This window comes from Quercus robur, chromosome 1 (assembly GCF_932294415.1).
Source record: "Quercus robur chromosome 1, dhQueRobu3.1, whole genome shotgun sequence".
Lineage (NCBI taxonomy): Eukaryota > Viridiplantae > Streptophyta > Magnoliopsida > Fagales > Fagaceae > Quercus > Quercus robur.
In genome coordinates this window covers 21,959,883-22,031,971 of record NC_065534.1, presented here as the reverse complement: position 1 = coordinate 22,031,971, position 72,089 = coordinate 21,959,883, and the positions used below count along the sequence as shown (strand labels likewise).

Here is a 72,089-nt window from a genome sequence, read left to right as displayed (position 1 = left end):
AACTGATTGTGCTATATTGTTTGAGCACATATAGATATAATCCAATTAACCATAGTATTCATAACACACATGCATAAATATTCAGAGACACAACATATAGATGCTGATAAATTGTTGACGAGCAAGTTAGAATGAAATCAAAGGAATTCATAGCAACAAATGGACTAATGGAGAGATTGTTGGAACTTGGGCTTGAACAAACTAACCTTACAAGCTTTAGTTTCATGGAATCCATAACTTCAGCCAATTAGATGTCCAACATAAAAAAAACCAAACTTGTGATTTGAACACACTTAGTACTGAGGTCCTGCAGAATTACAAGTTCAAATTTGAAATTCTCTACAACAAAAACACTAAAAGATTAAAGTGTAAGAACAATGAAGTTGCCAACAATCTTGTGACCAACATGTGTATAATTTATTGAGCGTGAACCAGTCAATCCATGAAGTCTAAAATTCAAAACTTTTAACATGTAACATGTCTTAATCACTTTCTACTACACCGAACAAATTTCTACAATCAGCGGCAGAAGTTATTAAAAAAATAAGTCGAGATTATAAAATGAACTATTAGTCTATTAAATACTAACAAGAATGAACATCGCTAAAATAAAAGAATTGATAATATAATCATACTGAACTGAGGAAATAAAAAAAGAAAGTACTGAAAAAGAAGACGGATTAAAGTTTATTTTCGGTTGGGTAGAACTACTAAGGTTTCATCAATATTCATGTCCGTTCGATTCTCAAATATATATATATATATTCATGTCCGGAAATGGAAAGTATCAAAGGACCAAAATAGAAAATCACCCAGATTTCTACTTTCTGTTTGTTTGCTGAGAAAAGTATAAGGAAATATAAACAAAATAAAGTTCTACTGTTTTGTTCTTATGTTGCCTTAATATCCAGAAAATAAAAGAACGCAAAACAAAACAAAAAACTCACTTCTATATATATAAGTCCAAATTGCTGAACAAAACTCGGTGAAAGTTAAGGGTGTTGTGTTGTCCTCTGAGACTAGTTTTCTTTTTCTTTTGCAAACGTTTCTCTCAAAAACCAAAAGAGGAACTTGAGCAGAGAAAAAGAATTAATGTTTGGCGTTCACTGAACTTGTGTTGGTTTGGTGGGAAGATGAGGAAGAAAATGAACACCATAAAAAAAGGATATGAAAGGGAAGTTCCGTGAAAGAAAATGGTAGAGCCCTCAGAAGAAAGTTCGCGGAGAGACTCTACAATGGCAGTTACTGTCTGAAGAGAAGGTAAAATGAGAGGGAAACACACAAACACACACATAAACAAAGACAGAGTCCGCGGAAGAAAAAGAGAAATAGTCAAGTCAGCAGCCACTAATGACTCAATTGACCCTCCAAGATACATGTTTTACTTATTTTTTTATGGGACCCAGATACATTAATGTTGGATTTAAGAATGTTGAAAGTAGTTTTCACTGTCTTCTAAAAATCAGCGTTCAATCAATCAATTAAAAAAAAAAAAAAAATCAGTGTTCAAAAATCAAAAAGTTATTACACACTGCCTTCTACAATCGTATTTTTTTATATTATAAAATTGTAAAAGGTTCACTATTTTGACTAAAATCTTATTTAAAAATCGTAACTTAAGTAGGGTATGTATAATAAGTGTGTGTTTGGGTTAAACTTAAAAATTAAAATTATTTTACTATTTATTTTATTTTGTTATTATTTATGGGTCTATTGTATTTTTTGACATTATTCATGAGACTGTTATACTATTGCAACTAATTTTTATATTTATTTATAGTACTTTCAGCAATAATTTTTCAGTTTTAGTAATATAAGCGGTGTCTAAACACACACTAAGTGTGCAATAAATAGTATAATTATTATTACTTTCTCTATTAAAATAAAAAAAATTTACATTCTATTTCATGTTGGTGTAAAACTGCTTACGCTCTCTCATAAGAAAATGTCACCTCATCATTTTAGTAAAAATTGTATACACATTATTACACACGCAATAATAGCCCTCTTAAATCCTAAATCTCCTTCTCAAAAAAAAAAAAAAAAAATCCTAAATCCATAAACAGGACGGGCATTATACCTAATAAAAAAAATCCCATCTTCCTCCTCTTGACGCCTAACCTCCACCTTGCCACACATGTCATTGGAGTAGTTGCTACTTGCTAGAGCTTGGAAAATATGCCAAAGCTCTCGGAGTTAGTTTGTTCTTTCATAATTTGCTCTTATGAAGTTGTAAAGAATTGCATCCAAGACCAAAAGGCAAGCATCAAATAAATTCATCAATTAGGTTACATTTTCATAATCATAGTTCTTCGTCCGCCCTTTCTTTTTCCTTGATTCTATTTATTAATTAGTCATAGCTAGCTAAGCTTTTTCTTTTGGTAGGTTACTAGGTCAGGGTTTTGAAATTTAAATGTAGTATTTGATTAGTGAAAGTGAAGAAAGATATTTGGAAATGAGGTTGTAGATATCAATAGCTTGGAGAGAGGTTTGTTGTTGTCGAATAGTACTACTAGTTTTCAAATTCAGGAGGTAGTAGAAACCGAAGCCGAAGAGAAAACAATATTGTATACGGTTGAGGAGATGGAAGAGAATTTCGTGAAGTATCAAACGACATGTGTGGCAAGGTGGAGGTCCGATGCTAAGAGGAGGAGGGTGAGATTTCTGATTAGGTTTGATAAATATGCATCATGTTTGTGGCTTTAGGATTTAAGAGAGTTATATTATGTGTGGTAAGATGTATTAAATTTTTACTAAAATAATGATGCGGCGTTTCATTATTAAAGGGTGTAAACCCTTGGTTTTACACCAGGACCAGATAGAATTTAGTCTCATTCAAAAAAGATAATTTTGATCTCAATATTAAATGTTATAATTATAAATTTGACAATATGTGCTAGTGTTATATAATGAAAAAAATTTTAGTATACTATCCACCAAATAAAATATTAGCCATGAAATAGATTTTAAAAGTATCTTATTTTAAATACCATTGCAAAGAAATCAAATTTAAGTATCAAATGAATTTGAAGAAAAAAAAAAGGTATAAAATAAAGTATCTTTATTTAACTTGAAATAGAGAGGATTATTATCCGGTCACGATATAGTTAAGGTTAATTTTTAATGACGAGGTTGTATATGGTAAATCTTGACTGTAAAATAAAAGAAAGACAAATGGATTGAATGGTTTTACTTATGGATAATATTTTATTTTATAGTGATGGTTCCGTTCTATTTATGAGTACCTATTTAAATCCCATTTATTAAATACAGTGTTAGAATTAGGAATTTTTGTTGGGGGAGGGCGTGGGGTTAAGTTAAACCATCCTATTGATTCAAAATATATGTATGTATGTCTTCATATATTAGTTTAATCAATGTAATTCTTATTAGCACTCAAAATACTAGCAAAACTAAACTACCAATTGAGTATCATAAGGTTATTGTCCCTCCTAACTTTCTCTTATACTTTTGAACAATTATAAGTCCCTACCATTCAAGAAATTAAATAAATAAATAAAACACTAGACTACATCTACAAAAAGACATAATAATAATATTAATAGAAATTAAATATAATAAAATCAATAAGCCAATATGAAATTTTAGATAAAATAGTGAATAAGGCCTATCAATTGGTTTAATAATTTAAAGGAAAAAAGAAAATCATAGACCACGAGACAAATAAATAGAAATGCAAAAAAAGAAAAAGAAAAAAAAGAATCTAGTATTGCTCAAGAATTTAAAGCCATTTTCTCTAATGTTGGGTAAAAATAGATTGATCCCGATTAATTAATTCAATTACCCAAGTTGATTAATTAGGTCAAATTACATGTAAATTGTGGAGACACCAACAAATCACCAAATAATTAATATGCAGCGGAAAAGAAATAACATGGTGATTTGTTGACAAATAAGGAAAACCTCTCCCAAGGCAAAAACCTCCACCAGGTGAATTTAAGGTTGTTGGGGGAAAAAGCTGATGTTCTCAAGTAAATTGTAGGGAAGCCAAGCTGAAACTCAACGATGGGCTCTTGAGATGGTACCCAAAGGCTTTCGGTGTAGTGATAAGTCTATCCAACCAAGAAATAAAGGTTGTACCTTAACAAAACAACAACAAAGCCCAATAAAACACTTCACAATAGTTAATTAGTAGATTAGTGGTCTTGTTACGACAATACAAGAAAAATAGATTCTCCAGCAGTAGGGTGAAATTAAACTTAAAGTCCAGTAGTCAATTATTAAACAAATTTAAGAAAGTGTTCACTTCTGGAAGGCCTTGTGTGTCTGGGTCAGGGGGGTCCATTGTACTTCTAGCCATCATTACATCAATATGAGGGAAGAATTCCATTGTTACAAATACATTATATCCTTCAATAGTAAAACAAAAAGTAAAAACTAATGGTTCTATGGTGAAAAGGAAAGCGTTATTTGGCATGGTATGAAGGGAGAGAGAGATTCTAGCTTAGAGCAGCATATATTGAACTAAGATTCTTGGGGAATATATATGTAGGGCATGAATGGGGTAGTAAGGGCTGCTTTGAGTGAGTGAGTGTGTAGGCTTATAATGGAAATGCTAAAACTAAGTCTTTAATGGGAAAGAAGGTTGTTTATGGCTGATTAGGAAGCATTTGTGAACTTAAAATATGCAAAAAAAAGGGAAGGGAATGTCTGAAGCTAAGTGGGTATGGACAGAAGTGGCTTATTTGTGGGTTAGTGGGGCTAACTACAAGCTGAAATTTGACAGAATAACAAGAACAACAGAGGTTTTTAACGGGGTTAGTATGTGTTTTGTGGGCTGACGTGATTATCCTTTTATAGTTGAGTTTAGGGAGGTATTAATTAGCAAAAGTCCAAAAATGTCGGACTGATCGGGTGGCAGAATAGCAGACTTGATTATCGTAGGATTTGGCTATAAATGGTGGATTCTCTTTTGGGCTTTCTTGCCTCTTTGGGCAATGTCACACATGGGTAAAATCAGCATAATTTTGCATTAAATGTTTGGATCTCTAAGGTTATATTCAGCCAATGAGGTTAAGACAGACATTAAGGAAGGATGCTAACTGAGATTTGGACCCTAGGAAGTAGGATTCAACACCCCAAGCTAGGTGTCAAAGTTTAAGCCCACCTTAGAGGGTTTTGCTGGAGATCCCTCTTTGCCCTCCAAACCACATGTTCCCAAATGTTCCCTTTTAGGATTCATGCGCTTGGCACATGAACCAATTCTTGAACGTTTTTGGCATTTATAGGCTTGATTTGTTGAAATGTAAGTGACTTGGTTATGACACCCTTACACTAGAGATGGAGCCTTGAGGAAGATGATGAAATCCCATTACCCATTAGATTTTAGCTACTAATACAACCTTTGAACATCGTGCACGTGATGGGGGTAGTGGCAGAAAGCTGATGGAACACCCTTTAGTTCATTCTTTGGGATTTGGTTGTCTCCAGCGGAACCTTGGTCAAAGATAAACAAGAAAGGAGCTGGATGGCTGGTTTAGCTCTTTGCCCTCTTTGGTCTGGCTTATTCACACATGTTGGGCCCTTTGGCTGGGCTGTAGTCATGTCCCTTTTTACTTGGGCTTGTTCTTCCTTTGTCACATATTTGGGCCTACAAAATAGACATCAATGACACATATTGCCATGAGTTTTCATTCCTCATGGATTCTCATTGTTAGTTGATATTCAACATAGTTTGGGTTTTGATAAATATTTATAATGAGTTTTTGAGCAATGATTTTGTATCATTCAAAATAATAGCATGAGCCTTAATTATTTCAAAATACTTTGTTATTTGATATTTTGAAATGATGGATTCCATAGCATAAGTAATGTCTATGGTTAATAATCACTTTATAATTTAAATGATGAACTTGAATAAATACTGCGAGTTTCAAAAATAAGTATTATGAATGTTGTGATATAAGATAGATAGATAGAGAACATGTGTTCTTATATAAATTCCATGAGCTTATAATATGGTATGAAATAAGTAGATGCCATGGTTCTAAGATAAATAATCATAACTTCCCATCGACTTTTATTAGATGATTGCCATGGGTTTTGAAAATAGATAATTGCCATAAATTTCATGGGCTTGTAACATTATAGTAATAGGTTTAAGGACTGTTGAGGGTCATTTGTGAAAGCCCAAGCAGACAGAAAGAAAGCCCAAATAATATGGGCAACAAGGAATTGACAAAATAAATAGCAAAAAACCATTAGGCCCAAGCGGCAGGAATAATGGATTACACGCTTAACAAATAAACAAATGGGTCTTGAAGAGGCAAGTGGGCTCAAAGAAGCTCGGAAAGAAAGAAATGGCATCTCATGGGCAGTGTATGAGGTAGAAAAGTGAGAAAGGGCCGCCGCAGGCCCAAGGCAATGTAAACTAAGAGAGTAAGGGGTTTATGGCAGGCCCATGAACCCCAAGGATAAGAATAAGGTTATTGGGGCAGGGAAGCCCAATGAAGTTAGTAAAAAGCCCATGGGAGTGTGGAATTAGCAAATGAGCCGAGAAAGCCCAAAGAAAGCAAACGGGCCATGGATGCCCAAAGGGACATAGGAGCCCATAAGTAAAAGCAAAACAGTGGCTATGACAAGCCACTGAGAGAAGGAATAAACGGCTAGCCCAAAAGAGGCCCAGCAGGATTAAGTTATTACGGCAGGAATAACTGTATAACGTTGCAAGAAATAAAGAAAATCGAGAGTGGGCCAAAGAAATGTGAGGCCCATCATCAGACAAAGTCCAGCTCTTGAATGGAGCGGGAAACCAAAGAAAAGCTCACATAACAGGTCAGAAAACACGGACGGAGAGTCTCCAGACCACGACAAACGCATGAGCAGCAGGCAGACTTTTGGACATATTTGAAAGGAAAGCACGCGCAAAGCCCAGGCACCACCAGCCTGTACCTAGCCAATATGGGACGTGGTGGGGCCATGTGCCAGAGGTAAGAGGTAAAGGAGGTATGGTTTAGTGGTGGGGAGAGGGGAAAAAATCTATTTTGCGGCTCCTGCCCAACCCCTTTTGAGAGGTACGTCCTGCTGTGATGACAGACCACCCAAAAGAGGCAAGGTTGAGGGGGGAACCGTTAGGTGCATGCCTTGAGGGAAAGAGAGAGAAAGCATTTATGTCGTGGCAGGTAAGAGTGCTACGGTAGACTGAGGAATGAAACAAACCTGCCTTTGTCTGGCAAGGGTGAATGTCGCACAGACTTAGTGGTTGGCAAGTACGCCCAGACCAGACAAAGGCGGTTAAGGGGCAAAGTGGTAAAACATTGGTCACAGCAAGCACTATAAAAGGGCCCTTGTCGTGCCCTGAAAAAAGGATCGAAAAATAGAGCATTCACGAAGTAAAAAGAAAACAGAGTAAAAGAAAAGAAAAAAGATAAGAAAGAAAACAGAGAAGAAAAGAGAGGAAATTAAGGAAAAAAGAGAGATAGTACAATGAACATGCACCAGTAGATCGGTTTCCCTCTCCCCCTTCAAATCCTGCTCTCTTCCAAAACGTAACAAGGATTCCTTTTGGGTAATAACCATTCAGGTCCGACTCCCTCAAAACCATTAATCCCCACGGCAGGATCTTTTCGTGGGAGATTATTTGCATTGAGAGGAGGTGTTCTCCTCTCTTTGGCTTTGCTTCGGTGGACCAAACTTAAAACTTGATTTATGCCCATTCTTGATTAGTTCGTATTGTTTTCTTTCTCCTTTACTTTCTCTATAAATGATATTATCACGACTATAATCATGTTTTATAAGTAGGGATTACTTGGCCATTTTATTTAAATAGTCAGAATACTCTGTTTTGGTTATTATTATTATATCTGCCTGCCGTGACTCATCTGAAACAGTTTTGCTTGCCGTAAGCCTACTCCTGGCAGATAAGGCATAAGTTTGTGCACAAACCGGCCCAAGTTGAGTTACAATTGGACCGGCCCCAACTCTCTTACTCAGAAACATTCGGGCCCATTACCGTAGGAGGCAGCCCAGCCCAACGCACAATATGCAAAAAAGGCCCCTACAAGGACTTAAAACAATATTGCTTATCATTGGACTTTAAATGAAATACTCATGGTATAATATTTTTCCAAGTATTAATAAACTTGGGCTTTTAAAATAGTGCCAATGTAAATTGAGTTTTTTATATTGTCAATGAGAATTGAGTTTTAAATATCGCCAGCGAGAATTGAGCTTTTGATGTCGCCAATGAAAATTGGACTTTTTGATATTGTCAATGAAAACTGGGTTTTTGATGTTACCAATAAAAATTGGGTTTTTTAATATTGCCAGTGAGAACTAGACTTAAAATATTGCCAATGAGAATTGGGTTTTTTGATAAATAAATTGTCATGGGTTTAAATCATGGCCTTTGGTCATGGATTTGAATTGCATTGATAAAATTGCCATGGGTTTAAACTACGGACTTTGGTCATGGATTTGAATTCCATTGATAAAATTGTTTTGCCATGTATTTTAATCATGGGCTTTTCAAATACTAGTATGAACATTCTTGGGCTTTTAAAAAAGAATGAGATTTTAACTTGCCCAATAAACTAAATAATTTGAGGGTGAGTCTAAATTATTGGCTTTGCAAAAAGTATTGGGTCTTATAACGTTTTATATTTGTTGCCCAATTTTGTGGTGGAAAGAATAATACTTGTGGGCTAGTATGATAATAGGAAAAAAATATTTAGAGAAGCCCAATAATTTGTTAGTGATGTTCGAAAATAAATAGGTGTTATTTAAATAATATTATGTGTAAAAAAATGTACCCTAACAAAAGTCAATACTCTCAATAATCCATTAATCAATAATCAAACGGTTACAAGTATAAGAAATCTTACCATTATCTTGGACTATCCCAAAATACCAACTTACAGTTGAACCTTTGTTCCAATACTCAATTGGACTTGATCTTTGTAGTAGACTTCTTTGCTTTGCATAAATCTCCAATCTGTGTCTAACTCATTTGCATGGATCCTAGTACGTGACTAACTCCAACAACTTGATTGATTGTTGTTAGTTACAAAATTCTTCACTTCATAAATGATGAAGATTATGAAGTACTTAATTACAAAACCCTAAGGCGTAAAAACGCAGTAACTTCACATAGAGTATATGGGTTATAGGTCTCTGTTTTCCATATTTGATGACTTTTAAAATAAGCGTTATATATGACTAGAATTGTAGAGAGAGAAACCCTAATCATTCAAGTCATCATGGGCCGAAATTCAAATCTGAGAATTCTGAATTCGTAGTTCTTGACAGATCGAACTTGTGTTGAGCTTTTCCATTAATCCTCAATAGCAGCTAGTGCCAAGCTTATGTTGAGCTTTAATGAAATAGTTTTTCTTAACTTGTTTCTTAGATCAAATTTCATGTCTTTAATGATACCATTTGATATATTTGAACAATATACTTTTTAATACATTAAACCCAATTTAGATCTATCCTATTACAAGTAAAATACATTTTGTCAAAGTATTAGTAAATTACATAGAAAATATAACCCTAACATCAAAGATTCAAATAAGCTTAGGGTCCGTTTGGATGGAGGAGTGGAAAAGTGGGAGGATGGAAAATTGTGGGAGGATAGAAAAGTGGGAGGATGGAAAATATTAAGTTTTCCCTCTTGTATGTTTGGTTGGAAGGGTGGAAAAGTGGGAGGGTGGAAAACTCTTTTGTTTGGTTGGAGAGAAAAAGGGAAGGATGAAAAATGTAATTTATATAAATTGATTATTATACCCTTGTTGTATAATATGTAAGAAATAAATTTATTTATACTTATTACATAATATTAAATTTATCACATCACATATATAAATTTATATTATTATTTTTCTTATTATAATGTAAAAATTAGATTAGGTCATATTTGAAAAAAAAAAAAAACGTTCTGGTCACATTGAAAAAAAAAATGTTCAGGTCACATGAAAAAAAGAAAAAAGAAAAAAAAAAAAAAGGAGAACGTTTCAGGTCACAAAAAAAAAAAAAAAGGAAGAACGTTTCAGGTCAAAAAAAAAAAAAAAAAAAAAAAAGGAAGAAGAAGAACGTTTCCAGGTCACGTGAAAAGAAAAAAAAAAAAAGGAAGAAGGGAAGGGAGGGCATTACCGTAAAACTGCCTTAGCGCAGTTGTCCCCCCCTTGCTTTTCCTCCCAATTTGGGAGGAAAAAATTTGTGGGCCCAGGGAGAAAATTTTCTCCCTAGTTTTCCACTCCCTCTATTTTCTTCCCATTCCCAAACAGTGGAAAACTGAGTTTTCCACCCTATTTTCCCTCTTATATTTTCCATTCTCCCTATATTCCACCCATCCAAACACAGCCTAAGAGTCTTTGTTAAGAAAGATGGAAGAGCTTAATGCTAAGTGAGAACGTGAGCATAGAGCACTGGATGAAAGCTTAAAAAAATGGGAGTGGGGGCCATGGCTTCAATTGTTCCTTACTTTTGAACAAATTATAAAAATATTTGGGGGCCATGGCTCAAGTAACAAAAGTACTTCCGTACCCAGTTTTTAAATAATATTTCACGCATTTTAACGTATTTTTTCATCCACACGTATTTCTACAAATGTTTTCAAATAATAATTTTCAGTTTTTAAACACATGTACCAAACGGGCCCTATAACTTTGTTACCTTTTTATTATTTTTCTCTAAGCATATCACATTTGCAGCTCTTTAATTTAACTGATCTAGAACTCTGAATTTAACCAAAAAATAAAAAAGGATCTAGAACTCTGAATAGTCTATGCTTCGTACAGAGTTTAGTTATTTATATAATTTGATTGACTATGACCGTTCATACTAAGAATTTGACCCAATATGGTTGATAACTTATTTGGGGTATAACTTTTGATTTGAATTTGGAGACCCATTTGAGTAGAATGGTCAATTCCAATTAATAAAAATTGCACCTGTAGGCTGAATATAAAAAACGTCGGCATATCGTGTTTGGTGGGAGTCTGGTGATTTTTCTTCTCAAAAAAGTATTTTTTTTTTCTTAATAATAAAAAAGGATCTTCCCGTCAATTAATTGTGAATTCATTTACCTTATATTCTGCGATAACAATTGATAATACCATTCGTATCACTTGAATAACAATAAGATATATTACTATTTAGGGCCCGTTTGGTTATATAGTTCAAAAATTATTGTTTAAAAATATGTGAAAATTGTAGTTTAAAAAGTGTTATTGAAATATATGTTTTTAGTGTTTATAAAACAAAAAAATGTGTTTGGTATCATGGTTTAAATAACATGTTTCAGTGTTCAAAAACATAAAATATGTGTTTGGTATGTGTGTGTTAGATGGTAAAAAAAAGCTGAATAAAGTACAAAATAAATATTTTTTAAATCAGCAAAGTACAAAAAAAATATAAAATATTGTTTAAATGCTGCCGGTACTGTTCAGTGTGGGTGAAAAAGCTGACTGATACTGTTCAACTTAATTACAAAAATGCCACTCAGCAATGTTTTTTGTTGTTCAAAATCTGGGACAAGCTGATTTCAAAAACTATTGTTTGAAACATATGTTTTGAGCAATATTTTTTAAACAATACTTTTTGAAATCAATGACCAAACATATTTTTTTTTGTTTTTGAACAATATTGTTTAGTGTTTAAACACTAAACAAAATGTTTTGAAATCAATGACCAAACACCCTCTTAAACTCCACAACTCATGCAAGTACATGTAACAGAGTAATGAGTGCTTATTACAATTGAAACAGTATTAGTTTTAGAGGTGCCGTACATAAGTTCCACAAATATTCGATTTGTCATGCCGTCTCTTCTCAATTGGATTGGGCCTACCACAATTCTAATTTGGATTGAAGTTCAAAATTGGTTTTTGCTATGCTCCACACAAGGTTGCCGTCAAAAGGCCACATACAACTCGAAAAATATTAGCCACATATGGAGTCTTACATGAATATTGGAGTCATCATAAATTTATTTTAAGTAATAATTATTGCACACTCTAAACACACTTTCATAAATTTATTTTAAGTAATAATTATTGGATACTTTAAACACACTTTTTTTAAAATCATGTTCTGAAAGCACAATTTCACTTAATTTTAGGGTGTGTTTGAATTTTGCTTAATTTTGTTAGCTTATTTACATAATGTTTATTCAAAGATATAGTTTTTATTTATTTTTTATTTATAATTTTTAGGGTAAATGCGTAACAAAAAGCTAAAAACTAGATTATTTAAAAAAAAAAAAAAAACTCCAAAAAACAAAAGCAAAAAACTTTTAAGCAAAACCCAATCGCATATTTACTATTCATTTTGAGAGCGACTGTTAACTATACATTGACCACTTAATATTGAGGACGATCGAGGTCAACTTAGTTCTAGGCAAATCCAGTAATGAGTTGGTAACAAGAAAATATCCCTCCCATGAAAAAAAAAAAAAAAAAAAAATCTCCCATGACATTTATAAAATAAAGTCGAAAAAATCAACGTGACCAAGTTAATTTCCTAATATATATATTGTTATTTGTTATGGAGAATGGACCAACACTAGAGATGAAAATTATGGAGTCTATATAGCCAGCAGATACTGGAATTCAAAGTCGTATGGTATCTTCTCAACAATGCTAGATATCTTGCCACTGTTTTGTCCCCTGAAGCAATCCACCAATGATTTTCTTAATGACCCAGATGTTGGTAACTGGTGGCAAATCCACTCCACCAATGTGTCTATGTCTACAGCAAAATCAAGCATGTTTCGAAGCAGGAGCTCTGGGAATGCAATTCTTTTTGTGCTAGTCACTACTATTGAAGCTTGCAAATAATCTAGCTTTGATTTTTCCAACTCAGAAACAACACCATCGGCTGTATACATTCTTACCTGCACATATGATGCTTTTTTCTGATTTTGAGCATGTAAATAATTTGGGAAAAAATGTGTTGAGAAATACCAAAATTCATCATTGGAGTAGTCAAAGGTTTGATTGTTCAACTTACGGCAGGAGATGAAAGAGTTCCACAACACAGAGCAAATGTGACATTTGGTTCCATTGATTCAAGTCCATAAAGTTCGCGAACAATGGCTTCCTTATCATCCTTGTCACCCTGAAGATAAACCTACTAGAAATCACCTCTAAGGAGATTGTACCAGTAATACATTTATTACTTCTACATAAAGTAAAGGTTCAATTATATTTACCTCTTTCACACCAGAAGAAGCCGGCTTTCTCAATATAAAATGCTCTATTGCTTGAGCATTTATAATATTACCTCCTATGTTAAGGGTTGCCTGAATTCACAAAATACAAAATCTTAAGTAAGATTACTAGGGTTGATTATTAACTTGACGATCTGCTTGTTTTCATACTTGGCAAAGCAAGGGAAGTATTGCCAGTATCCATTCAATGTTAACATGAAAAGAGCTCTGAGATGTACCTTGTTCATCAATGCAAGCAATTTTTCTGGAGTAGAAGGCACACCATATTGAAGAAATCCCTGAAACAGATATCTAAATGAGTACATCAGTATGATTTTGAAAACGATAGTTCTATAAGTTTTATAAGGGCATCCTGGTGTGCGCGTAAGCTTATTTATGCATCAGAGCAGCAACTCTGGCGTAAGATTACACATACATCAGGCTAGATCACCCCAATTCAATAAGATATACAAGAGAAGGAAGAATGGTATTGAACATTTTATATACATGCATGATACAAGCATTGTACATGTTGATCCAAAATGCTAATTTCTGTTGGTTAGTCAAGAATCTCAAGTCCACCGTCTGGAGAGAGTTCAACAAAACCCTGTAATCCACAAAGACAAAAGGGAAAATCAAAATAAAATCTAATCACATGGCTGCATTTATGTCGACAACTTTTCATCAAAAAAAGAAAAATGTCGACAATTGGGACTATTGCACCATTTAATTATGTACTATAGTAACTCTAGCTGTACTCATCTATTTGTAGAGTTCAGCAGACCTACCTCAACTTTCTTAGCAAAGGAATAGAACTGGGGCTTGATATGAACTTGTGGTCCAGAGAGCTTGACGTGAATACAACCAAGTTCTTGTAAGGACCAATGTCCCTAGGAATAGACTCGTCCATGTTGAAGATACCATATGGGTCTTGTTGCCTTGATTCCTTTTGTATAAGGCTTGACTTTAAGCCTGTCTCGGCCCTGAAGCTTCTTGAGCTAAAAGAAGCGTTCATGGACCTTGAAACGGGGCCTAACTTCTCCAACTCCATTGCTCTTGATGTTCTAAGCAGTCTCGTATATATGACATTTAAACACTTCAAGATGCTCTCAGATAGCTTGTTGGGTTGCCATTGCTGGTTTTCTTCTTCTGATTGGTTTGCATTAGGTAGAGATTTTGGAGGGAGGTCTAAAAGAATTGGTGGATTACGTTCTTTTAGCTGAAACAATGTCATTGGGAACTTAGAATTAGCATTCATTATATCTACTTCAAAAAATATATTGCTGTATCTCTTCATGATTTCACAAAGAGGGAAAAGCTTTTATGCTATCATGAATTACCAAGCTGAAAATAAAGTGGGTTTCGTTCACTTCATTCAAACCAAAAACATATGGGCTAAAATTCAATTTAAACCCTCAACTTTTATTTCAATTGTCAAATTAGTCCTTTAGGTTTAATTTTTATTAATTTAGTCTCCCACTTTGTTAAAATGAGTCAATCTAATCCTTCTATCTAAATTTCTCAGTAAACGAAACTGTCCTCTTTTTCTTTTCTTTTTTTTTTTTTTTTTTTTTTTAATTTTTAATAATACTTATCAAAAAATAATAATATCTATTAAATGACACATCTCATGAATGTTATCGGTTAAATTTTAATTAAACAAAATAAGTTAAACGATATTTTTTTACTAATAGATTTGACTGGAATGACCAAATTAACTCACTTTGACAAAGCGAAATACTAAATTAACAAAAACTAAACCTTAGAGATTAATTGAGAATCGGAATTAAAGTTATGGGCTAAATTGAATTTTAACAAAATACTTGCACTTTTTTTCAAAGCAAATTGAAACAAGAGAAAAGCCCACAATCACTATTCTTATCTAAAAATCACAACAATAATAATAACATAACAGGGCACAAATGAACTAAGACCTACCTTGGGTGATGGATGTCGTGGTTCACGCAAGGGTGAGGATGGCTTCAGCATCCCACTTTTTCTTGGAATCTTGTCCTGAAATTTAACAGCCTCATGAAGAAGATTTTCCTTTTGATCAGCAAATCCTCTTGAATTTCCCAATTTCTCAGCTATAGTGAAATCATTGAGATTATAATCGCCTTTTATAGCTTTACTTATGAAATGCAATGCTTTGGTCTCATAGGCCATCGTTTCATTACCAACTTTGTTAATGGGGTTTGTGTTTGTTGTTGGTGATGAATGAACCACACGGTTGCTTAGAGTTCCATGTTTCCGTTGTTTGGACTTTGATTCTTCGGCGGCATCCTTCTCAAGTTTCAAACTCTTTTGAAGTTCGCTTATTTGGCCTTCAAGTCTAAGTATCTCACCCTCAACCATGGCTAACTCTGCCAACAGCTGCTTTATCTGGATAATTTACGTGACAGATAAATACGTTATCACTATGCTGTTTTTGTACCTTAAACAAGATTAAGTGAATCAACCTAGTCCAAAGTATTTTAGGCCATCATTTCCTTACCAACTCTATCATTTCATCAGGAGTCATATATTACTGCTACAAGTAGTTTCTAATATGTGTTCCTAATGCGATGTTGCATGTTGTTCCATGTCACAAATGAGAAGAGGTTTACCTTAGGAGGAAGGAAGTTCGGGATGCTGACAGCAGAACCATTATGTTGATTAAGGATATGCTCCAAAACCTCATGCATATTTTCTTCTTGATTCAACATTTTTTGAAGCATAGAGACCTACAATACGGGAAATCGTTAACATAGCTAGCTATTTCCAATAATATGTATGGATTCATATGTCTAGATGGAACTCATAAACATATAGATTATATCTTTTGTCCTTTTTATTACTCTCTCACCCTGTTTTTTATGGAAGAAACATATACAGCTAATGTATTATCACAATTGTTAAATGATTAAATTTATCAAAATAGTAATTTAAAAAAAAAGGAACAAAATGGTAATTATTGGAACAAGTATTGTTTTATAGAGAACGAGATGATAATATCTAAATACCTAGATCAAATAGGTAGATAATAAAGGACTATCTCAAAAAAAAAAAGAAAAGAAATATATATATATATATATATATATAGGAATTGAATTGAATTTAATAGTATAACATTCATCTCTTTCTTTCTTTCCTTTAAAATATATATATATATATATATATATATATATAAATAAAGAGATGAAATATTTGATCCCCCCCTAGCCCCATTTTTGGAGGAAATGAAATAGACAGGACATTAGCTCAATCTCTTAAATCTCTTGTACTAATTAAACATCTAAATAAGAAAATAGACTAAACATCCTTTTATAGAGATTCTTTTTATTCTATTCATTTCCCTCCCAAATGGAATGTGAATTTTCTTTCTTTTTTCTGATAGCCCAGGATCAATTATTGTTTTATAGAGATAGAGACAATGCTTTGAGTATTTGAGTAAAAAAGATAAGAACTTCTGACCAAGATACTAAAAGTTATAATATATTGAACTTATAAATTAATGTGTCACTAATCACAATTCACAAAGAAATAATTCAAAAATTCATTTATGAGGTGATTAAAGATCAACAATCATATTCATTATCACATTAGTTTGTAAGATTTGTATAGTAAAACTTGTAATACTATTAACATTGTTTCATTTTTTTTTTTTGGGGAGAAAAAGAAATTTCTAAGTGCGAAAAGGTTTACTTGAAAAAGAGCTTTTCCATTTCCTTGGCATTGCAATCTTCCTGAAATGACTTGTATCCCATGTAATTAATTGATTATGATTCCATAAAAAAAATTATTATTGTTTTTACAAAGAGAAAAATAAAGGGGAACAATATGAGAATTGATTATTATATATATATGATTTAAGAACAATAGAGCGTGAGTTATTATAATCAAGATAAGTGCTCAGTGTAGGACGATGTCTTAAAGAATGGAATAAGCTTTTTCTGGGTCTACACTACTGGGATCAGCTCTACTACTATATTACGATTCTCAAATAAAAAACAACCAAAAAAAAAACTCTATTACTATTTACATTAATGAAGAAATAAATGCTTTACTTTTTAACAACAATTATTGAATTTTACCCAACCCATTATGGACTGTCTAGTTGAAACCACAAGGAACATGAACCAGACAAGGGTCCCATCACTTATGGTCTTGTTTGTTGTGTGGTTGTGAAACTTATTAAATCCTCAAAAATGCTTGGTTTCCTCAGAGTCTCAGACCTAAAGTTACAAAATCAAGACAAATGGTTTACACATACCTCTCTTTCAAGATGCTCCCTCTTTTGCTGCTCACTAAACTTCTTCCTTCTCTGTAATATTGCAAGAGCAATATATATATATATATATATATATATATATATATATATATATATTTATAAGAATATAATAAGCAAAATGAAGAAAATATGAACATAAAGAGATAAGAGTAGCAACGAGAAAGCATTAACATTGCTTGAAGTATATGCTTGAATTATTTTAGTTAGAAGCTTAACGAACAACCTTCTTGAAATAACTTACAAATGATATGTATAAAATTCATCATTTTTAAAACGTAAAGCACTGCAAACCTTTTGTAATCATGGCAAAGAAAGCAAGAAAGGAGGGGATGTTCGTGCTTGAATCGTTCATGGCAAGTAAGAAATGCATCAAAAATACGTTACAATATTACTAGCAATTGATCTTTTTCTCAAGTGTAGTAGATGCACTAAGAAACCTCCTTGGCAAACAAAGCATAAAATGATAGACAAAACTTACAATCTCCAAGGGCGTGTGAAATGAGTCCCTTTGGGTCGCCATTGGAGAAACTTCACCACAGCCTAGCATTAGTCTTAGTCTGCCCCAAAATTTGGAAGAAATAAAACAGCATGGAATGGTCCTCAGGTTTTGATCCTCCTGGTGTTGGTGGGAGCTTAAAGATTGCTTGGACACAAAGGAAGAGTGGCTACTACTACAGGTAGTTGTTGGTGTTGACGTTTGAATTGAAGGGCAAAAGAATTTTTGCGTTGCTTGAGAAGAAGTTGATGAGAGAGAGCTTTCATGGTGGTGAGGTTGGTTCATGAACTGGGTTAATGTTAACCGTCTCATTTGTGGGTGGGACATCATGCAGAGAAAAGAATGGTATTGTGGTTGTGGGGGCTTTACTTGGCGTAGCTTGCACTTGTAGTCTCAGAGTTATAATAGCGGTTATACCTTCTGCTGAGGAGTCTTAAGTCTTCTAATGTTTCTAATGTTTACATCATTTATGGTAAAATAAACACGTAACAACTAACTTATAATAATGTATCAATGACCAATGATTCTAATTCATGAGGTTTTGTACTTCCACCCATTAATCAAAATCTTTGCTCTATCTGACAATTTAATCAAAACAACATAATTAAATTTAAAAGTGAAAAAGGACATGTTATTAATTCTTGCTTGGTTTATCTTTATATATTAATCTTTATCTTTTTTTTTTAATCTTAAGAAAATTCAGAAAATTAGTTATTACTTTCTTTTTTTTTTTACTTAAAAAAATACCTTTAATTCAATTAACTTATTTTTATTCCTTAAAAAAAGAAATAACCCATAAAAAGAATAAGGTTAAAACTGTAAATTAACAAAATTAAAAATAAAATAATTACCCAACGTTTAGAAAATCAAAATGTTAGTTATTGTCTTTTTTGACTTTTAACAGTACACTTAATTTGATTAACTTATTCTTATTCTTAATAAAAAAAAGAGGTTAAAACTGTAAATCAACAAAAATTAAAAATAACATAACTACCCAGCTTTCATAAAATCAGAATGTTAGTTATTGCATTTTTAGATTCTCAAAAAAAAAAAAAAATAGTTATTGCTTTTTTGACTTCCAAAAATACCCTTAATTTAATTTATTTATTTTTATTCCAAAAAATATAAGGTTAAAATTGTAAATCAACAAAATTCAAAATAAAATAACTACCTAACGTTCAAAAAATCAAAAAGTTAGTTATTACTTTTTTGACCTTTAATGATACACTTAATTTAATTAACTTATTCTTATTCCTAAAAAAGAAGAAGTTAAAACTGTAAATCAACAAAAATTAAAAATAACATAATTGCCCAACGTTTATAAAATCAGAAAGTTAGTTATTGCATTTTTAAATTCTCAAAAAAAAAAAAAATAGTTATTGCTTTTTTGACTTCCAAAAATACCCTTAATTTAATTAATTTATTTTTATTCATTAAAAAAAAGAAATAAGGTTAAAACTTTAAATTAAAAAAAAAAAAAAAAAAAAAAAAAAAAAAAAAAAAAAACTTCTTCCCACTACCCCAAGAAATGTTAAAGAATATCCACGGTTCCTATCATAAAAAATAAAAAAACGCTTCCCACTTCCCAGCCCCACTACCCTTTGTTTCTAAAAAACAAGGAAAAAAAAAAGAGGGTACCCACACGGCCACACTATCCAAAAAAGAAACACTATCTCATTCCTACGTTTATAAAATAATTAAAAAAAAAAAAAAAACCTTCTATAAATACTTCTCCTTAAAGAGAAAGCTTTTATTTGTTCCTCTCTTTCCCCTTCTAATGTTGTGGAATGTATGAGAAGAAAAAAAAAATTCTAATAACATTAGATCTCATAGACTTCAAACTCACAATATTCCTTAAGTTTCTTCTTTATTATTTCATCATATTTTTAACTAACACTATCTTCTTCCACACTCACTATTTCATGTATTGAATTATTCTCAATGGTTAGGTGTTTTCCTGTCAAAATTGGTAAGCCTTTCAACAAAATTTATATACCATTTTTTCTATTTAATTATATTGTGTATTGTACTTTCTCAACTACATATATTGTGAATTGATAACTCTATGACCTTCTATGATATGTGAACCATATGAAAAATATTATAGAAAATTTGGTTATGCGAGTATGTTTTAGGATTTATGTAACACTCCAACCTAACTGCATAATTAATTTTATAGGTTTATATGCTTGTTATTATCTTAATTACTTTTAAGTGCATGAAACTTTGATATTGTGATATTATAAAACATATACACTCTTTTAATATTATGGAAAGAAGTTTATAAAGGTAAGGGCTTATATGTAAAGTTATATTATTGTTTGGACCTTTCTAGAAATATAAGCTTATAAGGGGGTGGAAAGTATAAATGCTAAAGGTTGAAAAAAGTGGGTTGTGATATTTTCTTTCCTTAACATTACACGTGCCCCCACCCCAAAGTCAATTTCCCTTATCTTCTTTTGCTGCACCAGAAAGTTCAGCTTCTTTTCTTCTTTCTCTATTCCTCTTTCTTTGTTCTTCTTTTTTTCTTCTTCCTTTGTTTTTACACTGCAGCACCATCTCACAACAGCCCCAATCCATTTCTTTCACCGAAAATCATAGATATCTCTCTATAAGAGGAAATCAAATTCTTACTAAAGTTTAGCTTCAGTTGTGGTAAGTATATATGTTTATTTTCTGTTATGGATATTTTAATGGTGTAATGATTTGCTTTAGTTTCAGTTCTATGTTCTCTAATTTGATTTTAGAAGCTGAACTTGTGATTCTGTTTTAGTAATTGGAAAGATTGATGATATGATGGTCTATTGGATGCTTAATAATGTATTTTAATATGTATAGTATAAGTATAAAAATACCCATATGAAATGAAGGCCAATTGCATTTAGTTGATGATTTTGTAAGAATATATGCTAAAACTATTGTTGTGACAGATTTAATGTCTACAACAAGAAAAATCTGTATTAAATCATATTTTGTAAATTAGGATGCTAGGAGTAGTTTTTAGGAATTATAAGACACACATGGTTGTTATGGAAGTGGTCTCACAGCATTTGGATGAATAGAAAAATAATGGTTTAATTTCTAATTTGCATGAATTTTTGTCAAGACAGATTTGAACATGCTGCCTTGTATGATTTTTAATAAATCATGGGTTTATGTTTTGATTCCAAAATTTTATGGTATATACTAGACATATAGGGGAGTAGTTCTGTAAAATTGTATGACATTTGGATATGTATGGACAGCCCATTTGTATTTTACAAATGGGGTATATGCTGCTGAAATGAGCAGTGAACAACATATACTACACTTGACTTTGTGGATTTAATTCTCAAGTTATGGTGAATGTTTTGAGCTATGATTTAATATGCTTATCCTTTGGTATGTTTGGATCATAGATGAATTTTTATGCCTTAGTTTCTCTATGGTTTGGTATGTAATGTGTTTGATGAATGTACCTTATTTTTGGGGAAACTTGTGTGATGGGAAGTAAGGATTTTCTTGAGTTTGAGAGTTAGGTATAAATTTATATATTAGGAAGAGTTTGTCAGTAATAAGTTTCGGTTTTTCATTTAGGTGACGAGAACAAAAACATGGACACTTGAGCTCCTTTTGTACAATCTCTCGCGTCTTTTGTTTTCAGGTAAGGGATTTGTGACACGCGTGTTTGATAAGTATAAAAATTATTTAGAATAAAACTATTATGCATTAAAACCTTTTAATTAGAGATATTACATATAAACATGATTTAAGTAAAATATATGTTCGTGAGTTGTTCAGTCTTATATATATGATAATTTTAGTATATTGATGCTATTATTTATATCACGAACATAATATTTAAGAATGAAATGGATATGCTACTGTTGTGAAACATTTATGTAAAAGCAAAGTTATCAGAAAAATATAGTTTTCAGTTATTCCATTGTTATGATCTGAACTCAGTTAGTAGGAGTTATGGTACTAGTATTTCCATGGAGATTTTGATTGGATATTAAAAGTGGAACTAGCTCTGCTTTACCCGCCTTTGTTGACAATAGCCAACTTGTGGAGGATGTCAACCTACCTCCATGGTTGAAAATATGTATTATGATATGATTCTAGAATTACCTAGTATTGTGGGGAATGTTGGATGTCTGGCACTTTGTGATGGAAGCCTTTCAAAGTTGTGACAGACTTACAATTGGATTAACTAATATATACTATAAATGAGCTATTAAGCTAGTTGGAAATTATAAGAAAAGTATGATGATAAGAAAGGTATGTTGAATGTGTTATAAGTCTGATGAGAAGTTTATGATAAAGTATTTTATAGTTTATTTAAAGATAAGGTTACTGAATTATATTTATGTTCCTTATTATGCCCTTTTATTATTATATGAAAGGAAAATGAAGTATTTTTATCTAAAAGTTCATAAGTTATTTTAAGAACAATGTGAATAGTATGAAGGCTATTTTATCAAAGTTGGCATATCTATAAAATATTTGATTTACATGCATTCTTATTAAAGGCACATGAAGCTTAAAACTTTATTGGGCTTCGTAACTCACCCTATTATATTTCAGTGCACAAGTTCTTCCTGGAAGCAGTGAGAGTATTAGAGGTGGCAAGGATTCTGTAATTCTCGTTTGTTAGAATGTAGAATTTTTTTGTTGTATAGCAGTTTAGCTCTTTTGTTGTATAGGAGGAATCAAGATGTACTTGATTCTTGAACACAAATGTAATTCAGTATTTTAGTTTGTTTTGAACCCCAGTTGTATGTCTTTGGGGTTAGGTTTATAATAAGAGTTTTGCTAAACGTTTAGCTATGTAATATTTACACGGATACCTGACGTTTCAACCAAGTGGTAATCTTTCCAAGTTCACATGAAATGAATTTTCAAGGTTTTCATCATTTTTGTATATTGTGGCTTTTATGCAAGAAATAAGCAGGAATTCTAGAAACAATTCTTGATAAGCACCTTCAGTTTAGGTTGGTTCGTGTTAGTATTGAGGTAAACTTGATATTAACATGCCGGTCATGCTCTAAATTCTGAAGTACAGGTTTGAGTCGTGACAATTTATGCATACTTTTTTTTGGGATTAATGTTTGACTAACTTTGGACCTTTGGTAACCATTTTTCCTTTTTTCTTTTTGCAACCAGCCATCGCTAACTGTTAGGGAAAAGAAAATTCTATTATTATAAACTTTTTTTTTCTTCTTATTTTAAAGTGGAGAGGAGGATTCAAATGTAAGGTAAGATCACTGAACAATAGCTTTTTGAATATAATATTAAACTTTTTTTTTTTTTGAGAAGCCACCCCAAAAAGAGGGGGAGGAATATATTAAGTAAGATCAGAAAGGTAAATGGAAACAATATCAAGGGTTAAGTCCTCCATCCAAACATGAAAATGCGAAAACTTACACGTTGATCTTGCTAAGCTATGAGCTACTCTATTTCCTTGCTTACGAGTATGACAAAAAGAAAAGTTCTGAAAGGTAGAGGTAAGTAGCTTGATGTCCCTTATGATGTGCCCAAAGCTTGAGGATTCGAAACCACCTTTGGATAAGGCTCTCATGATCGTTTCCGAGTCCCCTTCGAAAATCACATGATTTAGATTTAGTTCTTGCTCAAAGCCAATGGCACTGCGCGCCGCCAACACTTCCACCATCTCTACCGAAGTAGGTAATGGAATAATTTGTGTAAAGGTAGCCATAACAAGACCTTCGTCATTTCAAACAACACAACCCAAACCAGCTAAGTTTTCCTTTTGAAAGGTGGCTCCATCGAAATTGATTTTCATCCAATCCTTAGGTGGGGGAAGCCACCTGGAAGGAGCTGATGCCCGCGTGGCTGGGCAGGAAGATGCCAATGCCTTCTCACCAACACGAAGCTGATTTCTACGAGCCTATAGCAGAGACACGGTCATTGCAAACAGATCAAGGAGGTCACTGTGATCTTGACATAGTTGAATGACATCCAGGAACGAGTTACACTTACTCGAGAGCTTACGGAGCCAAGCAAACTTAAGCTCCCATATCGGGGCTATTGCACGGCAAGCCCAGAGAGCATGAAAAGAGGATTCACTTTCTGATTTGCACTGGGGGCAGAAATCGTTGCATACCACCTTCCGTTTCATCAGGTTTGCTTTTGAAGGAAGGGAATCTGTCCCGGCCCTCCAGATGAGTGTTTTGACTCTGTTGGGAACTTTTAAGCTCCAAATACCCTTCCATATTCTCTTAGTGGGAGACAAATCTGACACTAAAGGTGAGCCTCTCATATCTTCCTTCGAGAGGAGTCTGTAGCCAGATCTAACTAAGTAGGAGCCATCGACATTATGAGGCCAAAAAATCTTATCTTCATAGTCATTAAGGTAGAGCGGGATCGACTTGATTAAAGATGCTTTGTGGGGCAGGAAGATGTTGTTGATTGCATCATTAACCCAGCCAAGTTGGTCCTTGTCAACTAGAACAGAGACTAAGGTGTCACTGCCGAGGAAGTCCCTCGGCGACACCACTTGCTTGTTATGAGGGTTAGGGAGCCAACTGTTATGATAAATCTAGATCAAAGAACCATTTCCTACTTGCAATTGCAATCCTTTCTAATCACTGCCCTACCTTTTAGGATGCTCTTCCAGGCGAACGACCCATTTTACTCTTTAGCCTCAAAGATGGATCTCTTTGGGAAAATTTTCACTTTAAAGAATCTATGGAACAGAGAGGTCTCATTGCCCAGCAGCCGCCATACCTGTTTAGCTAACATAGTGTCATTAAAATTTTGGAGGTCTTTAAATCCCATGCCACCTAAACTTTTTGGTTGACGTAGAGAGCTCCACTTGGCCCAGTGGATCTTCCTTTAATTACCTCTTTGCCCCCCACCAGAATTTCCTAATCAAAGCCTCAATATCATTGCAAAGGGAGATCAGGAGTTTGAAGCAGCTCATTGCATAGGTAGGGATTGCCTGGACTACTGCTTTGAGGAGAATTTCCTGCCTTGCTTGAGAAAGCAGTTGCTCATTCCATCCCTGAAGCTTTGCCACAACCCTCTCTTTAATGTAGAGTAAGCTTGCTTTCTTGTTTCTACCCATTAGAGATGGAAGTCCTAGGTACTTTTCATATTGTTTGATCTCTTGCACCCCAAGTGATTATTTAATTTGATCCAGGACGACAACAGGGATGGATTTGCTAAAAAATAAATCGGTCTTGTTCTTGTTCAGCTTCTGCCCCGATGCCTTCTCATAACAATCCAACAATGCCTGAATTTTCTTACATTCATCAAGGGAAGCTCTACAAAACACCACGCTATCATCCGTAAAGAAGAGATGAGTCAATTTGGGACCCTTTTTGTAAGTAGAAACACCCTGGATCTGCCCAACTTCCGTTGCCTGCTAAAAGAGGCTGTGGAGGCCTTCTGTTCTTAGGAGGAAGAGGTAAGGTGACAATGGGTCGCCCTGGCGTAAACCTCTTGTTGGGTGGAAAACCTTCGACGGTTCCCCATTAATGAGAATGGAGTAACTTACCTTTGTAATGCACTCCAAAATCAAATTAACCCATCTCTCAACAAAACCCGTTCTTTTCATAATAGTTTCGAGATAACTCCATTCAACCCGGTCATAGGCCTTGCTCATGTCCAATTTCAAAGCCGTGAAACCCGTCTTACCATTATGATGGTGTTTTAAGTAATGGAGAGTTTCAAAGGCCATAAAGATATTGTCCATGATAACCCTTCCTGCTTGGAAGGCACTTTGATTCTTAAACACAACAGCAGGCAGAATGAGTTTAAGTCTATTTGCTAAGACTTTAGAAACAATCTTATACACGACGTTACATAGGCTGATCGGCCTAAAGTCTGTGATGCTCTTAGGGGATATGGCAATTATTCAAGCAATCAAGCATAGCAAGGCATATATCCTTGCTAGTCAGAGGCCAAAAAGAATGATAGAAAAGGAGGGGCATACCGTCAGGACCTGGGGCTGAGATGGGCTTCATCTGTTTGATGGCTTCTTCCACTTCTTCTTTGAGAAATGGTTTTAGGAGTTGGGCATTCATCTCCTCAGTGACGGTTGGTTTAACTACCTCCATGATTTCAGAGAACTCCGACGGATGGGAAGAGTTGAATAGGGATATGAAGTATTTGCATGCAATTTTTCTTATCTGGTGGTCCTCAGTACACCAAGAATTGGAGGAGTCCCTTAGCCCGGTGATTCTGTTTCGTCGGAATCTATGAGAAGCTTTACTGTGAAAGTAGATCGTATTACGATCACCACACTTAAGGAAGAGGGCTCTAGACCTTTGCTGCCACATCTGGGACTCTTTGTCGAGAAGCTCATTGATCTCAACTTTTAAACATTTAACCACCTCATAGTCTAATTTCCCTTTGGCAACCTCTATCTCGGCCTTGGAGAGCTTTTTCCCTAAAATTTCCAACTGCTTCTTGACATTACCAAAAGACTGTCGGCTCCAAACCAGTAAATTTTCACCATAAGCTTTGAACTTACCAGTTGTATGTAACATAGTGGCATTTGGAGATGGGGAACCCCAAACCTCATTTACAGTAGCACTACAGCCAGCATCACAAAACCACATCTGTTCAAATTTGAAGGGACGGTTTGGGCAAGGAATTATTCCATCCAGCTTAATAATTATAGCTTTATGATCAGAGGAGTGGGTATGAAGGTGTTGTACCTTTGTGCTCGGGTTGAGAGCGAACCAACCATTGTCTGCCACGTCCTTATCAAGTCTTTCAAGGACCAAACTAGTAGCCCGTTTACCCCTCCAAGTGAATTTATCACCTACAAAGCCAAAATCCATGAGCCCGCAATCATTGAGAACATCCCGGAAATCCCTCATTAGACATTCTTTTCTCGAACCTAGCCCAAGCTTTTCATGAGACCACAAAATTTCGTTGAAGTCCCCGGCGCACAACCAAGGAAGAGAGGATTGACGGTGAAGATCACTTAGAAGAGTCCACGAATCATGTTTTTTGGAGGGGTCGACATGCCTATACACTCCCGTGAATCTCCATTGAGCATCAGAGACATCCCCGACGACGGCATCGATGGGGTTCGGAGATGATGAAACCACTTCGACCTTTACCAATTTCTTCCAAAGTAGAACTAAACAACCAGTTTTACCAGCGCTAGGCCCAACCTAGCAATGATCAAACCTTAATTCACCACATAATTGCCTCAGCCTAGCTTCTCCTGCCCACGTCTCGGCCAAAAACAGGGTAGTGGGGTTTTGTGCCCAAGTCACCACCTCGAGCTCTCAAACTGTGCGCAGGTTCCCAAGCCCACGCACGTTCCAGCAGAGCCAACTCATCTTTCTCGACGGGGCTAAGAATCAGCCTCTGCCGTTGGTGGGCAATTTTCATCACAAACAGCGTCGACATGAACTCTACGTTTTGATGGTTTTAAAGAATCTAGCTGAGGGAGAGAGTTACGTTTACCTAAGGAGACATCTAAGTTCTGATTTTCCTTAAGATGGCCCAGCCTTTGTATACACAATCACTTACCATCCGAGTGGGCTTTGGAGTGCATAAGATTGTGGTCCATGTTGGACAAGTCGCTAAGTGGAGTAGGCTTTAGGGGCTGCATAATGTGAACTTTGTGAGAGTGCTTTTTTCGGGATACTCAGGCCCAAGGATCCCGAGCCTGAATGAAAAAAGAAAGGATTTGGTAGACTGGGCCTTGACTCACCGCAGCTAAATGGCTGTTTAAGAATCAAGTGAATGCAGAGAAATACTCCTGACAAAAAAAGATGACAAACAAGGATATCGAGGAGTGCCAGAAATTAACAACGTAAGCTCAGAAAGAAAAGAAAAGCAGGATTAGCAAGACGATAAAAAAAAAGTACTGTGGGGATCCTGGGAATTATGAAACAGTATTTCATTAAAGCATTATCTGTTTGATTACAGCAAGCTGACTAGGACGTGATACAAGGTCCAATCGAGCTCAAAAATTGCAGCCTTGAATGGCTATTTCAGCCTTCAAAACTTGCGAAGTTTGATTCTCGTTGGATCCGAGTATGTGCCATAGTTGCTTTTACAGGATATCGGGAAGCAGTATTTGTTTTTCCCTTAGTATTCTTTCTGCCTGGACTTTCTGATGATTTTTTCTAGTGAATCTCTTCTTTCTATTGTTCCTTTTTCTTTTTTTCGCTGCTTTCTTCACAACCCATCCTCTCCTTTTATAGTGGAGTTTTTCTGGGCGTCTTGGGGAACCGTTGGTTCCCCTGTTTTGGTCTTTTGCAAACAGAGTATGTTCTGTCCTCATCATCTCGGTAAGTCCCCTTTTCCGTTTTCTCTCATTCTTTCCTTCTCTTGGTTCTGATTCCTTCGAAAGCTTCTGGTTGGCCATCCTCTTTGGGATGTGCTGAGGTATGCCCTTCTTGGCATCCTCACTTCTGGCGTCTTTTACCTTTCTGTTTCTTTCCTATTTGGGCGGAATCCTGTTCTGCCCTTTTGAAATTGTTTTGTTATAATTCTTCTTCCTTGTCTTGGTTCCCCGACGCCTTTTCTGTCTGTGCCATGAAGGGTCGCTTGCGTTCTTTTGTTTTTCTTGTTTTCTTTTTCTGTCTTCTTTCTATCGATCTGTCCTGGTCTTCTTTTTCTTTGCGCTTATTGATGGTGCCTGAGGATCCTTGCGTCTTATACTTTGCTGTGATGTTCTCTCTCTTTTTTCTTTGGTTGCTTTTCCTTTTCTGGGCTTCGGGATCCTCAGGGCCTTTCGTATAATCCCTTTGGACTTGGTCTGCGTTTTCTTTTTTTTCTGGGCTTAACTCACTTTTTCTTGGGCTTAGCTTATTCTTTCTTGGGCTTATTTTTACTGTGATTTTTTAGACCTCAACAAACTTCAAAGCTCGGGCCCATTGGGCAGCCCATCTGGGGTGTGTTAGTCTTCTTTATACAATCTCCAAGCTCACTTAAACAACCATGTGAGTCCGTCACCTTGTCAAAGCAGTTTATTTTGTGGTCGATATTTTGAATTAGCTGCTCAAACTCCTCAGGCCGCACGGCTTTTGTGGTGGGATTTGTCTTGTTTCCCTCAAAGATTTCTTGAGAAGTGAGATCCATCACAATGGCGTCTTTGGTGGCCTATTTTTCCAAAGTCACATCAGTCACTTTAGCTAGAGTGGGGTTTGCGTCATGCTGGTGTTCTTTTGGCGGTCGGTTTGGGGTGGTGGTGGTGGGATGGGAGGAGCTACCCGTCTTTTTCCTTGCAAAGAAACCCGGGACCGATACTACTTTCTTTCTCCAGGCAATGAACAGAGAAGCCCTGAGCCAAGCCCCGAACTGCTGGTCCATAGGATTAAGGTTGCCTTCGCTTTCAATCTAGGCCTCGCAATCCTTGTCATCGTGCATGAGGCAACCGCACCAATAACAGAGGTTGGGGAGGCGTTCGTATTTAAAGGAGACCCAGTGAGCCTTACTATCTTCTAGAGTTATAAGCCTTCCTTTGCATAAAGGTTGAGAGATATCAATCAATGCTCTGATCCTTATGAAGCTACCTTCGTCCCACTCCTCATTTTTGTTGGGGTGTAGTATTTCACCCATTGGTTCACATATTTGCTCTGCTATCACTTTGTTTCTGAAGTGGAGTGGAATATCGAAAACTTGAACCCAAAAGGGGACCTTTGTTAGCTCATGTTCTTTGATTGAGACGTCCTTATCGTAGAAGGAGAGAACCATAATATGTTTGTCAAAGCTCCAAGGCTTCGATGAGAGGATACGGTTAATGTCTGTGTGCTTTTCAAAAGAGAAGAGGACAAGGTGGTTCCCAATGCTCTTAACCTTGAACCCTGATTTGGATCTCCAGAGTGGAGTAAAAGTATTGGCAATGGCATCTATATTTAGGGGCCGTTTAGTTAGGAACCTTGCCACCATGCCATGCTCGGTGGTGGCTTGTTCGCACTTCAAACGAAGGCCATGGCCCTCTCTCTTTGATAGAGATAAAGAGCTCCAGTTCTTAGTTAAGTCGTCCATCCTACTGAAAGGACAACCCGTATAAATTCACTTGGTGTTTCCCAAAACCCAGAAAGAAAAAACCCCTAGCCTTGCAATAACAGTGTTATCGCAAGGGACACACTCACCTTCCACGGAAGGGACTACAGTGCCATGCTCTGTTCAAAGTTTTCAGAGAGAAAACTCCTCACAGCCACGAGCAACCAGTATACAATTGATACAATTATATATGTACTGTTTGATGTGAACTACTGTACTCCCTCTAATATTAAACATTTCATTTAGAGTTCTTCATAAATGGATATGACCATAGCACATAATAAAAATGTTCCAAGTTTTCATTTTGAAACTAGTTATAGGACCTGTGTGTTGCATTCTTTTTTTTTAAATTCTTTTGTAAATTAATATTAATATTATTATTGTTTTCTTTTTTAGAGATTTTCAACTTATAACGTCTGCTCCTGATGTTAACTCTTTATCATTAGACCAAGACATCAATCAATTTTTGGTGTAGGTAGAGATTGAACTCCAGATCGCTTATTCAACCATCAGAGACTTTACCAATAGAAGTAACATGAAAAAAAATTATGGTTTTTGCTTCCAATCGTTGCATATTTATAAATAGACATTATTAGTGAAACAATGAGTAAAATTTTATAATATATTATTTTTATAACACTTGAAAGATTATTATATAAAATTTAGGACAATACTTTTGTTTTATTAATACTCTTTTAACTAAGGTATATTATCTAAAAAATACTTTGACACATAAAATTTTAGTATTATGATATGCATATCCTTCTTAATGTGAAGGAAAGAAAAGACATGGCAGTAAATTTTTATTTATTTATTAATATTGAAAAACAAATTAAGAGGAAAATAAAACTTTTTTTTTTTTTAGAGATGAGGAAAATGAAACACATATGTAATTGTCTCAAACATATAAGTACTCTCGTAATAGTAGCTGATATGCATATCGTAATACTCCATCAATTAATAAGGATATGCATATCAGTTAATAAGAATATGCATGTCTCAAACTTATTAATTAATTAATATCAATTAATAAGAATATGCATATCATAATAGTACTCCATCAATTAATAATGATATGCATATCGTAATACTCATCAATTAATAAGTACTATGGTACTTTTTCTTTTCATTTTTGTACCTTTGTTTTATTAATACTAATTGATATTTCCATTTGAATTTGGGGGATGGGCTAAAAAAAGTACAAACAAAAAATTGCCTAGCAAAAAATATCAAATTGGACCATTTTAATAATTCGCACCATAGTACTTATTAATCGGCAGATTTGTTCAAAAATATAGTTTAGACTTTGAAGTCAATGTTGTCACTTGTCAATGCATATGGGCACCTCGAATTACAAATATTAGACTTAATTATAAATTGTATTCCCTTTAACTTATTCTAAAATTTAATTTACATTATTAATTTAATTTTTGTTTAATTCAACTATTTAACTTTCAAGTTATTACTTTCTCAAAAAATAAAAAATAAAAACTGTCAAGTTATTAATTCAATTTTCCCATTAATTTCTATTAAACATATGCCATTTATTGAACCCAAAACAACATAGTTTTGTTTTAAATCACTGAAACACATTATGTTTAGAAGATAATATGGAAGCATAAACAATGATAAAATAGTTGATAAAGAAGGAAATAGCAAAATAGATGTAGTCAAAATAAATTAAAACAGGGTATGGAATATGAAACTGAAACAAATAAAATCTTACTTGAAAATACTTCTGTCTTTGATTAAAACTGAAAACTTCTGTCTTTCTTAAAAGCTTTGAAAATAAACACTGTCTGAAGAGTTACAAGATTACAAAGTAAAATCTGTAAAGGGTTACAAGATTATCTGTCTGAAGGGGTAAGGTTACAAGATTAAAAAAAGAAAGTAGAGTACAAAAGTCTTTCGGAGAGAGGGAGAGGGAAAGCTATTACAAAGTCTTTCTAAAGCTTGGACCTAAGCTGGACATTAGAATTGAACTGGAAATTTGTACCTCTGTCTTCGGAGTCTGTCCTTTTATAGATAAAGTGAACCATGGTAAGTCTTCAAAAGTAACCTGAGTTAATTAAAGTGAACTCAAGTTAATCTGTCGGTAGAATCTTGAATAGTAAAAGTCTTCAAAAGTAACCTGAGTTAAGTAAAGTGAACTCAAGTTAATCTGTCGGTAGAGTCTTGAACAGTATAGTTTATCTGGCAGTCTGTCCGGGTACACATGCTAGTGAACAGTAGTTTTTTATCTGTGAGAATCTACGTGCAAATAATATTCTATCAAAATATCTTTCTAGATCTGTCTGCATTCTGTCATTTTATCTTTTGGTCTTTTCTCTTCTTTTGTCTTATCTGTCTTCTTCTGTCACATGTCATAGGGGTCTTGGGAATCTTGAAATGCTTCTAGATGAGTTCTGTAGTTTGGAGAAGAGGATTCCATTACTGTGTCATCTTCATCATCTGATATTTGTGATGCAGCTTCAAGTAGTTGCTTTTTAAGCTGTCTTCTGTCTGAAACAGAGGCAAGCTGGTACTGAACTTGACTCTTTTTTAAAAAGAAATTAGAACTTTCTCTCTGGGAGGAAGAGGTCTTTTTCTGCAATTCTTGGCAAATATGATCAAAATTAAACTTATTCCACCATTTTAATTTAAACTTTCTGGCGAGCATAGGAAAAGGATACTGGGGATGCTTTTCTATCTTGTATTCCCATCTAATGATCCATGGGAGATCTGGAAACCTGTAAAAGAACTGTAAAAGATGTGGGAAATCTCTAAGATGCGGTAAGTTTGGTTCTTTCTTGAAAGTCTTATAAGCTTTTAAAAGATCAAGGGGGAGAATCATAGCTTCAGGACCATAAGAGTTCCACCAGTCAATGAACCATCTTGGAATCATCATGTCTTTCTTTCTATACATATCAAATCGGAAAAACCAAGTATGCCTGTTAATATTATTTTGGAATAAAATAAATCTGTCCCAAGCTTCCATATAGTCATAATAATTGTAAAACTGAGGCTCAAAGAGTACAGAAAAGTTCCTGATGATCCAGGGTTGTGCTTTCCACTGAGAAGGGGTGAGAATCTGTTTTATAACAACTTTAGAATAACCAACTCTGTTTGGTTCTTGGGAACAAGGCATATGTGTTACTAATATTGAGTCTGTATCTACTAAAATATGCTCATAAAATGTCTGGGTCTTAAAAGTTTCTGTCTTAGGATGTTCCCATCCTGGGGGTATGAGCTGTCTAACTAGGGAAAGGGTGTCTGTTATGTGCTGGTATTCTGGTTCAATCCACAAAATAAAATTCCAGGAGTCTTTTGGGAGTTCAATGCTGTGATCTTCTTTTGGGATTTGAGTTTGGGTTTCCTGAGAGGTAGAGGATCTATATTTTGGTTGGTTGGAGGGAGAGGCCAAAGGAGGAAAAGAAGATGCAACTACATTAAATGGCTTCTTTAAAGGAGGGGTTGAGGAGGTTGAGGGTAGGGCATAAGTCTGTTTAGATGTTGGATTAGGGTTTGGGGAAAGTGGTTGGAAAGGATTAGGACTACAAGTTAATGGGGTTCTTTCTTGAGATTTATTTGAAGAGAAAGTGGGTGAAGTGAAAGAGGGACAAGGGAGGAATCTGCTATGGGGAGGAGGAATCGGGGGAGCAGCATAGGACTGTCTGGTTCTGGGTTTTGGGGATTTGCTTTTATCTGCAGGGGAACTCATCTTCCCTGTATAAATTCACGGGTTAGAAAATCAGGAATCGAATTAGTTTCCCCTTTAATATATTCAATATCAAAGTCAAAAACACTTAAAATAGCCTGCCATCGAGCAAAACTCTATTTGGAAACAAGATTTTGAACATCTTTTTGTAAAACTTCTTTAGCACTTTTACAATCAACTCTGATTAAAAACTTTTGATTAAAAAGATCATTCTGGGATTTTGAAATACAGAGTATGATAGATAAAATTTCTTTCTTAATAGTGCTGTAATTTTGCTGGGTAGTTGACCAAGAGCCAGAATGAAATCTAACAATTTGTTCTTTAGCATCATTTTTTGCTACCTGTTTTAGGATTCCACCATAACCTATGTCAGAAGCATCTGTCTCAACAATTTTAAAAGTATCAGGAGAGGGAATAACAATACAAGGAAGTTGCTTAACATATTTTTTAATCTATCTAATTATCATAGTGTGTCTGTCTGTCCAAGGCGGATGATTCTTTTCTAATCTTTTAAACAAGGGTCTGCATATTTTTCTTAATCCCTGAAAATAATTTGAAACATAATTTAAACTGCCAAGAAATCTCTGTAATTGATTTTTATCTTTTATCTCGTCTGGGAATTTATCTGCAAATTGAATAGCTCTGTCAATAGGGCTTAAAGTTCCCTTATAAATAGTATGACCTAAAAATCGAATTTTATCTTGAAATAAACTTATTTTAGAGGCCGAAACAACTAAACCATTTTGTTTGATTACTCTGACAAATATATTCAAATGTTTCCAATGGTCATCTATTGTTTTAGAAAAGATTAGGACATCATCTATATAAACAATGGAAAAATCTGTGAAAGGTGTAAATATGTCATTCATTATATTTTGAAATTCACTGGGTGCATTCTTTAAACCAAAAGGTATAACATTCCATTCATAATGACCAAAAGGAACTGTAAAAGCAATTTTGTATCTATCTGTCTCATCTATCTGTATCTGCCAAAATCCACTTTTCATGTCAAATTTAGAAAATATGGTTGCTTCATGAAGTCTGTCAAGAAGATCTTTCTTATTGGGAATAGGATATCTTATCCACTGTAATGATTTATTTAAAGGTTTATAGTTTATAACTAATCTTGGAACTCCTCGCTCTAATTCTGCCTGTTTATTAACATAAAAAGCAGCACAACTCCAAGGAGACTTGCTCTTTCTGATTAATCCTTTAGTTAAAAGATCTTCTATTTCTTTCTTACAATGTTCTAATAATTCATTATTCATTTGTATTGGCCTAGCTTTAGTAGGTATCTATCTCTCATTAAAATCTTTTTCATAAGGTAACTGTACTATATGTCGATGCCTGCGCCAAAAAGCAGTAGGTAGACTGGAACAAATCTTTGTCTCAATCTGTTGTCTAAATAAATTTATTTTATTATTTAGTATGGGGTCAGTTAATTGATCAGTTATTCTTTTATATTTTATTTTTGTCTTCAAAGATTCTAAATGTCTATTCTTTCTTTATCAATTTCCTTTATTATGGTATTAAGTGAATAAATATCTCTTGGAATTGGTGGTAAAATAAATTTAAAAATTATATCTTTCCCTAGCACATTAGTTTTAATACCTTCTTCTGTCATTAAAAAGAGGTAAAGTAAAGTCATAAAGGGGTTTCCTAGAATGATTTTAGAAGAAAGGTCTTTAATTAAAACAAAAACTGTTTCAAAGCAAACTCCATCATTACATATGTGAACACTAGGTATTTTATAATTAATTATTAATTTTTCTCCATTAGCTTGAGTTAGTCTTTCAGATGATTTTTCATAATACTTTAAAGGTACTAATCCTTCTTGTATACAGTTCATGTCAGCACCTGAATCTATTAAAGCAATTTTTATCAAAGAAAACTCTTTATTAATTACTAAAGTAATTTCTGTATGCCATTTTTGGAAAATTACTCTGTCAATTAAACTTAAGAAATTCTGTCTATTGCTATCATCATCATTACCATCAAATTTTCTGTTTGTGGGGTCAGAAAATTCTTTTAAATTTATTATTTCTGCAATATTTCGCTTATTTATGTCTGTGGAATTTTCTTCTTTAATTTCCTTTTTTACCATTTTTGCTTCTGTCATTAAGTCTTGTAAAGCTACTGATTTTATCTTTTCATCATCTTGTTTTATTTTCATTTTTACCTTTTCTTTCTTGTCTTTTTCTTTCTTGGCTTTTTCTTCCTTTCTACAATCCGTAACATGGTGTCCATGTTTCCTACACCTAATACAAGCAATAGATATTTCTGTAGAATCTTTCAATTTTAATAAATATTCTTCCTTGTCTTTATGGTGATTTGGTAGATTTTCTATCAGTTTTAATATTATATCTTTTTGTTTTCTTTTCCTTTTATTAATCTTAAGTGGGTTGGTTGATTTTAACTCTTTCTTTACTTGATCTATTTCTTTTTGACTAACATTAAATATTTTCATTAATCCATTTATTATATCTTTCTCAAATTCTAATTTACTTATTTGTTTAACAATTTTATTATGTCTGTCACATTTTTTTTAGTATGCCCATATTCTTTACATTTATGACAAATAGTATTACTAACATGTCTGTCAGTTTTCTCATTATCTGATAACTCAGTAGTATTTAAAACTGTTATGTCTCTTTTTCTGTTTGTTTGTAAAGGTGTATTTAAAATTTTCATTTTTTTAATTAATTCTGTCAAATTATCATTTTGGGTATCTATTATAGATCTTTCAATTAATTTTAGTCTTTCATCAATTTTCTCTTTTAAACTATTACACTTCTTGTCTTTTTTGTTGACTATTTCCACTTCTTTTACTTTTACTACACTATCACTATTTGCTTTTTCTTTCAAATTACCATTATTATTGTTTTTCCTTCCTTTGTTGACTATTTCTCTTTCATGTCTTATCTTTTCTTCTACTTCTATCATCCTACGTAGAGATTCTTTACTACTATTTGTTTTTGGTTTTTGCATGTCCTTTATTATCACTTTCCCTACATCTTCACTATTCTGTTTTTCAAACATTTCTTTCATCTCTTTAACCATTCCTTTTTTTTTTTTTTCTTTATTATTATCTATTAACTTCTCATGTATGGATTCTTTCTTGCTTGTCTCTATTAGGCTCTTTTGTCTATCTGTGTCAAGCTTTTTACATATAATTTGTACTAAACTAGAAACTTCTTTATTGTTTTGCTTTTCCACCATTTCTTTTAGTCTATCAGTACTTCTTTCTTTTGTGAGATCTTTTATTTTATCTTCTATACGTGTTACTCTTTCCTTAATTGGGTCAGCTTCTTCGTCAACTCTTCTGTCGGTTGCTTTTAACATCTGTAAGTTCTTATCTACAATTTCTTTTAAACTATTATTTATACACCAATTATCTGTCATAGTTTTTGTAAAAGATGATCTTTGATGAGGTTCAAATTCTATTTCTTTTTTCAAAGGTGAATTTAAAGCTTTCATTCTTTCATAGAGGTCCAAAAAACTATCATTTTTCTTTTCAACTTTAGTATATATAGTGGATCTGTCAATATTTTCTAAAGATCTAATTTTCTATTAATTATGTCTAAAAAACTATTATTGTGTTTATTAGTTTGTCGATTGATTTTATCTCTTGTTAAAGTACTCCAATTATTTGTGTTATTATAGTTATAATTATCCATATCACTGTCAGAGTCAGAATCTGTTTCATATTCCATATCACTATTTTACCAATTATCATCTATATCTTTCATGCTATAACCTTCATCATAATCTATATCATCATAGTCCATGTTTCAAATTAGTGTGTGCCTAGCCTAAGTGTGAACAAGCAAATAGATGATGAGCTGATAAATGTATTTATTCTCTTTCTAAGCAATTAATAATTACTGGTGGAACTATTACTAACCATTGGTATCCTTGCTATCGGGACCACCTCCTGGGGAAACTCCATTACGGGACCACCCAAACAACGCCTGTCCATCGGCTACAACAAAGGGGCTGACCAACGCGAAACTATGGTTTGCCAACGAGTCTTTAGGCTGACCAACGCTAACAAGGAGCAAGTAGTGGCTATGTAGTAATAAAATTCCTAGTAACTTCTTAATTGCAAAGAAATAAAACTCATACACCTACCATCCATGGCTCTGATACCACTAACCACTAACTACCCAGGTTACTATCATTCACCCAAGTAAGCAATCCAAAACGCGGGACCCATGCCGGGGTATGGAAGGCTTCCCCAAGAACGCCCTATCCAGGGGTATGGAAGGTCACCCCAAGAACGCCCTTACAAAGGAACATGAGCGGTACCTATCAGAGCCACATACGTAAAGCGTACACTGTATGGCAGAGAGCCCTCCTTTATCCTCGTATGAGAGGTACGTATCTTTTCCTCAAGCTCGAACCAACTTGACTGGTTGGGAATTGAAGACCCTTTTAGCTTAAACTAATTTTACATAGTTATAACAATGTTGAAAACCATTTCAATATACATATGACTTTTGGTGTCTTTATCCTTTTATGATGCTTTTTATATTAAATTTATTTTTAAGAAACAATAATGTTTGATGCATACGACAACTACACACAAGCCTTAAAAATCTTTTTTTTTTTTTTAAAGAATACTAAGTATTTTAACACACGCACAAGGGGAGGGGAGAGAAAGTTTTAAAGAAACTAACAATGGTTTTAAAAATCGTAATTTGAAAACATGATTTTACAAATTAATAGGTATTATGTTTTGAAAATAAGATTTTAACTTATGTAGCATACACTCTATACACACGGGTGTGTAATATATTTAGAGCTTTTAAGAAAATGGTAGAATGTTTAGTTTAAGGTGAATCAGTCTTGAAAATCCTCCTCTGGATAAGTTGCATAGTTTGCTTCTAGAAAATATTGTTGAAGACTTGAAAGTGATATATGTTTGTTTTAGGAGACGACAACGTTTTGGGTTGGTGGGTACTCAGTTCTTAACTTTCAACTGCTCATAATGTATTTTTAATTACTTTTATTTCCCTTTTCTTCAAAATAATAATATAAAATGATTTTGGGTGATTTAATCAATGTAAAGAAAATCACCCACAAAAAACGAAACTACGTAATTTTGGGGTCACTGGCAGCTGGGATCACTGGCAGCTGGGAGAACCTTAAATAAGCATTTATTTATGGTATGTTTGGAAATGGCTTTTAACTTTAATACACAACTTTTTAAAACCTTATTTTTTTTCTGTATATTCTCATTTTTTTCAAAAATTTTCAAGGTACAAACTAGATAAGTTATTCACAAACAAACACTTAGTATAAACAAACTGTCAACAAAGAAAAAGATATAAAATCTTTGTTTCTTAATATATTACAATGCAATCATTAATGAAAATAGAACTAAGTATTTTTTTAAATCTTTAAAATCATTTATGGTTCAATATGTACTAATTGTCGCAACGATTTTCCTTTCAATGAATAACATTATAGCATTCATCAAAACCCTATCTTCCATTCTGTTGTGAAGATAGGATTTTGATGACATTCATAGTTGAAAATGTTGGCTTTGTAGTTGTAGTAGAATTGTAGAAACTAAAAGAGTAAGCCTAGGTATGGCCACTCTACATAGTCCAAATCTTCTGTTCCATTTTCTTTATTTCACTCTATACTCCACCAATAAACATATGCCACATGTCCACCTATTTAATTAAATTTTACTTTTCTTATTTTAATTATCTAAAATAAAATAACACCTTACACCGGCCATCACCACCCCACCATCAACCTTCGCCCACATTGACCTGTCCTCTTGTCGTCGTCCGCCTACTGCCGGCCTCCAACATCTTTAGCATCGTCGGCCACGGCCAAACCACCTATTTAATTAAATCCAACCCCATCCTCACTGTTGCTTTCAAACCCACCAATTAGAAACCCATGTTTCAAACCCAAGCCAATGTCATCAAATCCTAAAAACCAAACTCCAAAGAGAAACTAAATCATTGAATCAACCAAAGACAACAAAACAAATCAAAGAGAACTAACACAAAATGGGTTTGGTAATAGTATAAAAATGGTAGGGTGTAACATCCCAGTCAGACCCAAAAAAAAGGGGGGGGGGGGGGCAGATTTTTTTTGGTTCCCACGTGCCTCCCAACTACCCCACCTAACCCATCCTCCCCCACCACATATCTCACAATTCCCTCTTTTCTCTCTTTGGCCGGTCACTTTCATTCTTGTTCTCCTTTTCTTTTTCATTTTCAGTCAACACAACACACATACACACACTCCTCTCCCTCACCCTCCCACCGGTACATTCCTCATCATCACCTTTACCATTTTTTCCGGCAAAATCACTGGAAAACCCTCAAGAACATCACACCTTCACATAAGTTATTTGAGGTCAAAGTTCTAATCTCTTTTGATGGGTATTATGTTCTTGTTTGAGGTTATTTTACCCAAGCTTTAATAATGATTTTCATGTGATTTAAGAGCCTTGGAAATGATATTCATGTGTTTATATGTATGGGTTTTGGTCTTGGTGGATGTATTTGATGAGTGAGTTCATGATTTTTACAACGATGGCTATCTAAGGCTTGTTATGGTGAAAATTTAGAGGTTTTGAGTTATAACATGTGATAGATGGTGAATATAATTTTTATTGATTATTTGGAGCTAGATAAAGATGTAAATTGTTTGTCTTGGAGAAAATTATGATTTTGGTGTCATGGGTTAGTTGATGATGTTATATAAATCTTGTGGGAAGTACTTATAAAGTGTGGAGGTTTTGATGTTAGATATGACACCTTGAACGATTTATGAGTATAAATGGGAGTCTATGCCTTGCAAATTAAATTGTTTTGAGAAATTTTGGAAGTGGAATACATTACATGTGAGGTTGAATACTAGACTTGCCTAATTAAGTTCTTACTTGGCAATTCCTAATTTGTAGTTAGATACAATTTCAAGCTTTGTGCTCATTGTGATAGGTTTGTTTGATATTGTTTAGGTTCTAGCCAATCTAAGTAGCTTTTAAATGGGATTTTCGGAAAATAACCATGTTTTATAGATGTTGTTTTGGGTCAAACACATTTTGGAAAATTATATATGGATATATGTTTTCTTAAAAGTATTGTGTTGTGACCCTATTATATATGAAAAGTGCATCATATTTGGTATTGCATTTGGGGAAATGCATGAATTGTTGATATGGAAAAATGAGCATCTTTTATTTAATCTTTGATAAGAAAATCATTGATTTTATGGTATATTGAAAAACTTAAAGATGCTTATCTTGTCTTATATTATTTGGGAAATTGATAGAAAATCTCTTGACAAGAATGAAGTTGAAAACCTTACAAGCTTTGTAGAAGTGAGATTATTTAAGGTTTTCTGAAACTACTTGGATATGAACTATGTGTTTCAAAGTAATGTAACCTGTGAGTTTATGTGGTTTTAACACCATGCCATGTGTGATTTCCCGGTAATCACCCGATTTGGTTTTTGTAGTCTTTGTGATAACAGAATCAAATCTAGGTCAGTGCTCTTTCACTTTGGATGACGCGTTCTTCCCTGCTGCCCATGAGGGGAAGATGCTCCTTGATTGTGTGTGGGTGAGGCTGCTGCCCATGGGGCCAAAAGACCACATGCAAGAGAGGTCCTATTTGACGCGCTCTCTCTGTTGCCCATAGGAGGAGAGGAAAACCGTGAGGGTATGGGTGAAGTTACTGTCCATGGGGCCAAGAGTCTACATACCAAAGAGGATAATATCATGCTAATTGTGAATGGGTGGATCCCTTGACCAGTCTATGTGGTAGTGTGGTATATTTGTGATAAATTACCATATGTTAGATTTTACGGCTTTGGAAATTATATTGCTAGTGCTCACAGATCATAATATATAGTTTCAAGGTATTTACTTTGAGAAACTTTGTGTTTCATTATTCAATCATTCTTGTCATATCATATTATTATTATTGAGAATGAAACTTGCATTTCCCCCACCCCCATTAATTATGCTACTTACTGGGCATTAGCTCATCCCAATCTTTTACAGTCTTACAGATTAATTAGCTATATCATGGGAATGGAGCTTGCCTTGTCAGTAGTGATTGGAATTTTATGCTGAATTGGGAGACATACATTACTAATGGTTGGTGATTCGATCTAGTTGTTTTTAAGGGAGCTAGTAGTAGTTAATTTATTAGAAGTTGGGCTCTTGAGGTTTGTTAGCCCAAGAATTTTGTTGGGATTGCATATTTTAGAGAACATTGGGACTTTCTATTTAAATCATTTGGAGTTTTGTAATATATTTATGTATCATGTGGAGACACAAAATTTTTAGTTATTGTTTGTAAATATGTTATAGAGCTCTGACTTGTAATATGGAGATTTTAGTGTGATTATATATTCTTATCATGTGGAAAAGGAAGGAGCTTAAAGAGAGATCTCTTACAGTTTGAATTGAAAAAAAAAAAAAAAAAGGAAGAAATCTACAAGTATACCTTTGAGATGATTTCTCATGCTATGGACCCTTTTGGGTTTGGGGCGTGACATAGGGTGTCAGTCTGTCAGATTTGGTTAGAGGCCATGCCTGAAGACATTGTCCCTCTTGTTGGTTTTGATGTTCATTAATTTTTGTTCTTCAATATATGCCCAGAGGCTCCAGACTCACTTCTGGTTTCTCAAAAAAAATATTTGCTCCCCCACTCATTATAAACGAAGAAAAAAAAACACTAACGTTAATTTTTATTTTACGAGGATCATTTAAATCCCACATGGTTGGAAGGAAATTTTTTTCCTTTTTAACAAATTTTTACTGAATTATTTTAACATTCCAAAAATATAGTCATTCTTTAGTGCCAAATACTTCATAAAAAATTGTAATATATCTGCACATAATTTAATCTACATTTTTTTATACAAAACTTATATGATTTTTAAAATCTTGAACTGAATGAAACATTGATGTATTGCTTATATTCTGTTCTGTATATTTAATGCACATTTGTTTTTATTGCATGTCAACCCAACACAAACACACTGTTGAGGAGAGAGATTAGATTAAGAACAAGAAACCATGCTCAGTGTGGTTTATATGAAAGCAAGTAGATTATCACTCTTATGGTTAGGTTCATGTATTCATCGAAACTGGATTCAGCATTGCACTAATGCACAACAGAGTTATGAGCAGATGAAATATCTATTTTAATTCTGATAGACAAATTATGTTCAACATAATGAACCGAATGTTTTTATGTTCACCTACTTATTTTCACTAATCCTAAGACTTAACAATTATTGAGTGTTCTTGTAATTGGAGAATACAAACTCTGCTTAAGACAATCAAAGGCAAATAGTCATATAACAACAGCATACAGCACACTAGCAAAACCTTACTAGGAGCAGCTACTTTAAATCAGGTTACATGCAACACTTGTCCAGAACTACAGTTGTGTGGTACGGATCAGAATGTCCCTGAAATAATTACTGTCTAATGGTTTCTGAGAGGACCTGACCCCATAGTGAATCTTCTGTCATTTTCTAAGAGTCTGCAAGGTCTATGGGAGTTACTACTAAGGCAATAGTTTTGGTATAGTATTCTGCCATTTATGTACGCATAGAATGGGTGAAAAAGATGCATTACTGTGGCCATTGGCACAAAGTTATCTGATGCTTTTTCCACAGAACGTCATTGCTTCTTACTTCTTTTGGAAGGTTACCATAAAAAAGAATGCAATAGCGCGAAATAGTATTCCAGTAAGGATGAGGAAGGCCAAACAACGATACCAATGATTGAGATCATAGCCACTTGTCATAAGTGAACCACAGCGTGTTATTAGCCACGCTCCAGAATATCTGAAAGCATAACAAAATCAAAAGGCAAAACATTATCAACTTATGTCATCTAGAAGAGATCACTACATACTGAGAAGGATTGTTAGGCCAAACCTTTTTGCATTTGCTATTACAAATGCTTCCAAAGCCCACTTTGTGTAGCATAAGTCAGCAATAGCATCCACAATTTTGCTATCATTATTATTGGTTGCTATGAGAGTCAAAACAACTGGAAGAAGCACTAACCACTGCATAACACAAAAAAAGTGGCTTTTGTCTTAAAATAAGAGGATATATACTTCCAATAAGAGCCTTTATTTATATAATACATACATTATACATATATGTGTGTGTACGTATGTATACACATGCACACAAACATATATACAAATTTTGCAGGTTAGGAAGCAAATTGTTAATATTACATAACATCAGTAATATGTATTTCCAAAACTACCTTCTTGTTAATATTTGTATGATAAATAGTTCTTGAGCGCATTTCACATTTATCTTCGGGCAAAAGAACATAATAACCATAAAAAGCCATGAAACATAAAAGAAATACAAAATCAATACAGTCCAGAAAAATTAAATTCATTCATTTATTTTTTTGATTGGTAAATTCATTCATCATTCAAAGAGAGCTAAAACAATCCAACATTACTATGGTCCGTACCCTTGGCAAATACATTGGATCAACAATTTTGGATGGCTGCGCCCACCAAACAGATTAAACATAGCTTCTTAACCCTCTGCAAACATATTCCTACCGATTTGAAAAAAAAAACCAATGTTTGTGATTTAACAAAATTAGTCAATTATTATATTGGAATAATTTATCAACATCTAAACATACATTGATGTATGACTCTCCATGATTCCACAAAGAGGGAAAAGCTTTTATACTATCATGAATTACCAAGCTGAAAAAAAAAAAAAAAAGTGGGTTTCATTCACTTCATTCAAACCAAAAACATATGGGCTAAAATTCAATTTAAAACCTCAACTTTTATTTCAATTTTCAAATTAGTCCTTTAGGTTTAATTTTTGTTAATTTAGTCTCCCACTTTGTTAAAATGAGTCAATCTAATCCTTCTATTTAAATTTCTTAGTAAATGAAACTGTTTTTTTTTTTTTTTTTTTTCTTTTTAAAATAATACTTATCAAAAAATAATATCTAATAAATGCATGGCACATCTCTCATGAATGTTATCGGTTAAATTTTAATTAAAAAAATAATTTAAACGATATTTTTTTTCCTAATAGATTTGTATGGAATGACCAAATTAACTCATTTTGACAAAGTGAAATACTAAATTAACAAAAACTAAACCTTAGAGATTAATTTGAGAATCGGAATTAAAGTTATGGGCTAAATTGAATTTTAACAAAATACTTGCACCTATTTTCAAAGCAAATTGAAAGAAGAGAAAAGCCCACAATCACTATTCTTATCTAAAAATCACAACAATAATAATAACATAACATGGCACGAATGAACTGAGACCTACCTTGGGTGATGGATGTCGTGGTTCACGCAAGGGTGAGGATGGCTTCAGCATCCCACTTTTTCTTGGAATCTTGTCCTGAAATTTAACAGCCTCATGGAGAAGATTTTCCTTTTGATCAGCAAATCCTCTTGAATTTCCCAATTTCTCAGCTATAGTGAAATTATTGAGATTGTAATCGCCTTTTATAGCTTTACTTATGAAATGCAATGCTTTGGTCTCATAGGCCATCGTTTCATTACCAACTTTGTTAATGCGGTTTGTGTTTGTTGTTGGTGATGAACGACCCACACGGTTGCTTAGAGTTCCATGTTTCCATTGTTTGGACTTTGATTCCTTGGTGACCTCGTGCTCAAGTTTCAAACTCTTTTGAAGTTCGCTTATTTGGCCTTCAAGTCTAAGTATCTCACCCTCAACCATGGCTAATTCTGCCAACAGCTGCTTTATCTGCATAATTTACGTGACAGATAAATACGTTATCACTTTGCTGTTTTTGTACCTTAAACAAGATTAAGTGAATCAACCTAGTCCAAAGTATTTTAGGTCATCATTTCCTTACCAACTCTATCATTTCATCAGGAGTCATATATTACTGCTACAAGTAGTTTATAATATGTGTTCCTAATGCGACGTTGCATGTTGTTCCATGTCACAAATGAGAAGAAGTTTACCTTAGGAGGAAGGAAGTTCGGTATGCTGACAGCAGAACCATTATGTTGATTAAGGATATGCTCCAAAACCTCATGCATATTTTCTTCTTGATTCAACATTTTTTGAAGCATAGAGACCTACAATATGGTAAATCATTAACATAGCTAGCTTTCTCCAATAATATGTATAGACTGATATGTCTAGATGAAACTCATAAATATATAGATTATATCTTTTGTCCTTTTTATTACTCTCTCACCCTATCTTTTTTTGGAGGAAACACATATAGCTAATGTATTATCATAATTGTTAAATGATTAAATTTATCAAAATAGTAATAAAAAAAAAAGAAACAAAATGGTATTTATTGGAACAAGTATTGTTTTATAGAGGAAGAGATGATAATATCTAAATACCTAGACCAAATAGGTAGATAATAAAGGACTATCACAACAAAAAAAGAAAAAAAAATTATATAATAAAGGAATTGAATTGAATTTAATAGTATAACATTTATCTCTTTCTTTCTTTCTTTCTTTAAAAAAGAAAAAAAAAAAAATATATATATATATATATATATATATATATATATATATATATAAATAGAGATGAAATATTTGATCTCTATTTGAAGGAATGATTTCTCTCCCCAACCCCATTTTTGGAGGAAATGAAATGGACAGGACATTATCTCAATCTTTTAAATTTCTTGTACTAATTAAACATCTAAATAAGGAAATAGACTAAATATCCTTTTATAGAGATTCTTTTTATTCTATTCATTTCCCTCCCAAATGGAATGTGAATTTTCTTTCTTTTTTCAAATAGCCTAGGATCAATTATTGTTTTATAAAGATAGAGACGATGCTTTGAGTATATGAGTAAAAAAGGTAAAAACTTATCAGAATATTACAAGTTTTATCATATTGAACTTATAAATTAATGTGTTACTAATCACAATTCACAAAGAAACAATTCAAGAATTCAATTATAAGGTGATTGAAGATCGTCAATCATATTCATTATTACATTAGTTTGTAAGCTTTGTACAGTAAAGCTTGTAATATTTTTTACATTTTTTCAGTTTTTTTTTTTTTTTTTTGGAGAAAAAGAAATTTCTAAGTACAAAAAGGTTTAGTTGAAAAAGATCTTTTCCATTTCCTTGGCATTGCAATCTTCCTGAGATGACTTGTATCCCATGTAATTAATTGATTATGGTTCCATAAAAAATTTATTATTGTTTTTACAAAGAGAAAAATAAAGGGGAACAATATGAGAGTTGACTATTATATATATGATTTAAGAGCCATAGAGCGTGAGTTATTATAATCAGGATGAGTGCTCAGTGTAGGACGATGTCTTAAAGAATGGAATAAGCTTTTTCTGGGTCTACAACTCCAGCTGGGATCAGCTCTATTACTGTTACGATTCTCAAATAAAAAACAACGAAAAAAAAAACTCTATTATTATTTACATTAATGAAGAAATAAATGCTTTACTTTTTAACAATAATTATTGAATTTTACCCAATCCATTATGGACTGTCTAGTTGAAACCACAAGGAACATGAACCAGACAAGGGTCCCATCACTTAGGTCTTGTTTGTTGTGTGGTTGTGAAACTTATTAAATCCTCAAAAATGCTTGGTTTCCTCAGAGTCTCAGACCTAAAGTTACAAAATCAAGACAAATGGTTTACACATACCTCTCTTTCAAGATGCTCCCTCTTTTGCTGCTCACTAAACTTCTTCCTTCTCTGTAATATTGCAAGAACAAAAAAAAAAAGAAAAAGAAAAAAGAATATAATAAGCAAAATGAAGAAAATTAATATGAACATAAAGAAATAGGGTATCAACAAGAAAGTATTAACATTGCTTGAAGTATATGCTTGAATTATTTTAGTTAGAAGCTTAACGAACAACCTTCTTGAAATGACTTAAAAATGATATGTACAAAATTCATCATTTTTAAAACGTAAAGCACTGCAAACCTTTTGTAATCATGGCAAAGAAAGCAAGAAAGGAGGGGATGTTCATGCTTGAATCGTTCATGGCAAGTAAGAAATGCATCAAAAATACGTTACAATATTACTAGCAATTGATCTTTTTCTCATGTGTAGTAGATGCACTAAAAACCTCTTTGGCAAACAAAGCATAAAATGATAGACAAAACTTACAATCTCCAAGGGCGTGTGAAATGAGTCCCTTTGGCTCGCTTGGAGAAACTTCACCACAACCTAGCATTAGTCTGAGTCTGCCCCAAAATTTGGAAGAAATAAAACAGCATGGAATGGTCCTCAGGTTTTGATCATCCTGGTGTTGGTGGGAGCTTAAAGATTGCTTGGACACAAAGGAAGAGTGGCTACTACTACAGGTAGTTGTTGGTGTTGACGTTTGAATTGAAGGGCAAAAGAATTTTTGTGTTGCTTGAGAAGAAGTTGATGAGAGAGAGCTTTCATGGTGATGAGGTTGGTTCATGAACTGGGTTAAGATTAACGGTCTCATTTGTGGGTGGGACATCATGCAGAGAAAGAATGGTATTGTGGTTGTGGGGGCTTGGCTTGGCGTAGCTTGCACTTGTAGTTTCAGAGTTAGAATAGCGGTTATACCTTCTGCTGAGGAGTCTTTAAGTCTTCTAATGTTTCCAATGTTTACATCATTTAGGGTAACAACTAACTTATAATAATGTATCAATTACCAATGAATCTAATTCATGAGGTTTTGTACTTCCACTCATTAATCAAAATCTTTGCTCTATCTGACAATTTAATCAAAACAACATAATTAAATTTAAAAGTAAAAAAAGGACTTGTTATTAATTTCTGCTTGGTTTATCTTTATATATTAATCTTTATCTTTATATATTAAGAGAATTCAGAAAGTTAATTATTACTTTTTTTTACTTTAAAAAATACTCTTAATTTAATTAACTTATTCTTATTTCTTAAAAAAAGAAATAACCTATAAAAAAAAAAGATTAAAACTGTAAATCAACAAAATTAAAAATAAAATAACTACCCAACGTTCATAAAATAGAAAAGTTAGTTATTACTTTTTTTACTTTTAACAATACACTTAATTTAATTAATTTATTCTTATTCCTTAAAAAAAAAATTTAAAACTGTAAATCAACAAAAATTAAAAATAACATAACTGCTCAATGATCAATAAATTAGAAAGTTAGTTATTGTATTTTTAGATTCTCCCAAAAAAAAAAAAAACAGTTATTACTTTTTTTACTTCCAAAAATACCCTTACTTTAATTAATTTATTTTTATTCCTTAAAAAAAGAAATAAAGGTTAAAAATTTAAATCAACAAGAAATTTAAAAAAAAAAAAAAAAAAAAAGCTACCCACGGATCCTATATAAAATAAATAAATAAATAAAACACTATCCAAAAAAGAAACACTATCTCATTCCTACGTTAAAAAAAAAAAAAAAAAAAAAAAAAAAAAAAAAAAAAAAAAAAAAAGTCCTTAAATACTTCTCCTTGAGGAGAAAGCTTTCATTTGTTCCTCTCTTCCCATTTCCAATGTTGTGGAATGTATGAGAAAAAAAAAATTCTAATAACATTAGATCTCATAGACTTCAAACTCAATATTGTTTAAGTTTCTTCTCTATTATTTCATCATATTTCTAACTAACACTATCTTCTTCCATACTCACTGTTTCATGTATTGAATTATTCTCAATGGTTAAGTGTTTTCCTGTCAAAATTGGTAAGCCTTTCAACAAAATTTAAATACCATTTTTTCAATTTAATTATATTGTGAATTGATAACTCTATAACCTTTTACGATACGTGAACTATATGAAAGATATTATAGAAAATTTGGTTATGTGTGTGTTTTAGGATTTATGCATACTTTTTTGGGATTAAATGATTAATGTTCGACTAACTTTGGACCTTTGGTAACTATTTTTTCTTTTTTCTTTTAGCAACCAGCCATTGCTAACCGTTAGGGAAAAGAAAATTCTAGTATTATAAACCTTTTTCTTCTTCTTCTTATTTTAAAGTGGAGAGGAGGATTCAATTGCAAGGTAAGATCATTGAACAATAATTTTTTGAATCTAATATCATAAACATTTCTTTTAGAGTTCTTCATAAATTGATATGACCATAGCACATAATAAAAATGTTCAAGTTTTCATTTTAAAACTAGTTATAGGCCCCGTGCATTGCATTTTTTTATAATTCTTTTGTAAATTATTATTATTATTATTATTATTATTATTATTATTATTATTATTTTAGAGAGTTTTAACCTATGACGTCTGTTTTTAATAATAGTTTTTTATCATCAGACCAAGACATCAATTAGTTTTTGGTGTAAGTAGGGATTGAACCCCAGATTTCTTATTCAATCATTAGAAACTATACCAATAAAAGTAACAATTGTAAGTAACAAAAATATAATTATAAGCAATGAAAACAAAATTATGGTTTTTGCTTCCAATCATTGCATATTTATAAATAGACATTATTAGTGAAACATAAAATTTTATAATATATTATTTTTATAACATTTGAAAGATTATTATATAAAATTTAGGACAGTACTTTTGTTTTATTAGTACTCTTTTAACTATGGTATATTATGCCTTAAAAAAAAACTACGGTATATTATCTAAAAAATACTATGACACATAAAATTTTAGTATTGTACGTGATATGCATATCCTTCTTAATGTGAAGGAAAGAAAAGACATGGCAGTAAAAAAAAAATTATTAATATTGAAATACAAATTAAGAGGAAAATGAAACTTTTTTTTTTTTTTTTTTTTGAGAGATGAGGAAAATGAAACATATATTTAATTGTCTCAAACATATAAGTACTATCGTAATAGTAACTGATACGCATATCGTAATACTCCATCAATTAATATCAATCAATAAGGATGTGTGTATCGTAGTACTCATCAATTAATAAGAATATGCATATCGTAATAGTACTCTAGGAAAAAATTGGCCTTTGCCCTTTTTGAAAAAACAATCCAGCATTTTGCCTCATTTCCCAATCTAATTAAGGAAATGTCCCTCTTTTGAAACTCGATTTTCTCAAAATCAAGTTAAGTTCTATAGTGGCGTTTTTAAAAAGCTTATAGTGACGTTTTACGAACATATAGTGGCATTTTGAAACTCGAGCTCCTTGAAATCGAGTTATAGGCAAAAAAAAAAGAAAAAAAATTACATGTAACTTGACTTCATGAAGATCGAGTTACAAAATGCCACTATAAGTCCTTAAAATGTCACTATAAGCTCCTTAAAACGCCAATATAGGGCTCCATGAATTTTTTTATATTTTTTATAATTCAATTTTGAGAAAATCGAGTTTCAAAAGGTGGTCATTTTCCTAATTAGTTTGGAAAATGGGGCAAAATGCTGGATATTTTTTTTGACATGGGTATTTGCCCATTTTCTCCTAGTACTCCATCAATTAATATCAATTAATAAGGATATGCATATTGTAATACTCATCAATTAATAAGTACTATGGTACTTTCTCTTTTCATTTTTTGTACCTTTGTTTTATTAATACTAATTGATATTTCCATTTGAATTTGGGGGATGGGCTAAAAAAAATACAAACAAAAAAGTGCCTAGCAAAAAATATCAAATTGGAAATGGTATGGCATTTCCATTTTAATAATTCGCACCAGAGTACTTATTAATCGGCAGATTTGTTCAAAAATGTAGTTTAGACTTTGGAGTCAATTTTGTCACTTGTCAATGTATACGGGCACTTCGAATTACAAATATTAAACTTAATTATAAATTGTATTCCCTTTAACTTATTCTAAAATTTAATTTACATTATTAATTTAATTTTTGTTTAATTCAACTATTTAACTTTCAAGTTATTACTTTCTCAAAAAATAAATAAAAAAACTGTCTAGTTATTAATTCAATTTCCCGTTAATTTCTGTTGAACATATGCCATTTATTGAACCCAAAACGACATGGTTTTGTTTTAAATCACTGAAACACATTATGTTTAGAAGATAATGCTTTTTATAAGCCATTTTTTAAAAAGTATTTTCTATAAAATTATCTTTTTTTTTTTTTTTAATGTTTGGTAGCAACTTTAATATTGAGTTGAAAAATAATTTCTTGATTTCTATAAAAAAAATTAGTGGAAAACAATCTCTTAAAATAAGTTATATTTGTTTCTAAAAAATAAAAGTCATACATTTTTTGTTAACTAAAGATAATTTTCCTTTGATTCAGACAAAACTATATTGTTAAATATTGAAATAAAAAGTTGATAAGTAATTAAAAACAAAGTTAAGAACTCAGTTGAAATATAAATGATATGTAGGTGGAGTTTGGATAGCATTCTGTTAGTTGCATTGCGCGTCTGCGTTGTTTTTTTATGGGTCCCGTGCATTGTTCACTGCAAAAAATGCTACCTATAGCTGCATTTTTTGTAACCGCGTTTGTAAAATACGTGGCTATAGCCACCTTATAGCCTCGTTTGAGACAAACGCAGCTAAAGCTATATACCTATAGCTGCGTTTTGAAAAATGTAGCTATGTAGCTGCGTTTCTGATGTTTGCAGCGATGTTTTATTGTGTAGGGCTTATGGCTGCATTTACAAAATGCGGCTATATGTCCAGTAGATTTTTTTTTTTTTTTTTTTAAAGATTTCCTATAGCCGCGTTGGATACACGCGGCCATAGGCTCACCTAAAGCCACATTTATAAAAAAAGTGGCTATATTGTTGTCTGTAGCTGCATGTTTCAATCACGGCTATAATATAAACAAACTTTAAAAAAAAAAAAAAAAAAAAAAAAAAAAAAAAAAAAAGGGTCTATAGCCGCGTTTTTGAAATACGGCCATAGGAAAACCTAAGCTACATTTGTAGAAACGCGCTTAGAGCATGCCTATAGCTGCATTTTTTAAACGCAGCTACAGGTCCTAGTATAAATTAAAAAAAAAAAAAAAAAAAAAAAAAAAAAAAAAAAAAAAAAACTCCTCAATCTCACCCTAACCCAGTTGTTCACATCTTATCCCAATCAGCGACTCCCAAACCCTACTCATCAATCCACCCCTCTCTACCACCGATCCTACTCACCAGCACCGACGAAGCCCAGGCCTCCATCACAGGCTTACTCCTTCGGTCTCTCCCTCTCTTCAATTCTCAATCTCACTCAAGATACTCTCACAAGGCCGAGTAACAGTAAGTTTTTAAAATTTTTTGTTTCGGTTTTTGTTTTAGGGTTTCGATTTTGGGTTTAAATGGATTTTTTTGAGGGATTTGCTTCATGGGGTTTTTATATTTTGTTGTTTTCTTGCAAGAACAAAACAACCTCTCTCTCAATCTCACTCGGACCTCTCTCAATCTCCCCAATGGTAAGTTTTTTAAAAAACTTATGTTTTCATTTTTGGTTTAGCATTACGATTTTGGGTATTAGTGATGTTAGACTTAAGAGAACCTCATTAATTAGGGTAAGGTTTATTGTTAATGCTCGTATACTTATCTCTATGTAATATTTAGATTTAGGATCCATTTGGGTAGATGTCATTCATTTTGATAACTTTGTCAGATAAAAGAAGTTGACATGTAGGGTGATTGGCATTCAAATGACACAAGGGAGGTTTATGGAGTGAGCTTATGAAACATGATAGATGTGGTTGGGACAACTTTATTAAATTTGTAAGATTTGAAATGGAAGATGACACCAAGATTTTTTTTTTTTTTTTTTGGTATGATAAATGAATGGAGATTTAACTTTGAAGGAAAATTTTTCTTGAGCTCTTAATTATTGCAAGGAATAGAGATGCTTGAGTTGCAAACTCCATGGATTGCTCAAATGGAGCTATCCATTGGAACCCTTTATTTTTTAGGCCAGTTCAGGATTGGGAAATGAAAGCTATGGAATACTTTTTGGATGATCTTTATTCTACTAAGGTTAGGCACGAAGGAACAGATAAAATCGTTTGTCACTCCTCAAAGAAAATGGATTCTAGGTTTAAAGCTATTTTTAGATGTTGCTCATTAAAATATAAAACCGGGTATCTTAGTTTGTGAAAAGATGTTCAAATTATGCATATACTGTCACTATATAAAATTGTAGGCATTTGATACAATTTCGATTTTTGGCTATTCTTCCAAAATTTAGCCTATTTTTCTTTATTATAACAAAGAAGAAGTCCTCATCATAAGATATCTATTGAATTTTTTAGATCTCTTCTTTTGAGTAATTCTTTCTGTCTCTTATATTTAAATGAATGATTCCAATTCTGAAATCATTGTTTTCCTCAATAGGTTTTATTATCAAGATGTTTTTGTTTGACTATTGGGGTGGGTGGTGGTGTTATGTGCTGGTTGTCCACACATGGTCATAGTGAATATGTTCTTGCTTATATATGAGTTGATGTCTTCATTTTGGAATTCTTAGTCTTGTTTGATAGACTTGCTACTATCTGTTTGTTTTGTTTTAAATTTCCTTTTGTTATTGTTCTTCTATGGGGAGGTAATGTTGGGGGTTGATCATCTTGATATGATAAAGGGAATTCCACAAAAGATATTGGCATTTGAAAAGTTCCTTGAAGAAAATCCACAATGGCGTGTTCAAGTAGTTTTGCTACAGATTGCTATACCAACAAGGACAGATGTTCCTGAGTGTATGTTCCTTCTTACATTTGCTCCATTTACATTCGTATCATTGGAAAGATACTTGTTGTTGGCTACTAGTCAACTTAAGAAGGCCCTAAAATTAATTACTTGAGTTTGGGTATACATGAATTCTATTTTACCATTTAACCCTATCTATACCTCCACTCTGTAACCACATCCAAAGATTTCTAAAACTGTCCAGCTTTATAACAAACTAGCTGAATTGTGATTCTTGTGTAGCAAAAGAAAAGATCTTTGTTACTTATATAAAAATATCTTGATTAAGAATCTACAACTTTTTATTTTTTGTTCCCCAGTCCCCCTTTCCACTTCTTTTCATGTGACACTTTTTAGTGCTAACTATATGCTTTAAATTGGTCAATTAAGATTTATTGTTGACAATTATATTGTAGTTACATGAGAGTGTTTTCCGTGGCTGGTTGATTATGTTATCATCATCAATGTTCATTTTTTCTTGGTTTGCCTTGCCCTACGACAGTGTCATGCATGCCTTTGTTTGTGGTTAGTTAATAAAGTTAATTTATAGAAGTATCATTCTGAGGGTTTTAATTGGAAGTACTTGCTCTGCTGGCCATGATATAAAATTCAAAACTTCCAAAATCTTATTTTAATCTTAGAGAAACCACTATCAATACTGCGTACTTGTTTCTTTGATAGATCAAAAGCTTACAAGCTAGGTTCAAGAGATTGTTGGACGCATTAATGGAAGATTTGGAACTTTGATTGCAGTTCCAATACATCATCTGGTTTGTCTTTACCTTATCAACTTTTTTTTTAATGGCATCCGCTCTTGATGATGCTCTTTATCATCAGACTAAGACACCAATCAGTTTTTGGTGTAGGCGGGGATCAAACTCCAGATCTCTTATTCAACCATTAGAAACTTTACCAGTTAAGCTAATTGGAACCCACATGATATACATAGAATTAAACAATAACTTCCTTGAATGGTTAGCAAGGGTTAACATCCTATATACAATTTTTGTTATTGTCTATAATTTATTAAGGTCTTTTAGATGGAAATTTACTAGTTTAAGATATAAGAAAATATTTATACTAATCAACAGTCAAAATGTGCTATTATTACAACATAAATATTTATTTGAATGCTTAGAAATTGGTAATCACCTCAGAATTTTAAAATTATTTTGGTAGTTTTTTTTTTCTTTTTTCTTTTTTTTTTTCTGGGATTGGGTGTAAAGCACAGTTGCACTGCTTTGTTTTAGAAAGAAAGTTATATATAAATTTCATCTAATATGAGACCACTTTTGATACTTACCAAAACAACAATGAATCACTTTTGAGAATTGTAGTTATTATTATTCTTAGTTGTGTGAAATTGGCACAGATGGATGATGTAGAAACTGAAAATTAGGTGACTGTGCTGTGTTTGTTATTTTGTTCCTTTGCTTATTAATCTTTGTAAAAATGTAACTACCACATTAGATATTGAATTTGGAAGGCTTCAAACAAGGGATATGTTGCAGCATCTGTGGATAGGTCCAAATTCCAATGCATCTGTTGATGTCATCCAAGGTGGTCGATCTGTTGAGGTCCGAGCAGTTGGTGTTACAAAGGTAGCTGGGAGTCTTCTCATAACTGTTTTGTGCTTTTTCATATCACATGTTATTCTATTTGCAACCAGGAAAAAAATCACATGTCAATATTTCATTTTCAATGATTTTATGTGTATATAGGGTGCAACTATTGATAGTATCTTGGGAGAGAGAGTTCATTACAAAGGCATGAAGTCACCTATTGATTATGTCCTGTGTATTGGGCACTTTATAGCAAAGGTGTGTTTTCATTAATTTTTTAATTTTAAGAGGAGCATTCCTATCATTAGAAGTATTCTTATATATGAATGTTTTGATTTGAAGACAGAGCAGTTGTATCTTTGCTGAATTTTCATTCACAACATTTATTTCTACTTCGACCTTTATGTATAAGAAGCAGTTACAAACTGTTAGTAAGCGTACAAAACAACTATTTTTGTTGTCCCAACTTACACTCCATGGCTATGTTTTTACATAGAATACTGATTTAAAATATTAAGTAAAACATAAGGGTAATGAGTGTATTCTAAAGGAGCCAATGGTTTTTGAACTAAATGGCTTATTCTTGTCATAAGCCTGGCTTCGAGTGTGAACTTATCATCAAAAAAAGAAGCATGGGTTAGAGTGAGGTCATGAGTTCAATCCTGCATGGGTGCTGGAGTTGCATATACCTCTTAAACCGAAAACCATGATTTATGAACAATAGAGTCCTTAATCAAATTTAAAATGATATGGATTGTTAGGAACTTGTGATTTTTGGTAGGAAGTTGTGATTTATGGTTCAATTTAAGTATCTGTTTGTGGCTGAGGCTGTTTGGTTTTGATTTTTGATTTAGCAAGAAATTGTGATTTTGGGTAGGAAGTTGTGATTTAGCAAGGAAAAAAAAAAACCTATAGCCATTTTTTTAAAACTCAGCCATAGGTTTTACCAATGTAGGAGGCTTTAGCTAAAAAACGCAGCTTAAAGATGTTCTATAGCCGCGTTTTTTAAAAACGCAACTATAGGTCTCAGCCTATAGCTGTGTTTACAAAACGCAGCTATAGGCCTCAACCTATAGCTGCGGTTAAAAAAGCGTGGCTATAGACCCACAGGGGCTATTGTCACGCAGTATAGGCCATGTTTGTAAACGCGGCTATATCCTATAGCTATGTTTTTGTGGTCTATAGCTGCGTTTTTGAAACGTGGCTATAGCCCTCGTTTGTTGTAGTGGTTCACAGGACCCGCAAGTACCTTTTTCAGCAAATATAACTTTAAAACTGGGTCTCACGGCACTATTCACTTATTTAAAAATTATTTTGCTACAATGTTTTCAGTTTTCAGTTTTCAGTAATAAGTGGTATCCAAACAGACCCGTAGACGACATGTTGTACAAAGTTAAGAACTCAATTGTCAGTAGCCATCGCCCTTAAAGAGACTGTTGTCCCCAGCAGTTACAACAGTCAACAGAAAAAGCTCTGCAGAGAGAATTGGATTGAAAATCTGAAAGATATCTTACAAAGCTGATGAATTGCTAGACCTTATATCTCCTCCACATGAGCTTTTGTTAATAATAGGCAAAGAGGTACGTATCTTTTCCTCAAGCTCGATCCATCTTGACTGGTTGGGAATTGAAGACCCTTTTAGCTTAAACTAATTTTACAGTGATAACAATGTTGAAAACCATTTCAATATACATATGACTTTTGATGTCTTTGTCCTTTTATGATGCTTTTTATATTAAATTTATTTTTAAGAAACATTAATGTTTGATGCATACGACAAGTACACACAACCTTAAAAATCGTAGTTTGAAAACATGATTTTACAAATTAACTGGTATTGTGTTTTAAAAACAAGATTTTAACTTATGAAGCCTCCGTTTGGATACCAATGAAAAATGAAAATTATTTCACTATTTAACTTATTTTTACTACTATTCATGGGCCCCACTGCACTTTTTGGTACTATTCATGGGCTTTACTGTACTATTTCAGCTAACTTTTACCTTTATCTACAGTATTTTCAGCAATAAGTTTTCAGTTTCAGCAAAATAAGCAGTATCCAAACAGACCCATAACATACAATATATTTAGAGCTTTTAAGAAAATGGTAGAATGTTTAGTTTAAGGTGAATCAGTCTTTAAAATCCTCCTATGGATAAGTTGCATAGTTTGCTTCGAGAAAATATTGTTGAAGACTTGAAAGTGATATATGTTTGTTTAGGAGACAACGACGTTTTGGGTTGGTGGGTACTCAGTTCTTAACTTTCAACTACTCTAATGTATTTTTAATTACTTTTATTTCCATTTCTTCCAAACAATAATATAAAATGATTTTGAGTGGTTTAATGTAAAGAAAATCACCCACAAAAAATGAAACTATGTAATTTTGGAGTCATTAGTAGCCCGAGACGAAGCCAAGACTTTGGGGCAAAAATATTTTTAAAAAATCATTATAAAACTTTAAAGGCAAAAATGCAAAACTAACTCTCTAACTTTCACTCTTTATCATTTCATTCCTTTAACTTTCAGTTTTGTCAATTCAGTCCTCTAACTTTCAATTTTTGTCAATGGAGAATTCTGTTAAATCCTAGTTATGGGCTACTATTAATGCCACTGAAACGACGCCATTTTTCCTTCTTCTTTTTTTTTTTTTTAATTTCGAAATTAAAAGAAAAAAAGAAAAAAATGTATTAAAAAAAAAAAGAGAAAACATTTACAGTGAAATCAAAACCGAGGAATCACTCCACACCCAAATCCCTAACTTAGAGTGGAAGCATAGTGATCATGTTGGTTCAACAACCGAGTAACCGAATTCTCAGCTTGCTTGACCGATTGCTTTTCCTATCTCGTGGACAAACTGTTTACAATGGCTCTTCGATGAATCTGTCGCAATATTTCACCGATTTCGGGCATCCGATACTGGACTGAGTTCGCACATGACCTAATTCGCAAGCTTGAAGGATCTCCTGGTGAAACAAGAAGCTTGGTGGAGTTCAACAAGTCATGGCAGAACATGAAGAAGCACAACGTTGCTAGCAACTCCAAAGCTTCAAATCGACACAATTTATCGATGAAAGAAGCAATCAGTGCAAGCATTTCACGAGGAAAATTAGTCTCGAGCACCACAAACAACGATGCTAGTCCTTCTTCAATGGTGCCTAGGTTCTCAAAGTTAGGGATTTTGATGTGGAGTGATTCCTCAATTTTGATTTCAGGTAAGGTCGTCGTTCCCCTTAAATGTTTTCTTTTTTTTTTTTTTTTTTTTTTTACAGATTTTTTTTCTTTTACTTCCGAATTAAAAAAAAAAAAAAAAAAAAAAAAAAAAAAAAAAAAGGGCGTCGTTTCAATGACATTAACGGCAGCCCATAACTGGAGTTTAACAGAATCTTGCATTGACAAAAATTGAAAGTTAAAAGACTGAATTGACAAAATTGAAAGTTAAAGGACTGAAATGAAAAAGAGTGAAAGTTAGAGGGTCAGTTTTACATTTTTGCCAACTTTAAATAAGCATTTATTTAGAGTATGTTTGGGAACGACTTTTAACTTTTATGTACAACTTTTTAAACCTTATTTTTTCTCACTTTTTCAAAAAATTTCAAGGTACAAACTAGGTAAGTTATTCACAAATAAACACTTAGTATTAACAAACTGTCAACAAAGAAAAAGATACAAAATCATTGTTTCTTGATACATTACAATTCAATCATTAATGAAAATAGAACTAAGTGTTTTTTTAAGTCTTTGAAATCATTTATGGTTGAATATGTAATAATTGTCGCAGCGATATTCCTTTCAATGAATAACATTATAGCATTCATCAAAAACCTATCTTCCATTTTGTGGTGAAGGTTAATTTTGGTGACATTCATAGTTGAAAATGTTCGCTTTGTAGTTGTAGTAGAAACTAAAGAGAAAGCCTAAGTATGACTACTCTATAAACAGAGTCCAAATCTTCGGTCCCATTTTGTCTGTTTCACTCTATACTCCACCAATAAACACAAGCTACATGTCCACCTATTTAATTAAATTTGCCTTTTCTTATTTTAATTATCTAAAATAAAATAACACCTCACACCGGCCATCATCACCCTACCATCAACCTTTTCCGGCACCGTGACTTGTCCTCCTGTCGTCGTCCACCTGCCGCCGGCCTCTGATGTCGTCAGCATCGCCAGCCACGGCCAAACCACCTATTTAATTAAATCCAACCCCATCCCCACTATTGCTTTCAAACCCACCAACCAGAAACCCATGTTTCAAACCGAAGCCAATATCATCAAATCCTAATAACCAAACTCCAAAGAGAAAATAAATCATTATATCAACCAAAGACAACAAAACAAATCAAAAAGAACTAACACAAAATGGGTTTGGTAAAAGTATAAAAATTAGGAAATAAAAGAGAATGAAAATGAAAATTAAAGAGCAAAAACAAAAAATAAGAATGAGGAATGGGTTTGAAACATGGGTTGGCTTGGGTATGAAACATGGGTTTCGGCTATGGCGGTTGGTGCGTTTGAGATTGACGGTGCGGACCGAAGATGATGTTTGGCAGTGACCAGAGATGTTGGTGGCGCCGCCGACAAGTACCGATGAAGGTTGATGGTGGTGGTGGGTTGAAGGTGATGATATTGGCTTGGGTTTGAACTTTGAAACATGGGTTTCACCTGGTTGATGGATTTGAAAGGAACAGTGGGGATGGGGTTGGATTTAATTAAATAGGTGATTTGGTTGTGATAGGTGATGCTGATGACATCAGAGGCCGGCGGCAGGAGGACGGAGGACGGTGCCAGCGAAGGTTGATGGTGGTGTAGTGATGGTTGCTATGGGGTGTTATTTTATTTTAGATAATTAAAATAAGTAAAGTCAAATTTAATTAAATAGGTGTTCACATGGTTGTGTTTATTGGTGGAGTATATAATAAAATAGACAAAATGAGACAAAAGATTTAGACTCAAAACAAACAAGCTGGTAATATTTTAATTTTTTAGTTCACAACATCCACTCAAAAAGTATGACCACTCTAGTTCTATTTAAAAAATTTTAAAAGGCTTTGTTGTTTGTTTCGAGTAAAATTGGTTGAATGATCTTAATTTTTTTAGCTTTGTTATTAATATTTTTTTTTTGTGCTAATTTTTTTGAGTTTATTAATCTTGTTTTAGATTTATAAATTTTTTTATGGACTTTAAAGGATTAATGGTATTTGTGGGGCCTGAAATTTGAAATCCCAGCCCACTTCATATCAAGGGCCCAAAGCCCAAGCCGAGGAACCTACTGCCGAGGACGTGTGATGAAAGCCCCTTAATGGTCCAAGAACGTGGCCGAGGACGATCTCACGCTCAACACCTCACAAATGCCTGAAGAAAAGGACAAACTCAGTACAAGAGCAGTACAAACGAGAAAGCTGCCAACGCCATAATGTGGAGCCCAGCGCCTGGCGAGCCCATACTCCATACCATGCTATCCAGCTTTTCCCCAACCACTCTGACGTATGGATTGATAGGACGAGTAATTACCCCAAACAAGGAAAAACTAACATGTAGATGAAGAACTGGAGGTGAGTACTAGTATAAAAGGGAAAGGGAGCTAAAAGAGAAGGGGGGGGGGGGGGAACGAAAAAAGGGGAGGAATGGTGAGAATGTAATGCTCCTCGGACTAATTTCGAGGAGTCAAACCTTTCAAACTACATTGATGCAAGGCTCAACTATACAGTCCAAACCCATCTTTGTATGATCGCTCATGAAACCGGGACTAGACCGAAACCCAGCGCTCAAAGGCAGGCCTTTCCAAACCCACTCTCTACAAATCATATTATTCGGGCCCTTTACACACGAGCCCAACGTCATCCTTGGGTCGTTAAAAATCGTGTCCCTACAGTATTGTTAAGGGGGGTTAATTGTAATTTTATTGAAACAAATTGCTAAAATCAATACTTTTTTTAGGAATGCTAAAATTAATACCTACACACACACACACAAATATTTTATATATAAAAAATTTGGGGGGAGGGGGGGGGGGGGGGGGCATTGCCCCCAAAGCCTAGGAATAGCTCTGTCCCTGCTAGCAATGCATTTCTTATAGAGACTAACTAAAAGACTTACTTGAATAAACTTGAAACTTAAATAATTGAATTGAACAAGAGTAAAGTTAAGAGTTAAATTGAATTTTAGGCAAAGTTAGAAGATATAATTTGTAATTTAACCAAAATAATATTTATTTTATAAATTAAATAATTTGATCTTAATTGAAATACACCTGATGAAGTAAAACACGTGTTATATATTTTTTAAATTAGATGAAAATTAAAACTTTTTAAAGGGAAATTAAAACTATTTGAGATTATAATAGTATGTCCATAAATAGTATGTATTTTGTATATTACTTTGGTTGAAATTATGACCAAATATCCCCCCAAAAAAATGTATGCTTTTTTTTTTTTTTTTTTTTGAGCTGAAACGATAGTAGATTTTATTAATTAAGAAATATAAATACAATGGGGAAGAGAAAGAGAGACATATGACCTCCTTTTTTCTCTTTTGCAATAGTAGCATATGCTAGAGTAGCACGATTACATGTAAAACAAAGAAAGAAAACAAAGAAACAAAGAAAAAATTCAAAAACCAAACTACTGTAAGAAAAGCAAATCTTATCTTGGATACCCAGGAAACCTGAAAAAACTGCCAAACGACATCTTCCTAATATACATGAACATCAAAATGAAGAGTTTTTTTTGTTTTTTTGTTTTTTTTTTTTCCATCTTAGAACTGTGTTCATTCCCGGCATGGCTGCCATGCAACCTCCATCAATCCCATAGTTGGCACAACACCTTGCTCATTCTCCACAATTCTATGTTTCTTTTTTCTCATAACACCCGTAGCCTCCTTAATCAAATTTTCTGCTTGCTTCCTTTTATTCCCAAGTTCCACGTCAACAATTGATCCATTAATAAGAATCCGAGATCTTGTGGTAAGCCTCTTCCAATTCCTCATTGTTTTCGGGCTTCCAATTGTAGACCCGTCCATGGACTCAACTTTTTTTGGGCTATACAAAGATGGACTCACACCTTTATCCTGATTATCGCTCCTTTTGGGCCGGCCCTTACTAGTATTCTTGTTTCCTTGCACGTTACCACAACCAACCTTAAAACCTATCTCTAATCCCTCAAGACCCGGTGGAGATATATGCTCACCTTGTTTCCCCATTAAGTCACGATTGAGGATGACAGTATCCTCATCCATGACTACAACCTCAAACAAATTAGAGGAAATCACGCCATCAGTGGGAGTCACACTTGAATTTGAAAAATCTGAATCAATTTGATGGTGCCATTGTGGTTCATTCCCTTGATTCCCGGCCTCCACATTTATGGGTTTTGATGGTTCAATAACTGGTCCCACCATGATTGTAGAGTCAGGCAGTAACGCACTTGGAGAGGATATTATTGAATCTTTATGAAATAAATTCTATTGCGCAATTGTTGGGCTTTCCGTTCCAATTTCCTGAAACTTCGTCATTTCCTTATCTGTATTCATGCTCCGTTTAGGCCTAGTTGTCATCGGCGCAATATCAGTTTGGACGTTCGGCTCTCCTTGTCGGCATGGGCTTTGCTGGTCAGTTCTTGAAGTCTCTGCTCTGCCCCGAAATCCTGCTTTCATCCATTCCCCGTATGGCCTGTCTTCAGTATCATGTGTATTATGTGGCATAGCGCTATCTTATTTGAGAGTAAGTATTTTGTGAGACATTGGGTGCATGCGCCTGCCTCATACAAGATTTTCACCTTATTTAATGACAAAACTTGGATTCAATATTTGCTCATAGCTATTTTTCAGGGAAATGCGGTGTTGTCTTCTTATGGAAATATTGTGGAGGATATTTGTTGTTTAGGCTCGTCTTTTCTGTTTTCTGATTTCATTCATGTGCATCGTAGTGGTAATATGGTTGTTGATGCTTTAGCTAAAAAAGCTAAGAACATGGTAGGGTGCCAGATTTGGTTAGAGGCCATGCCTGAAGACATTGTCCCTCTTGTTGGTTTTGATGTTCATTAATTTTTGTTCTTCAATATATGCCCAGACTCAATGTCTGGTTTCTCAAAAAAAATATTTGCTCCCCCACTTGTTATAAACGAAGAAAAATAAAACACTAACATTAATTTTTTTTTTTTTTTTTTTTAAGGATCATTTAAATCCCACATGGTTTGAAGGAAAATTTTTTCCTTTTAAACAAAATTTTACTGAATTATCTTAACATACCAAAAAATATGCAACTGAATTGGAAATGTAGTTTAAAAAAAAAAAAAAAAAAAAAAAAAAACTAACATTTATAGTCATTCTTTAGTGCCAAATACTCAGTGGCGGAGCTAGGATTTTAGTTTAGGGGGGGCAAGATTTAAAAGAATAGTGATAGTTACATATTATGTAAATGAAACACAGCTGAAATCGTGTTCATGATTTTCAATTATAATTGCAAAAACGTCAAAACAAACCTTGGCTATAAATGACTTTGGTTACTTAGAACTAACAAAAGTTATAAAACACCTTTGAAAATGATGCAACTTTAAGCACATTTTAAAAACTAGTTAGGATTTCCTCTAGACACTTTAAATTCAAAAGTTTAGAGAGCCAAGGGAGCTAGCGTGAAACTCCCCTGTTTCATGACTTTAAAACAGAGTATTTATCCCAACTTTTGAAACTTTGCAGCAATAGCAACTTGTTGACCCATAAAACCCATGGATTAGCTAGCTGAGATTCCCTCAAAATTATTTATTTTCAATTAAATTAAAACACAAAAAGTTCCGTAAGACTTCTAATAATAATTAGAAAAGAAAGAAAAAAAAAAAACTATCGTGAGTCCATAATTAAGTTATTAGTTTTTTTTTTTTTTTTTTCCTTTCAAATAATATGTAAAACTTATCTTTTCTTATCAAAAAAAATTGTGACACTTATCTCTTGACTCTTAGTTAAAAATATCAAACTAATCTAAAAATCTAGTAAGGGGGGGGGGGAATAAGCATTGGGCTGCTATATTAAAAGAGTTTGGGGGAAGGTCAGGGGGGGCATTTGCCCCCTCTCGACCCCCCTTAGCTCCGCCCCTGCAAATACTCATCAAAAATTGAAATATATCTGCACATAATTTAATCTACATTTTTTTATACAAAACTAATATGATTTTTAAAATCTTGAACTGAATGAAACATTGATGTATTGCTTATATTCTATTCTGTATATTTAATGCACATTTGTTTTTATTGCATGTCAACCCAACACAAACACACTATGTTGAGGAGAGAGATTAGATTAAGAACAAGAAACCGTTCTCAGTGTGGTTTATATGAAAGCAACTAGATTATCACTCTTATGGTTAGGTTCATGTATTTATCGAAACTGGATTCAGTATTGCACTAATGCACAACAGAGTTATGAGCACATGAAATATCTATTTTCATTCTGATAGACAAATTATGTTCAACATAATGAACCGAATGTTTTTATGTTCACCTACTTATTTTCACTAATCCTAATACTTAACAATTATTGAGTGTTCTTGTAATTGGAGAATACAAACTCTGCTTAAGACAATCAAAGGCAAATAGCCAAATAGTCATATAACAACAGCATACAGCACACTAGCAAAACCTTACTAGGAGCAGCTACTTTAAATCAGGTTACATGCAACACTTGTCCAGAACTACAGTCGTGGTACGGATCAGAATGTCCCTGAAATAATTACTGTCTAATGGTTTCTGAGAGGACCTGACCCCATAGTGAATCTTCTGTCATTTTCTAGCAGTCTGCAAGGTCTATGGGAGTTACTACTAAGGCAATAGTTTTGGTATAGTATTCTGCCATTTATGTACACATAGAATGGGTGAAAAAGATGCATTACTGTGGCCATTGGCACAAAGTTATCTGATGCTTATTCCACAGGACGTCATTGCTTCTTACTTCTTTTGGAAGGTTACCATAAAAAAGAATGCAATAGCACGAAATAGTATTCCAGTAAGGATGAGGAAGGCCAAACAACGATACCAATGATTGAGATCATAGCCACTTGTCATAAGTGAACCACAGCGTGTTATTAGCCACACTCCAGAATATCTGAAACCATAACAAAATCAAAAGGCAAAACATTATCAACTTATGACATCTAGAAGAGATCACTACATACTGAGAAGGATTGTTAGGCCAAACCTTTTTGCATTTGCTATTACAAATGCTTCCAAAGCCCACTTTGGGTAGCATAAGTCAGCAATAGCATCCACAACTTTGCTATCATTATTATTGGTTGCTATGAGAGTCAAAACAACTGGAAGAAGCACTGACCACTGCATAACACAAAAAAAAGTGGCTTTTGTCTTAAAATAAGAGGATATACACTTCCAATAAGAGCATTTATTTATATAATACCTACATTATACATATATGTGTGTGTGTACGTATGTATACACATGCACACAAACATACATACAAATTTTGCAGGTTAGGAAGCAAATTGTTTACCCATGTGAAAAATATAAATGCTCACCAATTGTGCTGGACCGGGTTCAAGAAAGATGGCGAATGAGTAAGCTATACCAGTCACACAGTAAACCAGACAAACCAAAATAATGTAGTTGTCCAGGACAGATGATCTAGGATTGTTGAAGAAATAGAACATAGAGAGATAAACCAGAGGCTTGACGAGTGTATTGAAATGGTCAATTGTATCTTTTGATAGAAAGTAAGCTAAGCTACTAATGCCAGAAGCACTCTCTCTCCAGTAATGCAACTTATCCAATGCAAACGATCTCAAAGCCGAAATCTTGCAAAGAAGAGCTGAAAAAAAGTTGATCAAGATTTGGATGGGTTAGAAATAAAATATGTTATTGAGATCACTTCATCCAGACCAAAAGAAGAAGAAGATGATGCTGAGACTCCAATAGGGAAACCCATATAAAAATTTCGAATGAAAACATCTTCAAGATTCTGATACTTTTTCCCTTTAAAATAAAAATAAAATTGGTCTTTTTGATAATCAAATGGATTGTGCTTGATTCTTTTTTTTTTTTTTCAGGGCATTTTATGCTTTGATGAAAATTTGGCATAAAAAGCAATAGACTCATGATTGCAGCGAAATGATTCATGAGTCATCCCAAATGATGTGTCCTCAGCTTTGAGGGAGCTATTTAGAAGAAGAATTGCATGGTCAATAATTTGAAAGATTTAACTTACAAACTGCTATGACTGTGTACGTATAACCAAGCGATCCAAAAGTTTCGTCGCTCACTTTAGCAAGTGTACCTAAGCAGATTCCAGCCAGTAATAAAATTAAGAAATCCACAGCCAATGTCCTTGCTTCTCGTAGCCGCTGTTTACCAACCCTGCCAAAAGTGCGCATCATCTAACATTAACTTTGAATTAGTAGACAAAACACAATATTGATGGAACTGAGAAGCCCAAGAAACTAATTTCTTTTTCTCCAGAGAAACGTAAACTCAATACTCCCACATTAAAAAAAATTCCACCCTACAAACGCAAGTCCCAAGTTTTTAACACTAGTTGAAAGACAGAAAAAGAAGTACAGAATAGAGCAAAAGTCTAGATAGTTAATCACTGAAGATAAATGGGATGATTATGTGTATCTAAGGGCCAAAAACACAAAAGAAGACATTTGGGATTTACCTCCCAAGAAAGTGTCTGTATTGCTGGAATACACTAGGGGTTTTCCTGTCAGATAGGTCATTGGACTTTAAGAAATTATGCTGTATATTGTCCTTCTTTAACTCAACACTAAATTTCACATCCTGCCAAAATTCTCCAGCAAAAGACCGTGAATCAGATTCAGCATTAGAAATGTTCGGTCCAGGACTAGAATATTCACCATTTGCTGCTGCCATTCCATCAACAATCTGTAGCATATCCATGGGAACTGGGTATCCATTATGAAGCATCCATCTAACGGGAAGTTCTTTGTAAGTTACCCCGGTGCTTGAGCTTAGTTTTACTATGCCCTCCAGAATGTCAATGAAGTAGTCTGGAGGGTTAACACGCTCAGGGACAGTAATCCCAAGACTGGCAAAGTACTCTTCCAATTTTTTTACTGGTCCATGATACACCGTAAGACCGCCTTTAGCTAGAAGTATCAAATCATCAAACATCCTGAACAAGGAGTAACTGAAGCACACAAAAGATAAAACATTACATTCAGGTATGTGCTAATTGCTTTCCAGTATATAACTGCTTTAAATAATGTTCTTTCTTTCTATATCTGCCAATTCAAATCATGTGAAACAAATAGAATTGAGTATTTAAAGTAGTTGAAATTATATATATATATATATATATATATATATATATATTTTTATAAAGGCAGTAGAAATAGCAAAAGGCAAAGCAGTGCTATATCTGTCTATTGAACTCAACTGAAACAAATAGAATCAAGGATTTAGAGTAGTTGAAATTATATTAAAACAAAAACAAAAGGGAGCAGCAATAGCAAAACGAGAAGCTGTGAGACAAAAGGATAATTCAAAGACATATAATATAAAAAAGTGAAGAAAAATTACAGTTTCTCTAATGGGCCTCATGTCCTCTAACCTGTAATTTTCTCTAAACAATGAATAAACAACTTGCAAGAAGAAATTAATTTTACATTTAAGTTATTACAAGAGTTTTGAGTATAGAAAAGATAGGGATACCTTTTTTTTTGGCATAAAAGAATGACCCTGGTCTATAATACAATATTGTTGTTAACCCCTCAATTTCCTTAGAACAAAATGAAAGAAGATGCAGCAAACTAAACTCTAAGTCATCTCAATAGACCCTTATCCCAACTCAGTAAAACACATGAGAAAGAATGAGAGAAGTACAGTTCTAAAATTGTATATAGTGCTCTTGTAATCCTCAAGAGTAAAGGTACCTTGGCTGGTGAATGACCATGCAAATATTTACTCCTTCAAGAGCCTCACGTCTGAGTGCTCTAAGTAGTAACTGAGAAGACGAACTGTCTAAACCAGATGTGGGTTCATCTAAAATCAAAAGTGAAGGTTCCATGACCATTTCCAGCCCAACATTTACTCGTTTCCTTTGACCACCAGAGATTCCTCGCTTCTCCACTGTACCAACAAGAGAATCTCGCACATTTTGCAGCCCCAAGGACTCAATGACTCTTTCAACAACTAGAACCTTTTCTGCTTTGGGCAGATCAGCTGAGAGTCTATGATAACCAGAGATACATTAAGAGGTAGGAAAAAAAAACCACTGTCAGTGCCAACACATTTTTCTGAGCTTGTGTTTGTGCTTTTATGATCCAAGCGAGTAAATAAAATATGAAATATCAGCATTTTTCTTGGTGAAATTACATACATATGATCCAGCCATAATGGTGATATTTCAAAGAAAAATAACTCATATTGGTGATTTCTATTATATGTTACATGATCAAGCTCTGAAATCATGATTGAATTTCATATAAAGGGAAGGTTGAAGCCATTGTCTATAGCAGATTGAAGATTAAAAAAAAGAGCACAGTCAAAAAGATTTCACAGTTATGAAGGATACAAACTATGCAGATATGAAGGGAAAGAACAGGGGAACAGAAACAATATAAGTGAAATGGCTGGATTTCAAAATGACGAAAATCCTTACCAAAGAAAAATGATCCATATTACAAAAACAAAGTTCAAAAAGTTCACTGATTATGTCAACCAAGATTTACCGAATAACTCACTTAAATATTTTACAGTTTTATTTACTAATTCAAAATACATAATTTTTTTTTTTGAAAAGCATTCAAAATACATATTGACAATAAGAAAATGATTAAATGCACAGGTTGGCTTGTTAATCAGAAATCAATATATATATATATATATATATATTATATAAAAGCAGATACATCATATTAGAGGGTATGAGGTTGTGCCATATGGCGCATTTTTTTAAGTTCTCTTTATTTAGTTTTTTACTTCAACAAAATTTGTATTTATATTAAAATATTAGTTCATTGAATTAGCCAATAAATAAATTCATATATTAATTATCTATTGTTGTGCATTAATTATTTATATTAAATGAATTTACATGATTATTTTTATAAACTCTATAGAGAAAATAATTTTTAGTTGGAATAATAATAATAAATTTAGAATATTCTTACTAATGTTTAGTTGTTTTCACAACAATTGTCACAAAAGTCATAAAAAAATTAAATTTTTCTGAATTCACTAAAATTAATCTTAATCCTTTAAATTTCCTCACTCCTTTGTGTGTATGGAACTAACACTATTGTATTATGAAATTACTAATATAATAAATATGTTTATTTTGTTATATTGATTATTTTAAGTATAATGAAATTTTAATATCATTTTTCTAAGATTTATATGAGAAACAATTGGTTTTTTTATGTAAGAAAAATTGATCTGAAATATGGCATTTTTACTCAAATTTAGTTGTTTTTGCAACAGTTGAAACCACGTTCAACAAAAAGGAGGGAAATTTTTAGTAACACACAATCAAAAATGTAAAAAAAATAATTGAAGGATATATGCATTTTTTTAGTAGGCATATGAAACATGCCTATCTATATTAGCCACCATATCATGCAATTTTCAATTTGTAAAAAACACACACACACACATACGTATATATAATATGATCAAATCACTATACTACTCTCAGTGTATTTCTATTTTGTCTATATATAAAATAACTAAAAATTATAATTTTTTACAATGAAATTTATTGAAATATCTTTTTTATACATCAATAGTTAGGATGGGGATGTGAATCATGAATGTTTCTATTGGAAATTAAGGTGCCAATTAGTTAAATTACAAGATTTTTGGTACAACTTATTAAAATATTGAAGAAAACTAATAATAAATTGCACCGCATATCATGTGGAAACTCAACTAGATAATATAACAAGACAAGTTGTTCTTCCAGATCCTCAAAATTAGACTTAGCCTTCCACTTTTCAATAAGTTTTGTTTTTCAAGATTTTTTAAAATAAGAAAATAGATTTCATTGGTCAATAAAAGACAAAATTTTGTTCCCGCTATAAATGTCTGATTCTGAGGCAAAATAAGATAACCAACAACAAAGAAACCAATAACTGCTTAATCCGAACAAAAGCATGGTGGTCAGAATGCATTATCACAGTAAGATCATATTTGTAGTATCACATTTACTCAATAAAAGCAAATACTCTATAGGAACTAAATGTGTTGTACCTGCATCTTGCACTAAACCACAGATTCTCTTCCACTGTCAAGTTTCCATGCACAATATCATCTTGTGGCACAAAACCAATGATTTTCTTGTATGAGTAGATTGATTCAACCTTTCCATTTATGAGAATCATACCACTCATGGTGCACCCAGTTGCTTTTCCAGCCAAAGCTGAAAGAAATGTTGTTTTCCCAGCTCCAGAAGGGCCCATGACAGCTGAAACTCGGCCAGGTAATATTTTCCCAGTCACACACCTCAAGAGATGTTTGTTTTTACCTTTCAAAGTGAGGGTTAAATCTTTGAAAGCTACCTCAATTGTAGGCCTCTTCCTAATTTCAATATCACTAGCCATTGAAATAACTCCAGAGAAGGTCAAATTCTTATGTTGCTCTTGTAAAGCCTTTTCCTTTTCAATTTGACCATATGCATACCTGAACATTTGGCTCTGAGTATGCAACTGCTTACCCTTCGGTGCATGCTTTTTGATATTTTTATCTCCTATCTCCAGATTGAAGCCTTCATTGCTATCAGGGTCGTTTTCAATAGAATTTATTATCTTTGTGAGGTCGCTTTTGTCCTTTTTCTTTCCTTTTGATGCTACATGTATTTCCTGTGATGCACCAGGAGAATTCAATGGCACAGGTGGCCAGGCAGCATCTGATCCAAGTTTAGCCTGACCCCCACCTTTTAGCTGCTCTGAATGCCGTAAAGATTTTCTGCGAGAAAATGTACGGGAAAATTGTGTTTGCAATCCAATAGCATGCTTCTTAGCAATATCTTTTGCAGATTTCCATTTTTCACGTGCTTGTGCTGTTTCTCTTACACTTTGAACTGCCTTTTCCCTTGATTTCGCAAGTCTTCTTTCTCGAGTTGCAAGAACTTGGTCAGAGCAGTTATATATAAGGAGAAGAAGGATACTTAATCCAGCCTATATTCACAAGTGAAGGGCAGGTCAGTTCTGATGATAGTCCCTTCAATATTATATAAAAAGCACGCTGGCCAGAAATTAAAGAAAATAATTTTTTTAATCATGAAATGTAAGATTAAGAAAAATATAAATATTGAATATTTATAACTTAAGGCATCAAAATTTATTTTTATGGACATTGCCACT

At 33.3% G+C, this 72,089-nt stretch overlaps 3 protein-coding genes and 2 long non-coding RNA genes across 12 annotated transcripts in view; 2 read left to right on the top strand and 3 right to left on the bottom strand.

The window, feature by feature from the left end:
* Positions 1 to 393, bottom strand: part of LOC126725573 (cyclic nucleotide-gated ion channel 1-like) — a 4,834-nt gene extending 4,441 nt beyond the window's left edge. The window contains exon 1 of one of the 3 annotated variants that reach the window (XM_050430380.1): positions 207 to 393. In XM_050430380.1, the coding sequence (XP_050286337.1) occupies positions 207 to 235 (29 nt within the window). In that variant the 5' untranslated portion in view covers positions 236 to 393. The remainder of the gene's footprint in view (positions 1 to 206) is intronic. The other 2 variants (XM_050430372.1, XM_050430389.1) reach the window with 2 other exon arrangements.
* An 11,857-nt stretch (positions 394 to 12,250) lies between these two features.
* On the bottom strand, positions 12,251 to 47,924 carry LOC126725533 (uncharacterized). 6 transcript variants are annotated; one of them, XM_050430331.1, is made up of 10 exons: positions 47,763 to 47,924; positions 47,292 to 47,342; positions 45,608 to 45,724; positions 15,106 to 15,549; positions 13,956 to 14,386; positions 13,675 to 13,774; positions 13,407 to 13,466; positions 13,171 to 13,260; positions 12,969 to 13,088; positions 12,251 to 12,852 (listed from the first exon to the last, which is right to left on the bottom strand). In XM_050430331.1, exons 3-10 carry the CDS (start codon positions 45,716 to 45,718, stop codon positions 12,544 to 12,546), a joined length of 1,665 nt encoding a protein of 554 aa, XP_050286288.1. In that variant the 5' UTR covers positions 45,719 to 45,724; positions 47,292 to 47,342; positions 47,763 to 47,924; the 3' UTR covers positions 12,251 to 12,543. The 6 variants fall into 6 exon arrangements, with proteins under 6 accessions (XP_050286288.1, XP_050286281.1, XP_050286293.1 ...); XM_050430324.1 differs by lacking the exon at positions 45,608 to 45,724 and adding an exon at positions 15,774 to 15,890; XM_050430336.1 differs by lacking the exons at positions 45,608 to 45,724; positions 47,292 to 47,342 and adding exons at positions 15,774 to 15,890; positions 17,420 to 17,470.
* Positions 20,369 to 22,828, top strand: LOC126725561 (uncharacterized). The gene is made up of 3 exons (XR_007655502.1): positions 20,369 to 20,588; positions 21,510 to 21,576; positions 22,500 to 22,828. It is a non-coding gene; the product is annotated as an uncharacterized LOC126725561 (long non-coding RNA).
* LOC126725566 (uncharacterized) lies at positions 39,729 to 42,047 on the top strand. The gene is made up of 2 exons (XR_007655503.1): positions 39,729 to 39,993; positions 41,648 to 42,047. It is a non-coding gene; the product is annotated as an uncharacterized LOC126725566 (long non-coding RNA).
* Positions 47,925 to 65,327: 17,403 nt separating the features above from the next.
* Positions 65,328 to 72,089, bottom strand: part of LOC126725525 (ABC transporter G family member 28-like) — an 11,738-nt gene continuing 4,976 nt past the window's right edge. Inside the window, exons 8-14 of the mRNA XM_050430296.1 lie at positions 70,978 to 71,903; positions 68,661 to 68,957; positions 67,424 to 67,915; positions 66,974 to 67,122; positions 66,288 to 66,577; positions 65,954 to 66,087; positions 65,328 to 65,860 (exon numbers count right to left, since the gene is read on the bottom strand). Of these exons, the coding sequence (XP_050286253.1) occupies positions 65,704 to 65,860; positions 65,954 to 66,087; positions 66,288 to 66,577; positions 66,974 to 67,122; positions 67,424 to 67,915; positions 68,661 to 68,957; positions 70,978 to 71,903 (2,445 nt within the window). The 3' untranslated portion in view covers positions 65,328 to 65,703. The remainder of the gene's footprint in view (positions 65,861 to 65,953; positions 66,088 to 66,287; positions 66,578 to 66,973; positions 67,123 to 67,423; positions 67,916 to 68,660; positions 68,958 to 70,977; positions 71,904 to 72,089) is intronic.

Coding starts and splice junctions, on each gene's coding strand:
- LOC126725533 (XM_050430307.1), bottom strand. CDS start 18,245: ATGAGACGGTTAACATTAACCCAGTTCATGAACCAACCTCACCACCAT. Junction 13,775..13,955: donor CCTTTGCTAAGAAAGTTGAG/GTAGGTCTGCTG, acceptor TGTGGATTACAG/GGTTTTGTTGAACTCTCTCC. Junction 13,261..13,406: donor TGCTTGCATTGATGAACAAG/GTACATCTCAGA, acceptor TTGTGAATTCAG/GCAACCCTTAACATAGGAGG.